The 72,089-nt window shown below is 45.3% G+C and overlaps 1 long non-coding RNA gene across 1 annotated transcript; it reads right to left on the reverse strand.

The window, feature by feature from the left end:
* Positions 1-5,046: 5,046 nt before the first annotated feature.
* On the reverse strand, positions 5,047-26,026 carry LOC110133471 (uncharacterized). Its single transcript, XR_002312777.2, has 3 exons — positions 25,898-26,026; positions 5,852-5,932; positions 5,047-5,164 (listed from the first exon to the last, which is right to left on the reverse strand). It is a non-coding gene; the product is annotated as an uncharacterized lncRNA (long non-coding RNA).
* Positions 26,027-72,089: the final 46,063 nt, after the last annotated feature.

A 72,089-nucleotide genomic window follows, 5' to 3' on the forward strand; every position in this document is an offset into this window, starting at 1 on the left:
TCATCCCCAACTGTCAATTTGTCTCGCCCCCACTGCCGCTTGGCATCCAGAAGTCTGTTTTCTGTCTGTGAGTCTGTTTTGTAGATAAGTTCATTTGTGTCATAATTTAGGTTTCACACGTAGGTGATGTTGTATGATATTTGTTTTTCTCTTTCTGACTTATCTCACTGAGTATGATAATCTCTAGTTGTATCTATGTTATTGCAAATGGCATAATTTCATTCTTTTTTATGGCTGAGTGATACTCCGTTAGAAATATTTACACACATCTTCTTTATCCATTCATCTGTCAATGGACACTTGGGTTGTTTCTATGTCTTGACTATTGTGAATAGTACGGCTAAGAGCATGGGCGTGCAAATATCTCTTCAGATTTGGGTTTTGTCCAGATGTATGTCCAGGAGCGGGATTGCCAGAGCACATAGCAACTCTCTTTTTATTTTTTTGAGGAACCCGGATACTGTTCTCCATGGTGGCTGCACCAGTTTTCATTCTCACCAAGAGTGTAGGAGGGATCTCTTTTTAGAGCTCTTTATTTTAAACTATAGAGTTTAGAGAACTGTGGAGTTCTCTATTTTAAATTGAATGATTCTTTAATCTGTCTGTTTCTGACTTGGCTGTATGTTCCTTGAGGGTGACAGGCACATGGCCGGTGCATAAATGAAAGTATGAGATTAGGAGCAGCAATGTTGTTGTAGCTAGAGCCCACGGCTGTGGTGTGGGTAAAGGGCGATCAGAAATTTGAGCTAGAGTCTCGGCCAAAATGTGGGCCAGGGCCCCAAACACTAGTTGAACAAGACTGCTAGGGACCATGAATTACTCCGGAAACTACCTCCTTAATCAGGTTTGTTTAAGACAGCCTGGCAAATCCATCCATTTTCTTCCCTTCCGGGGAAACTGAGTCTGTGAGCACTGGATTTGGGAGAAGCGTTCCTGAGCAGAAGTCATGAGGTCAAACTTTACGGTACCAATGAGCAGTAGGAAAGCACAGGAATCACAACTTCTTTGCTCAAATTATTTTGATTTAAATTCCCCTTCATCAACTCTGCTAAAATCTCAGGCAATTTTTTTCGATGTCATTCTGTGTTTAATGCTCATCATTAAATTGTTCATCAATTTAAATCAATAAGTTGGCAAAATAGTTGCTGGAACAGAGGTTTCCCTTGCTCTTCAGTACAGACAGAGACATAGAAGGAATGTTCAAGAATGTGTTTCTTTCTGGGTCTCAATTAAAGGTGGCCATTGGTAACAGTAAGGCCTGAATTCAGGATAATCACAGGCATGTACCTAGCTACGTCACTTCACCATGGTAGACATCAAGAATCAACCACAGCTCTTTCCGCCTCAAGCTTGCAGTTGGCCTCCGAGCCCTTCCCAACACAGTGGTAACTTGTGCAGATCAGGGTGAAATTCATTTGTCATGCCTGGTCTAGGCACTGATCAGAGGCGTGACTCTTCAAAATTAAGTTGTTAAACAGCTATTAGGTGATGCCCTAATGTCCTACTGAGAATATAAACCAGCAACTTGCAGGTTTGTGACTTATTCTTTCATTTTAAGAACACTGACAGGTTGCACTTAATTCAGAGCAACGCAAACAGGGTAGCAGGGTTAAACCAGAAAGCCTGGATTGTGATCCCACAGAAGTTTCTCTCTCTTCTTCCAGCCACACAGGATATTCGATCCTTCCAATGCTGTTAGCTGTTGGCTTCCAACAACTGTGAAGAAGAGGAGGAAACCTGACACTTTAGTTGGATGGTGTTTGTACAGATGTAGCTAGCTTCTTCCTTAGCATATTTGGTTAGGAGGAACTCAAGGAGCTAGGAGCTGAATCTCAGGAATGTGCAGATAAAGTGACATTGACACAGACCTTCAGGAACATTTGCAAGACCCATTCTAACCCCACGTAGAGCAGAGGTTCTTAATCTTTATTGGGCATGAACTCCTTTAGCAGTCGGGTTAAGCTTATAAATCCTTCTCAGAAGACTGTCTTTAAAGAAGACAGTAAAAGAAAACATATTAGGTTATAAAGGAATCTGATTATAATGAAATACAGTTATTGGAATATTTGTTTAAAAATCTGTGATGTAGGGACTTCCCTGGCAGTGCAGTGGTTAAAACTTCACCTTCCAATGCAAGGGGCTGCTGGTTCGATCCCTTGTTGAGGAATTCCCACTTGCCATGGTGTGGCCAAAAAATAAAAATGAAGAAGTTAAAGAAAATAAAATCTGTGACATAGTAATATATGTGTTTCTTGATTAAGCGTTACGATCTAACTGAAGGTCAAAGAGAAGTGAAGTGAAAGTCACTCAGTCATGTCCAACTCTTTGCAACCCCATGGACCATACAGTCCATGGAATTCTCCAGGCCTGAATACTGGAGTGGGTAGCCTTTCCGATCTCCATCCTCCCAACCCAGGGATCGAACCAGGGTCCCCTGCATTGCAGGCAGATTCTTTACCAACTGAGATATTAGGGAAGCCCTGAAGGTCAAACGCCTACTATAATTTTGTAGTAAAGATTAGTGCAACTATCTGGGACAACCACAACCTTCTGTAGATTGTGTGTGATTCCTACCAGTGATCACGTCACAAGTACTGATTGAATGACACTACTGTGCTTTGTGAATGCATTGAAAATAGAAAAGTTGCTCGAAAGGGGGATTAGTAAAAATAAAGGTGGAATTTTTTTTCCGTATATCCAGCTGAATTATGTGCTGGGACCCCAGTTACAGACCTTAGGCTTAAGTGAACTTGGATATAGGGATCTCTGACAATCGAGCAGCATCTCATGGAAAAGAAAAGAGTCTTCTATGGATGGCTTTGCTTTGCTGTGAGACTATCACACTCTTCTCTACTATCAGAGCTCTTCCCTTGAGGATGGAAGGCTGCTTACGCATGTTCTCTGGCATAGAAACTGCGCACCTATCGTAGACATGAAAAAATGGGAGCCTAAGAAGGATAAGCAACCTGACCTACAGAAGTGAACAGTGAGAAAGGACATCAAACACCACAGTCTCTGATTTCTAGAGTTGGGAGAAAGTTCTGTTACTTATATTCATTTTCTATCTCCGGTAAGTTGAAGGGTTAGGAAGGTCAGACGCTCTCTCTAGATCTGACTTGAACCAGAGGTCTAGGAAAGCAATTTCAAGTAGAATCAGGGCCTCCTCGTCTAGGGGTGTTGATTTGATACAGCAGGTTACTTAGAACTTTTCTGCCGGGGAGACACTAAAGAACTCGACGTGCTAGCACTGGGGGAAACCTCGGACATAATGTCATTGAAGCATTGTTAGTGCTGCCTACTTCTGTTTTGTGGTTGGTTTTACATTGGATCAAATGAAATCTAATGATGTTTTGGTGGAAGCGGGAGATGGGTAAGAGAAACTATTTTCGAAAATACTGCCTTTAGGTATGCTAGCCTCTGACACAACTTAATTTTTCTTACTGAAGTGTGGTTGATTTGGGCTTCCCTGGTAGCTCAGCTGGTTGAGAATATGCATTCAATGGAGGAGACCCTGGTTTGATTCCTGGGTTGGGAAGATCCCCTGGAGAAGGGGAAGGCTACCCACTCCAGCAGTCTGGCCTGGAGAATTCCATGGACTCTATGATCCATGGGGTCGCAGAGAGTCGGACACGACTCACTTTCACTTTCACTTCACGGTTGAATGACAGCAATGTCGCGCTAGCCTCAGGTGTAGCGCACAGTGACTCACTTATCAATATGTTCTTTTTCAGATTCTTTTCCCTTATAGGTTATTATAAAATATTGAGTATGGTTGTTTGTCCTATACAGTAGGTCCTTGTTTATTTGTTTTTGTTTGGTTTTTTGGGCCATGCCGTTTGGCTTGTGGGATCTTAGTTCCCTGACCAGGGATTGAACCTGTGCCCCGACCAGTGGAAGCTGAGTCCCAACCACTGGACCTAACTGCCAGGTAAGTTCCCAGTAAGCCTTTGTTATCTATTTTGTAGAGTAGAGCACATACTCATTAAATTATACAACATTATAATTTAAATTCATGTTAGAACCTAGATTATGCTCCCTATGATAGCATTAAAGTTGATTAACCATTTATTTTAATGACAATATCTCTTCTTTATTTATTTGTAAGTGATCACAAAAGAGCTCCCCAGAATTACTTAACACTAGAAAAATAATCCTGAGAGAAAAATCAAACTAACCACCCTCTTCCAACAACGTGGAAGCCAGCAAACAAGTCGATGGCTCCTAGTACAGCGGCTCACTTTGGTTCTCTCGGTTGGGTGTTACTTATGGTAACAGGTACAAAGTTGAGCTTCTGGGGCATCTCGGTCTCCCTGAATTTAGGTGAGTGTCCAGAATGCAGGTAGCATTCTAGGTAGTGATAATGGTAAAGAATCCACCTGCCAATGCTGGGGATGCAAGAGATGCAGGTTTGATCCCTGGGTCAGGAGGATCCCCTGGAGAAGGACACGGCAGCCCACTCCAGTGCTCTTGCCTGGGAAAGTCCGTGGACAGAGGAGCCTGACCGGCCAGGGCTACAGGCCGGGGGTCACAGAGTTTGACACGGCTGAGCAAAGGAAGAAGCACCAGAATGCAGGAATGTGGAAGTGAAAGACGCGAACAAAGAAGACTCTGTGGCTCTTCTCTGAAGAACTTTGTCCTTCTAGTCAAATACTTTTTCCCCACAATTAAAAAAAAAAAAACCCTCAAGTAGTAATACATGCTTTGGTTAAAATGCAAATATTCTGGAAGTGAACCTAATAAATCATGAAAGTCCCTCTTCCTCCAGTTCTACACCCTTTCCCAGAAGTTGAGCATCTTTCCAGAATTTTTTTCTGTGTGTTTGTATATGCATATATATATACAGAAAATAAATAAATTCAAGTGAAATATCTATTTATTTACAAAAATGGGAATATACTTTACCTATACTTACTTTTTTACTATTTCTTAAACAGCTGTTTATATATATAAATATATCTTGTTCCTTTCAATGACTGTGTACTATTCCACAATACAGATGGTTGCACCGTACATGTTCAACCATTGCCCTGTGCCTGGGCATTCTGGTTATCCACAGGTTGCATTTTTATTGGTTGCTTTTGCTGCTGTTGCACATTAGAAACAATACTCCAATCCGATATCTTCTTTAAGCCCCACAAAGCCTCAGTTTGATTTTTCTCTCTTCCTGCAGGGACAAGAGTGTGAATGAGGAGAACAGGAAAAAGAGAGGTTGCAATTCTTTTCTTCCCCCATCACCTCCTTCCCAACTCCCAGCAAGCCTGTGTGTATAGTCGCTCAGTCGTGCCTGACTCTTTGTGACCCTGTGGACTGTAGCCCACCAGGCTCCTCTGTCCATGGGATTCTCCAGGAAAGAATACTGGAGTGGGTTGCCACTTCCTTCTCCAGGGGATCTTCCCAACCCAGGGATCGAACCTGGGTCTCCCACGTTGCAGGCAGACGCTTTACCCTCTGAGCCGCCAGGGAGGCCAGGCCTACATCAATGCAGAAAAAGAGCTCCCTCTGCCAGGAATGCTCTTCTCTTTCTCCCTCTCACTTCATCCTGCAAGTGAGTAACTTCATCCTGCAAGTCACACCTCCTGTTTTATTTCCCCAAGGCCCTGTCCTACCACCCAGAGAGAAGAAGGGCCCCTCTTCCGTGCTTTCATGGCCTTCTCTGCATCGCATTCATTTGGAAGCTTCCTGACTGTGCGCCGGCCCCCGAGGGGACAGAAGGCGCTCACCTGTCCACTGTGTACCCACAGCCACTAGTAGCACAGTTGGGATGGAACACACGCCCCCTGACACAGCTGGTTCCCTGAACTGAAGGGCTTTCAGGTGAGTAGTTCCTGACACAGAATACACTTCGAGTTACCTTTCAATCTGTGTTGAAGCCAACAACGTTAGATTATGAGTCATCTGGATAGCATCTGAGCGTGGAAAGAAATGTCCGGACCTGAAGAGTGCGGCAGAGGTTAAAACAACATGAAATCTCACCACGTTCATCAGTTCTTTCTCTGGCCTACCCCCACACTCATCACATCCATGGGAATCACTTTGATCTCGGCAGTAGGCTCCAGCACACTGAAGAAGAACAAGACCTGTTCTGCAGGTTCTATTTTTAATTTTGATGAAAACTGTTTACCGTGCCCCGCCTATCTCTCGGGCAGGTGGCTTTGATACAACTGGTTGGGTTATGCCCTTCCCTGACTGCCAACCTGCCCATCCCGGTGCCTCCACGAGGGCTGGTGGGAGCTGACCAGCTTCCCAGGGCCTCCAGACTCCCTCCTGTAACACAGGGAGGGCTGCCCAGGGGAGCCTGCTGGAGTAGAAAAGGAGGGAAAATGAGGACAGAAGGGCTGGCGAGGAAGTCCACCGAAGCAGCTGGTAGGTCAGACTCCAGTGCTGAGGCCAACATTTTGAATCCTGAAATTCTAGACTGTACTTTCTTGGGGATGAGCTGGTTAGAAATAGAGCCAGAAAAGGCTTGGGGAAAATGGAGCCCATGGTATGTAAAGCCCAGGACATGCTAATTCCACTGGTTCACCAGATGGTTGCTCCCTAACTTGACCCGTATAAAAATTCTGGAGTGAACTGGCGATAGGCCACGCTTTCTCACTCCAGCTTCCACGGCTGGCCAGTAGACTCTGATATCTACACAGTGGGCCCGACGGTGAGGGAGCCGGACGAGGGCCAGGTGGAGGAGATGGAGATGGAGTGGTATGAGCGCATCTTCCTCCCGTCTGTCATTCCGCAGAGAAGCAAACTGACACCCGGAAAGGTGCAGGGTAAGACGAGTCCCAGTGCTCAGAGCCGGCAGAGGACTGGTTCCCTCCAGGCTGGTCTCTGCGCTTTGCTATGCCTTGCTTTTGGAGTGGGTAGAAGAGGTATCTGCCACACATCTCACATAACCCATGTCTAAGGGAGGATGGGTGTACTACGGCTGAAATGCCTCCTCCACCTGACTTGCCAGTTCCTCATCAAGATCAGACTTTGTTGGTGGTGGTGGTGTTTGGGTTCGTCTCTGGCTGCACTGGGTCTCTGTGGTTGACAGCGGGCTTTCTCTAGTTGCGGAGAGTGGAGGCTACTCTCTAGCTGGGGTGCTCAGGCTCCTCATGGCTTAGTTACCCGCCGGCATGCGGGATCTTAGTTCTGGACTGGGAGTCGAACCCACATGTCCTACTTTGGAAAGCAGATTCTTAAGCCCTAGACGGCCAGGAGAGTTCCCATCTGTACCAGTTTTAGTCTTTGATCTCTAACGTTTTCATTTTTTATAGATGCAAATGCCCCTTGGAGAGACCACACACTGGTGATAGTAAGTTCACTAAAGCTTCTCTGTAAAGCAGTTGAGTAAAGTCATGGGCTAACAAGGAAGAGAGAGACTGAGAGAGATTTGCATGTGTGTTAAGGTTTCCAACCATCCGGAAAAATATGATGTCGAAAGGGAAGAGATGCCTCTGGGTTTGCTTTTTGCCTAGAGATCGGGCTGATATCAGGGACTTTTCCCTTAAGCGTGTTCCTGGTCACTGTGGCCAGAAAGTGAGATGTGGTCACCGTAGTTCATATCCTGGACTGACTGATCCCACAACCATAAACTCCCATTGACCCAGATTCTTCTTGGCAGCCCACAGGAAGATGAATCTACGGTGATCAGCAGATTAATTCTTGAAAGTGGAAGACTGCCAGCAAGATGTGTCAGCAGCTCTCCTTGGCGGTAGAAGGTGGGAGAGCCTGCCTTTTGGGCAAGGTGAGTCCTGGGTCAGTCAATCATTTCTGGGTTCCTGAAGTCAACGGCTTGTTCCCATGCATCAAGTAAGGAGTCTCCCTTCCCTCATCACACGTGGATCGCCAAGGTCATTCCCTTGCTACGAAAGCAGGGCTGCCTCTGAAAATCCTGACAAGTGCCCCTGTTCCAGTGGCTCTGCATTTAGTAGTTATTTTAGGGTTCCTTCTGAACCTTGCTAACCCTTCACATTTCTTCTAAGTTGGAGGAGCCCAGAGTGAAAATTAAGAGATGTGGTATTGCAGCAGCTGAGCCTGCTGGGAGACTGTTTAATGCACTCTGGCCCCCTCTTTCTCTTCGTGTCCCTTGTGAGGATGAATAAAAGAAAGTGAAGCCTCCAACACTCTTTGAGGTCCTTGGGGAGAGGGATTACGGATGGCCAGATTCTGTGGTTTATACATGGTACTTAATAATACCGTGAACAGTTAGACTTTCCCCTCCCTGACAGAATTGGATGACATGCACTCCCAAAGGTTTTCTATGCAATAGAATTTCCTGAAAGTCAACAGAAGTGGAAAGTATCACAGTCTCCCAATAATGATTGACCTCAGGCAAGGTTCTGCTCAATCTTAGAAAGGGGCTGCATTTCCCCTGGGGCAGGCAGAACTCTCCCTCTCTCTGGGGCATCTCAGAGATGGAGTGGTAATGGGAAACACAAGAGCAAGTCTGACTACTGAGATGTAATAAGCCCTGACATTTCTATGCCTGATCCTCATATATATGCCATTATGGTGATTTTTTTCAAGACAGACCTCTAAAACCAGGCCTTCTTCTGTACATGAAGGGGGGCAGAAAGCACAGGGAGAAAGGAGGGACTATCATCATTATAAAAATAAGGGCAATCAGGCATATTGCCAACAAAACTTCTGGAAAAACCAGCCCTGATTTCTGTTTGAAATTCTCCCTTTGAATTATCGGCCAGACTCCAGTGAAATCCTAAACTAAGTTCTTTAGAATACTTGAAATACAAAAATCTATGTAAAAAAGCAAACATTTTAGAAATAGATACACAAAAAGACCTCATGGAAAGCTGGGAGACAGAGAAGGTTTGGTAAGTCAACCCTTTCTAAACTATTTCAGCCTGCCTGGATCTAGACAAGGGAGGAATTTAGAACCCAGTTGCCTGGCTTCTCTCTGCGGCTGCTCAGACATTCTTCAGTGGCTTTGGTGGTTAAAAAAAAAAAAATAGAAAGAAAAAAGAAAAACCCTCACAACTTGCTTTAGAAAGACAAGCGGCTCCCATTCATGACTGTTAGAAATCACAGAAAGCAGACTGAATTTATACCAATCTCATCAATGAAAGATGGCATGTCTCATGTAAAGGCTGCAGTACCATCTGCCCTCCAATACAACGAGGAATTTTATGCTGTTTTTGCATGGTGTGGGTCTTTAAAACAAAGTGATAAATTAAAGTGGCCTCAGTAATGCACCAAAAATGTTAAGCTGTTTTAAGGCAAATGGAGAATGTGGTTTTCTCGTACGAGGAAGGAGTCAGCAGGCAGCAAGGTTTGGAGTTGGCCCTCAAATGAATTCAAGAGAATATCAGCCCATTGGTCCATCTGGTATTGAACTTCAGAAATTGCCCTGTGCCCAGTATTGTGCATGGGCATGCGGATTATTTCAGAGAGATTACTTCGGGGGTTTCCGAGTCCCCAGTTAGTAGAGAAGTTCTTAGGAGAGAATTTGTTTTCATATAATACAAGTTCACCTCCCATCTTCTACAGTTCTCCTAGGCAGCTCAAAACGGCCTTTCTTCAGTCACGGGAGCCACCCACCACTTCTCACCTGTGTCCTCTAAGTCCAGGCCTTATCTCTCCACATTTCACTTAGTTAAATCCTACATCTCACACATCCTTCAAGGTCTAACATAAACCCCCTGTTTTTCCTTAATAATTTCAGCCTGTGATGGGGTCTCATTCTTCTCCTCTCCTATTGCACTTAGGGTGGACCACACCGAGATGTTTAGACGAGCTGTGCAGAGAAAGGGGACGTCCCAGGAGCAGCACGGGCAAAGGCAGACTGAGTGCACCCCAAAGATGCTGGGGGGTGGGGGAGTGGGGGCGAGCCGGGGAGCTGGGAGGAGGAAGGAGGTGGATCTGAGTTCAAATCCAGGTCCCTCTGCTCCCGAGCTCAGTGATACTGGGCAAACCATGTCTGGGAGTCTTGTTCCTCCAGTCTCAAAGCTCTCCCTCAAAAGCTTTTGTGAGTGATTGCCAGTAGTATCTGAAAAACAAATGAATGAATTTATGCTAAAGCCATCTAACCTAAACCAAAGTGGCTCACTGGGATGAGGAGGCATGAGTAGCGGCAGTTTGGGGAAGGCGCTCTGAGTTAGGTCTCCCCAGCGATCCCACCCACAGGGCCAAGTTCTTTTTAGTGGCTGTTGCCCTGTATCAGTTTAGTCTTAGGGAAGTGAATGCATGTGTGGTTGTCTGACTCCCTCACATACTCTGTGAGTATGTAGAATTTTCATGTACTGTCGTGTCCCAGGGGCTGAATCCAGTGCCTCAATAAACTCCCGTGGGAGAAATGAAGAAGTTTACCCTTGATGCCCTGGTAGCATTTTCAAAAGTGCTTTAGAAAGGGTGTCCTGGTGATGGTGTGCCTCACACATTAGAGAGAGTGGGGCTCAGAAGCAGAGCTTTGACAGCTTCTGGACTTGAGAAATTTGTTGTGGGCACATTTTGTTTTGCCAGTGAGGATAGCCCACTTCTCAATCCCAGCAACAGTTTCTGTACTGAGCATCACCACTGAAGAGCTTCCAAGGGAACCCTGCGTTCAGCAGGAACAGGCTTTAACCTGTTTGATTCAATATAATGTTTCTTAATACCAAGATTTATTGAGTGCTAAGTATGTGCTGGGGATTCCCAGGTGACGCAGTGGTAAAGAATCCACCTGCCCATGCAGGAGATGCAAGAGACTCGAGTTCCATTCCTGGGTTGGGAGGACCCCCTGGAGAGGGAAATGGCAACTCATTCCAGTATTCTTGCCTGGAGAATGCCATGGACAGAGGAGGCTGGTGGGCTACAGTCCATGGGGTCGCAGAGAGTCAGACACGACTGAGCATGCCTTGCCACGCCAAGTGTGTGCTAGACTCTGTCCTAAGAACTCCACATGTTGTCTTAGTCAGGGTTTTCCAGAGAAACTTAAACTTTTGCAGGAAGGGAGATTTTTCCGGGGCTTGAAAGGAGGTTCTTGTCTAACATTTTGAAATGAATTGTCCAAGGAGACACATAGGCTGACAAAGCAAGAGACTTTATAGGGAAGGGGCACCTGGGCAGAGAGCAAGAGGGTGAGGGGACCCAGGAGGACCGCTCTGCCACATGGCTCACAGTCTTGGGTTTCACGGTGAGGGATTAGTTTCCAGCTTTTCTTTGGCCAATTGCTCTTACTCAGGGTTCTTCCTGGTGGCACTCGCGTTGCCCAGCCAAGATGGATGCCAGTGAGAAGGATTCTGGGAAGCTGTAAGACACATGCTGCCTCCTTATGACATTTCCCAAATTCCTCTGGCTGGTGGTGACTTGTTCCGTGGTCCTTGCCAGGACCTCCTGTTGAAAAATAACTCACACGTATGGTTACTATGATGCCTGGCCAAGGTAGGTGGTTTCAGTCAGTGTGTTTCTCCTAACAAAACAATAAGAGATTTACATACATGTGTGTAAAGAGATTTATTAAAAGGAGTTCAATAATGTGATTATGGAGGGTCAGAAATCCTCAGAACTGCAGTTGGCAAGTTGGAGGTCCAGAAAAGAACGTGAAGTGCTAGCCCCTCAGTCATGTCCAGCTCTTTGTGGCCCCATGGACTGCAGTTGGACAGGCTTCTCTGTTCATGGAATTTTCCAGGCAAGAATACTGGAGTGGGTTGCCATTCCCTCCTCCAGGGGATCTTCCCGACCCAGGTACTAAATCCAAGTCTTCTGCGTTGCAAGCGGCTTCTTTACCTTCTGAGCTGCTAGGGAGTAGCTATGGGTATGGTTCTAGTTCAAGTTCACATCTTAAGGCAGGCGGTGTAGTCCTAGCTTGAAAACAGGTAGAAAGAGAGAGGGAGAATTCTTCCTTCTTCAGCCATTCTGTTCTATTCAGGCCCTCAGTGGATCCGATGAGGCCCACCCACAATGGGGAAGAAAATCTGCTTTACTCTGATACTTTACTCAGATACTCAGATATTTTGAACTTTGTTCAAACTCACATCCACTGATTCAAATGCTAATTTCACCCAGTGATAACCTCAAAGACACACCCAGAAGAACGTTTAATCTTATGTCTGGGCACCCCATGGCCCAGTCAAGTTAGCACATAAAATTAAACACTTTATATGTGTTAATTCAATTAATCTTCATTACAATTGTGTAGGTAGGTAACATTATTATCCTCTTTACTTGGTGAGCCAGGATTTCTTGGCCAGTCCACCCTCACGGCCAGTAAGTCTACAGCTAGTATAGTGTCCTACACGGCTCCACCCTGTCATCAAAAGCCATCCGGGGCCTTCCCTTCACATGTTCAAGGGATGCTTATTTTATTGTGTTGAATAAGATACTTTAGAAACATCAAATAAAAATTTTTAAATAGCTTATTATTTCTATGTGTTACTTCTGGTCCTTATTCACTTTTACATATAACTTCACACAGGGTCCTGGTTTGCCACAGCTCTACACGTAGACTTAGAAGTTATGTTGGCATAAAGACTAGCATGTTCACCTGGCCCTGGTTAGTCGTTCAGTAACAATAAAAATGGTAATAATCATAACATGAAATAATGATTGCCAATTAAGTTTATTAAGTAATCTTTGTCTAATGAATGTTTAATGCATGTCATTTTCATGGGTTGTGGCTTACTTTCCTGAACATGACCCAAAAAAAATGACCCTCCAGTGGCCTCCCTTATCCCACCTCAAACCACAGCAGATTTCAGAACTTAGTGTTGTCAAACTGAAGATGAGTTGGCTTGCCCAACACGCAGCAGAGCCAGTTTGCTGACACTAGGTTGTAGAGAAGGAAAGTTCAGAATTTATTGCAGGGTGCCAAGCAAGAAGAGTGGGCAGCTCAACTGTTGCTCAAAAGACCCAAACTGCCTGAAGGCTTTCAAGGAAGGATTTTTAAAGTCAGCACTGGGAGAGTCACAGGCCGATCAGCTTGTGGACATTCTTCTGATTGGTTGATGGTGCGATAAGGGTGATTTTTCAGGAAACTTAAACATCAACCTTCTCATTCTAGCCAGTCTGGGATCTACGTATGTGCTTGTGGTCACCACATAGTCACCATCCTCCATCTGGTGGAGGTCTTAATTTCTGCAGAACCGCTCAAAGATAGGCATCAGACTGTTAGGCGCATCCCTCCAGGAGGAGCTAGGAGTCAGCTGACTCCGCTGCTCTAATCATTAACTCTGGAAGTCAGGAGAAGGCAAAAGGGGGCTGGAAGGGAGTTGTGCCTGGAAGGGCCCCCAGGGTCCTGCTCAGCTTCAATCCCCCTTTACCTTTGATACTCACCAGTCCTGAGGGGAATAGAGGCAGGAGAAAAAGGGAATAAGTTTTGAAGGAGAGGTTAACTATAAACTCATTAGGAGAACTCGCTTCCAGGAAGACTCGGTTTAAATACGATTCTCAATCTGCTACTGATTTCTGCCGAGTTGTTCACTTGCTAAACTGTGTCTGACTCTTTACAACCCCATGGATTATAGCATGTCAGGTTTCCCTGTCCTTCACTATCTCCGAGTTTATTCAAACTCACATCCCCTGAGTCAGTGATACCATACAATTATCCCATCTTCAGCGGCCCCCTTTTCCTCCTGCCCTCAATCTTTCCCAGAATTAGGGTCTTTTCCAACAAATTGGCCTTTTGCATCAGGTGGCCAAATACCAGAGCTTCAGCTCCAGCATCAGTCCTTCCAGTGAATATTCGGGGCTGGTTTCCATTGGCATTTCCCTTAGGACCGTTCCTCCAAGATTGGAAGCTGCTGAGTGATAGACCAAAGAACAGAACCTAGGCTTCCTGATTCTTCCTAATTCAGGGAAGCTTTTATCCCAAATGAGCTAGCTTCCTGACACTTTCTTACTAAGATTTTATCACATGCATTTTCCTACTTTGCTTTGGGTCCATGGGCTCATGGCTATAGGAACATAAATGTAGTAACTGTGTCAGGAGTTACAAAAACACGGTGAACCTGCCCCGTTCTACTTGCTCCTCACCCCTGGCAGGCATTATTAATGGGTCAGAGCGTGGTCTTCCCTGAGTTCAGGCTTAGTTCACATCCTTCCCAACACATTGCTCCAGGCAGTCATTACAGAGAGCTGGTTCTGAGCATGAGCCTCCTTGCTCTCCCTGGATGGAACAGTGATGGCAAACTTGATCCTACTTTTCCTTCCCTTAGTATTTGGCCTTGGTCCTATGATTGTGGCTCCAATACTGAACTACTATTTTCTTCTTTAAAAAAAATTTTTTTTAATTATGAAAGTATGATAACACATTTACAGGAGACTTGGAAAATACAGAACAAAGTTACATATAGTTCCACTGTATATTACATTTGTTTTTTTAAGTATATAAATTAAGATTTTTAGTTGGAGTTTTAATTTCAAACTCTGAAAAATTAATAGAATGAATAGACACAGAAGTAGAAGGATATAGGAGACCCTAAAAGCACTGTGAACCAATTCAACGTAATTAAGATTTATACAATTTTCACACAACAGCAAGGTACAAATTCTATTCAAGTTCCCATAGACTATAAACCTGGAACATATTCAGGGACATAAAACAAGGTATAAACATTTCACGGTCTAAAGGTATTGAAATCATACAGAGTCTGTTCTCTTATCACTGTGGAATTATGTTAGAAATCAGTATCAAAAGATATTTGAAAATAACCCACATATTTTCAAGTGCAGCATTGCACTGCTTTCTCCTTCTGCTTGAGAGAACCTATTCTGAAAACGGTTACTCAGCTTGGAAGCTACTTTTCTTCCCAAATAGGTTCCCAAAACACTCGACCTGGGGGACTCACACTGAACCTATTTATTTTGCATGCTTAGAACTCCCTACATGATTGGCTGAAGCTTACACAGCTGTGTTCACGAGGGAATAGCAACTAACCCCAGGCTAGCTGACTCTGTGTGCAGTGCTCTTTTCACCACTCTGCCCAGCCGACTCTGGGCTTTATCAGACAGAACAGCAAAAATGTTCCTAGGACCTGACACGTGTAAACACGCCTCCACCACCCCAGCCATGGCAGCTTGCCAAGACAGGAATGAAGCCAAATTTAGTGGGTCCTTCAGCCCGATGACCCCGGTGGAAACAATCTCCTGATATAGAACAGGCAGAGCCAGAGAAAAATGTGCTGTCCTACAAAGAACAAAGCCTGGAATGATTCATCCTCCTCATCCTGGTGATTTATCCCTGGACACGGTCATTCATACGTGGCTGTCAGCAACTTTGCAGGAATTCTAATCTGGATGTTCGTCCTGAACACATAATTCCCTCCTTACTTCCTCCGGGTTCCCAAACATTCAGAAGTTTCCTGGGCATGCTTTCCTGCCTGTCCTCTTGGTGTATAGCCAAATAGTCTGGGGGCCTTGGGTAACTCTTTTAGCTTCTCTAGACCTCAGCTTTCTCATCCTTAAAAATCAGGAACCGAAAGAGCTGGTCTCAAAGATCCCTCCTGGACCTAAAATCCTATGACAAGACACATTTAGGAACCCCTTTTAAATAAACAACGTATTTGGATTTCCTGTATCTTACAGCTTGACTGTTTACCTATGCACCAATGGGACCCTGCAGGGAGGATGGGGCAGGGCCTCGTGGGGGGTGTGGCCTCTGGGAAGGGACCCACCGCCTTCCCAATCCACTGCGGTCCTCTCTCCCACTTTGCCACGGAGACTGCTCCCGCTCAGGTCACTCATGATTTATTCACCGCCGCATTCACATACTTTATAAAGTAAAAGAAAATTATACAAACACTATGAATGTATTCTTTCAAAAAGTCAACAAGGCATTGTATGTATATATACGAAGTCACGTGCATATGTAAACATTTACAAATATGCCATTTTTTTTTCAAGGGGGACTTATTCTGGGTGTTTTAGCTTAGTTTTATTTTTACTGAAGTGGGATCAAATGGAACATATACCTTTGTAATATGCTTTTTGACTTTAATATGTCCTGGAGCTCTTAACCGTGTCAACCTGTGTAGTCTTTCTTTTTATAACTGCTGCAGAGGGTCCCTATATCATGTTTTAACTACTTCTTTTTGCTAAGGACAAGAGTCTGGTGGCTCAGTCAGTAAAGAGTCTGCCTGCGATGCGGAAGACCCAGATTCAATCCCAGGGTTGGGAAGATCCCCTGGAGAAGGCAATGGCAACCCACTCCAGTGCTCTTGCCTGGAAAATCCAATGGACAGGAGCCTGGGGGGCTACATCCACAGGGTGACAAAGAGTTGGACAAGACTGAGAAATGAGTAAGTTTCACTTTCTCCATTGATGATATTTGGTTTGCTTCTAGGATTCTGCTGTCTCAAAAAAAAATTAAAATAAACTAATATTATTGTCTACACATTTGACCATTTCTCTAAGATAGGCAGAAGAAAAACTGTTGAGTTTATAGAAATGCACATTTTAAAATTTGAAGAATTCAGCCAACTGATTCTTCAATATGGTAGTGCCAATGGGCATATCCATTCCCCCATATTTTTATTGATCTTTCATTGCCTTTTTTTTAAATTACAGCAAAGTTGAGCACATTTACAAGTTTTTGGCCATGTATATTTCTTTCATGAATTGACTATTTGTACCTGTTGCTTATTTTTCAGTTAGGTTGCTTTTCTGTATTATCAGCTTATAGAAGTGTTAAAAGTTTTTTCAAAAAATGAACTCAAGCATTCATTACCAAGTTTCAACTCCTGGTCAATATATTTTCTTGTCCCCATGCTATTATTTTGAAGCAAATCCCCAACATCATACCATTTCATTTGTTAACATTTTAGCTAGTAAATCTAAAAAGAAAAATCAAAGCTCTTAAAAACTCCATCATATATAATAAGAAAAATAATTCCCTAATGGCATCAATTATTCAGGGTTTATAGTTCCTCCATTAGCTCTTTTATTTTTAAAAAAATAATTACCTCAATGTCATCAAATATCCAGTAAGTATTTAAATTTCCTCAATTGTCTCATAAATCTTTTTTTAACAATCTCTTTGAATCCAGATCCAAAGAATGTCTATGAATTTTAATTGGTTAATATGCCTTTTAAGTCTCTTATAATTAATAGGTTGTTTCTCTCATTTGTTGAAGAATTCTGGCTATTTTTTCCTATGAAGTTTCCCACAGCCTGGATTTTGCTAACTGCCTCTGATGATACTATTTAACACATTCCTGTGTCCTGTATAGTCCGTGAATGCTTGCAGTTAGATCTAAGGCTTGATCAGGTTGCTGTTTTGACAAGAATGCTTAATAGATGTGTTACATATTTCCAACAAGACCACAGAATTCTGGCTGTCTCTTTGTGAGGTAAGCAGTCATTCACGGCTGTGTTGGTCTGGGTACACTCAGGGAAACAGAATCCACACAGTAATTCACATAGGGGACGTTTAATATAAAGAATTATTCATTCTGATAGGAAAGTAACTATGAAGATATAAAGAGACCCCCTACTGGGTATCCTTTAAGAGAGGGCCCTCGGGGAAAATAAGCTTGGCCAGAGGGGCTCCCTCAAGGCTGGGGCTGCATCTCAGCTGGAAGAGGCATGGCTGAGCACACAGGTTGGAGGGTAAGTTCACTGGGATGCTCGGTCAGAGTTCAGCCGCCAGGTGAGCAAGCCGGAAAGGGGTACGGATGCAGGCGAGCGGAAGCTGGTGAGTACTGCTCTGGGGAGAAGGCCTGGTGTGTGGCGCTCACGTTGGAAGTATGGTGGGAAGCAGCATTTTGGGGTACAGGCCAGCTGATGCTGGCGATTAGGATACAGGAGGAGGTGGGGTTCCACGGCAAGTGTGAGGCCTGGAGGGCACATCCAGAGCACAAGGGCTGGGGTGAGTCGGTCACCGGGCCCAGGCCGGGGGCCGCGGGTCTCTGAGAACTCTGCAACCTGCAGAGTCTGGGCACGAGGCTGAGGGGGGCCCCACGGCTGACCGGCCGGCAGCCCGCCCGCGGGAGCCGAGAAAGATCAGGGCACCAGGCCCGAGAAGCCCCTTTGTCCTGCGGTGTCCCTGCAGCGCCCTCTACTGATGAAGACTCACATCGCGCTCATCGTGAAAGAGTCCTGTCTCATCACAGGCAGGTGCTGGAGGGGGATCCCGCCGGGAAGGAATGCACTGATGAGGGACACAGTGCCCGGTGCCCAGGCTCAGGATTTCGTCCATGGCTGCGATTCTAGCCACCCTCAGATGGTGGCTGGACTCATCGGTCCTCGAGGGAGGATCTTCCCACGTCTCTTCACCTGCCCTGAGACACAGCGTGTACCAGGACGCGGCTCTTGCCCCGCGGCCCCCGTTCTTCCTCTTCTCGAATAATCTAGGTCCCTAGAGTCAGAGCACTCTTCGCTCATCCATCGGGTCTAATCTGAACTGATTCTGTTTTGGCCTTCGTGCAGCTCCTTTCCCCTCTGGTCCAGTGCCCGATTCCAGGACAAAGCTGCTTTCTCATCACCTCCTGAATCTTAACTCTGCCCGTAAATCCTCTGAACAGAGTGTTTGGGAAGTGGGACTTCTCATTCACACCTTGTGCAAGCCTCACCTTGTGAAATGCATGTCATTGTCCTGGTTTTACAGATGGGGCACCTGAGGCTTAGAAAGGTGAGCAAGTGCTTCCAGACACTTCCAGAACAAGTTCCAATTGGCAATGGGTGGAGGTGGGATTAGAACCTGAGTCTGCTTAACTCTGACTCAGGAGAGCTTGCCACCCCCTGGGGGCACTCGCAGCTTCCTGCTTATTTCTCTTCTGGTAACTTCAGACTCACTTGTCTCCTGGCTTCTCACCAATTCTGCTTTCTTCTGAATTTCCGGGTCATCTAGTATTCTCCGAGAGTGTCATACTGAGTGAAGTGAGTCAGTCAGAGACAGAGAAACATCCTATGCCATCCCTTATATGTGGAATCTAAAAAGAAATGATACAAATAAACTTACAAAACAGCAGGAGAGCCACAGACTTAGAAAACGAACTTATGGTTACCGGCAGCGGGGGCGGGATACTTAGAGAGTTTGGGATGGTCATGTACACACGGCTATGTTTAAAATCGATAACAAGCGAGGACGTACTGCATAGCACATGGAATGTTACATCGTCGCCTGAGTGGAAGGGGGTTTGGGGGAGAATGGATATGGCTGACTCCCTTTGCTGTTCATATGAAACTATCACAGAATTGTTAACTGGCTGTGCATCAGTACAAAATAAAAAAAATTAAAAAAAAAAAAAGAACGTGTTCTCCCAGAATCATCACTGAAAAACTTTCTTCTAGGATCACCTCCTCCAAGATCCAATTCAGATCTTGATTAGTTTTTAAGTGAATTATGTTTTATCTGCGGCCGCGCTGGTTTTTCTCCAGTCGCGGCGAGCCCGGGCCGCCGTCTAGTTGCGGCTGCCTCCCTTGCTGAGGAGTCAGGCTCTCGGGTACACGGGCTTCAGCAGCCGCGGCTTCTGGGCTCCAGGGCACCGGCTTAGCATTTGTGGCCCATGGGCTTAGTCGCTCTGCGGCGTGTGGCATCTTCCCAGACCAGGGATTGAACCTGAGTCTCCTGCGCTGGCAGGCGGATTCTTCAGCACTGAGCCTCCTGGGAAGCCCCAGGTCTTTATTTTTTTACCTGGGGTTTCTTCTCTAATAGTTGCTTAATAACATCTCTTTGCATTTAGCTCCGTGCAATTTAATTGCAGCTTATTTTCTCTGGTCTCAGGTTGATGAGACAGATACCTAAACCCTCTCTAATTGTGAAGATGCTGTTTTTACCTCCTCCATCACCCTGTCCCTGACAAATACACACACGGATGGAAGGGAGTGTGGCTAGAGGTGAGAATTTCTCTTCCCAGAGACGGTTACACTATTCAAGGGATTGTAAAGCCAGAAATAAACAATCTGGAGCCCGGCACAGACGTGAAAACTGGCCGTCTTCATCCCCTATTCTCAGGAAGCCAGGATCTTGCTGTGAAGTCCTGAGCATGCCATCTGGGCAGAGACGGCTACGGAGCACATTGAGATCTTGCTCCTCTTCCTTCTCCAGTTCATCCGTCCTCCTTCAACAAGTCACCTGCCACTTCTCCCTTTCTCCTGAGTCATGTCCTCCACCCCATCGTTATCACTGACGCTGCCTGGTCTTCCGTAGCCCCCCACCCCTCTATCCCTTCCTTCTGGTCCATGGTCCCCGCTCTTCCTCCTTCCTTCCTCCTCCCCGGGCTTTACTGGCAAAATCAAACAAAATAACAAAAGGACGGGGAATAAGTAAACAGCTGCCTGCCCCGCTCGCTCGTGGCAGTCCCTGGAAGCCGCTTCCTTCACCTCCGTTGACAGAGTGTCTCTGCTTTTCAAAGCGTTTGGCCCTCATTCAAGGCCGGTCCCAGCGGCCGTGGAGTCACTGTGTTGAGATGAAGGTGCATCTAGGCAGTTTCTATATTTAGGCGCAATTGTGTTTCTGGAAAAGGCTGCACACCACATAATAGGAAATCCTGAGAGTGTGAAGACTGTTTCTCGCTGGTCGAAGCACTGTTGTCTTTGGCTGTTCTGACAACAGCAGAAACCTTCGAGTGAGCGGGCAAAGGTGGACGGGGCAGCAGGACCGAGGGGCCCGGCTGCTCCGGGTAGATGAGAAGCAGTGAAGTGGGGGGAGTGGGAATGGCTGGGGAAGGTGATTGAAAACTGTAAGTGAAAGCAAATGAAGTTACGGAATCCTGTCACAGGATGAAAAAAAAACAACTGGTCACTTGGGGAAAATATCTGCGGAAATGAGGTCAGCGAGAGCAAGGCACTGCCTGCTCAGTGTATGCTTCTATAGACATGGTCCTTGATTAAGTGAGACGTAATGGGCGCAGTCAATGGTGATAATGATGACAGTCAATGGTGATGACCGGGGACCTGCCATTCATTCAGAACCTGCAGGGTGATGGAGGAGGTAAAAACAGCATCTTCACACCTAGAGAGGGTTTAGGTATCTGTCTCAGCAACCTGAGACTGGAGAAAATAAACTGCAATTAAATTGCATGGAGCTAAATGCAAAGAGATGTTATGAGGCAACTGTTAGAGAAGAAACCCCAGGTAAAAAAATAAAGACCTGGGGCTTCCCAGGAGGCTCAGTGGTGAAGAATCCGCCTGCCATTGATGCGGACCGTGATGATCGTGTTGGAGAAAGCCATCGCTATTTTATTTAGGCTTAAGGAACTGAAGACTCAGCTGGGAGTCTCTGGAGAGTTCTGAAGCAGTGCTTTCTCATCCTTACATGTACATATGAATCACCTGGGGTATTGCATTTGCAAGCTGGTTCTGATTCAATAAGTTGCAGACAAGTGTGAGATCCTGGATTTCTGATAAACTTGCTGGCGAGTTCTGCCAGCCAATCAATACATCGTTCTGTTTGTATACAGGGAGGGATGTGAAGTATGAAAGTGTTAGTCGCTCAGTCTTGTCTGACTCTTTGCCTCGCCACGGACAGCAGCCAGCCAGGCTTCTCTGTCCATGGGGTTCTCCAGGCAAAATACTGAGAGGGTTTCCATTCCCTTCTCCCGGGGATCTTCCCGACCCAGGGATTGAACCTGGGTCTCCCGCACTGCAGGCAGATGCTTTGCCGTCTGAGCCACCAGGGGAGCCCACAGCGGGGGATGGGAGGACATACCTGGGGATGGGTCTTTAGAGCGTTGGGAGGGGTTGGGAGTCAGGGTTGGGAGACAGCGAGTAAGGCAGGGTTTATTGACATGGGGCACTCATGATTCAGGATTCATATCCTGGTGAGGGCACAGAAGACACTCTGGTTACTAGAGTGATGAGGAATCCACTAGTAAAGGGTGGGGGACACCGACATCCTGTCGTCCGCAGGCCAAGACTGACTGCAGGGGATGCTGCATTAGACTTGGGCTCCGTGCTCATCCTGAAGTACCAAAGGCCAAATGGAGGCACTTAATCATCAGAGGCAAGCTGGAGGTGACTGTCATGGTGAGACGTAAGGCAGACGCACAGTCTGGGCTTTGACCTGCAAGGGCCTCTGGCGGTGACAGGCCGGTGTGTGTAGGGGCAAGGTCATAGGCAGCCCTTGGCGGTGATACTTGACCTGTGTATCCGAAAAGGTCAAGAGCAAATGAGCAGAAGGCTGGTATCAGCAGCCGCTGTGAAAAATCACCGTCTCTCCTCCAGTTTTTAGACAGGAGTCCGTTCTCAGACCCAGAGTACATTATTAAAGGGGGGATCAGGTGCTTTTCAGGCTTCCCAGGTGGTGCTAGTGGTAAATGCAGGAGTGGCGTGATGACAGTCAACGGTGATGACTGGGGACATCTGCCTGCCAATGCAGGAGACATAAGAGACACAAGTTCAATTCCTGGTTGGGAAGATCCCCTGGAGGAGGGCATGGCAACCCACTCCAGCATTCTTGCCTGGAGAATCCCATGGACAGAGGAGCCTGGTGGGCTACGGTCCATTGGGTTGCAAAGAGCGGGACACAACTGAAGTGACTAACACACACACAGGTGCTTTTCCGGAAGAATCGGGCAGCATACCACGTCAGATATGTTTGGAAGCTCATCCCCTAATCTTCCCCCAAATCCCACAGCCATTGACCACAGTAATTCTATGCTAGGGGAAGGAGACTACCGAGGTCTTTCAAGGATCTGAGTCGGCACTGATAATAGAGGGCCCAGACCACCTGCACGGCCCCCTGTTAGAGTGGTGTGCACAAAGCCGTGTGATGAATGTCTCAAATCAGTCTCAAAATGGGTCCAGATTGGGTCTGTGAACCGCACGGAGATCTCTTCCCCATTTCAGAGGTATGCTGGTAAACCTGCTCTCCCCAAAGAAGGAGAAGATAGAGGAGGAGGGGGAGGCAGGGGAGAAGGAAGAGAAAAGAAAAAAAGCCCTCGCCTAAACACATGCCCTTTACTGATTTTTATGTAGTCCATGCTCCAACCACGGCTAACTTCCAGCCACCGGCATGAAGTCGTTGAACACGACCTGGGGAAAAGATGCCTCAGACTCTCCCTGTAGAAACAGGGTGGACGCACAGTGGGACTCACCTGGAGGCCTTCAGCCCGCGGGCCAGGGCCCGCAGCTGTTTGGGTGAATCATCTCTTTCCTTCCACCCGAGCCTTGCTGACACGGCCGTAATTGTTGGTCTAGCGGCGCCGAGGAGTCACAGCGCAGGTCAGGGCAGCAAACACTGTCTAACAAGGCATCCGGCTGCGGGGAGGCCTTCGTCTAACTCCCAGGCGAGGGGCGACTGCTCTCCTCTGGCAGGTGGGAGGCGGCGACTCTGCCAGCCCAGAGCTCCAGGAACCTGAGGGTTCAGGCTCACCTCCCAGGGTTTCCCATCGCCGGTCCTGGGTGCCACGCCCTTCTCCTCCGGGCCCTCGCGTCCCTGCAGAAGACACGCCATGGCTGTGATCCAACCTGCTCTGTTACTGCAGCCCTCTGACAATCAGGTTCTAGACCTGGCTTTCTTCCTGACCAGCCCTCAGTTGCAGGGGATGAGGATTTTAAAACACGCTGCCGTGGAAGCTTTCTGGTTTTCACACTGTGTTCTAAGCTGACGGTTTGCTGCACTGAGACTGTTGTTTTCTTCCTTTAGGTTTCAACAGTAGTTAACCACAGCTCAGCAACTCTCTAGACTCAGACGTGCCGGAGCTGTTACATGAGCTGGTGCACCCCCTTCCAGCAGATTCCATCTGACCTCACTGCAGATGAGAATTTTAGAGAACTCACACATAGCTGAGTGAGATAAGAATCTTAGAGAGCCTGTCAGAACTTCCCTTAACACCAACAGTGGGGTCTCCAGCATTGGGCTGATCAGTGATCCAGTTCCACAGCTCCATCCTCGGGGTGTTCGTCTAGGACAACGTCCAGCACCAGCTGTCGTAGGTTATTGCTGTTGTTCAGCTGCTGAGTTCTGTCTGGCCCTTACGACCCCATGGACTGCAGCGCACTAACCCCTCTGTCCTCCACCATCTCCCGGAGCTTGCTCAAACTGGTGTCCATGGAGTTGGTGATGCTACCTAACTATCTCATCCTCTGCCACCCTCTTCTGCTTTTGCCTTCAATTTTCCCCACCACTGGGATCCTTGACAGATGGATTTGAGTCTAAATATTTTATTTTTGAGAGGATCCCAGGAAGCACCACAAAGAAAGGCAGGGGCCTGATAAAGGGAGTGCAATCCAATAGGCACCCTCTGGAGAACACTGGGGCTTCATGGCACTGGGAAATATTCTGGACCATTCCTCAGAGTTGTCCACTGTCCTGAGGGGTGAGGAAACTGATGTGTTAATCCACCCACATCTCAGCTATCATTGCTTGAGGGCTGTGTCTGGCATGATATTAACTCCTCGGCAGCCCCGAACAGCCCTCGGCAGAGGAAAATCTGCCATTTACAAGAGGGAGCCATAGGTCTTTTGAGGCGCTTGCCAAGGAGATGTGGGCTGGGCACGTGAGTCCCTGCTGCAAGCTGGGGTTGTAGAGCTGAGTTAAGGGTCACTTCACCCTGGCGGCAGCAGCAATGCCAAAACGAATTCAGAGTAAAGCCAGCCCAAGTGGGGACTTTCCAAGCGGAAAGTCTTGGGGAAAGGGAGACCTCAGTGCTGGAGCCAGCGATGACATGATGGCTGGGAACCACAATTCCAGCTGAAGATGGGAATGTCGCCCTGCCACGTGGGATGAGTCACCCACCACGCCAGTCCTTGCGAGACTCTTCACAGCCTGGGGTGAGCCCCGAGCCAGTTCCCAGGAGACTCTCCGCGGATGCTGGGAGACGTGGTCCACAGATGGGTTGGTGGTAATTTAGCTGCTCAGTCGAGTCTGACCCTGCGACCCCATGCCTGTGGCCCTCCAGGCTCCTGTGTCCATGGATTCTCCAGGCAAGAATACTGGAGTGAGATGCCCTTTCCTTCACCAGGGGATCTTCCCCACCCAAGGACAGAAACAGGTCTCCTGCATCGCAGGCAGATTTTTTACCGACTGAGCTACCAGGGAAGCCCACGATGGGTTAATCTGACAAATTAACACTGTGCTTTCAGGTAACAACCCGTGATCCCAGCAAAAAAGGCCCCTGACGGAGTGAAACTCTCCTCAGATGAGAGTTTCAAGCACAGGCTGTAGGAAGTGATAGATATACAGGTTTTGGGTTTTGTTTGTTTTTGTAGGGACTCTCACAGGATATTGAGAATACTAAAAGCAACTACTAAACATTGCTATGGAGTTCTTGGAGCACTTTCACATATTCACTAGTTCAGTCGACTTTCACAAGCCGGTGAAGACAAATACGGCGGAGGTTTGTCCTCATTTTAGAGATCAGAACACTGAGATGCAGAGAGATTAGTGACTCACTGCAAGGTCCTGATACCACGTAGTGGTTGGAGAACAGGTTCAACCTCCAATCTCTGACTGCCTGTCACTCAGAGCTTGTTCCTAGAGCAGCATTTCTCCCATTAGCTTAAAAGAGCACCTGGTAGCAGCGACGTGCCAGGTATGCTTCAGCATCCCCGGTGCCGGCATATTCTCAGTATCTAATATCTGTATGTTAAGCAAATGAATTTTGAAGTCCCTCCAGAAGGCTTGCAAACTGATACAGCAGCTTTCATCAACTCCCCTGTCTTTCGTCTCTCCTCCTAGCTACGCCTGCACACACACACACACACACACACACTCTTCTCTCACACATACATTCACACACACACACAAACACACACGCTTCAGTCCTGCACGCTATACTCCACCCCCCCACCCCCGAGTTTATTGAGACCAAGTAGACATGTAAAACTGTAAATTATTTAAAGTGTACATCGTGGTGATTTGATATACATATAGATAGGGAAAGCATTCCCCTGTTTAGTTCATTAACACATCCATCACATTTATTTAGAACATTTGAGTTCTGCTCTTTGAGGAAATTTCAATTAAACAAGGCATTTTTGATACTTCTTGGAAAGCCTTGGAGAAACTGAGAGATCTAAAGACTGAGAAGGAATCAGCGCTAACCTGACGTTTATCAGGACACCCACACTGCTCTCTGGACGCGTCTTTGCAGTTGGAAGGTGGAATCTCGGCGCAGTCCTGACGTTCACCAGCCTCCTGGGGTCTGCTCTCCCAAGGTCAGGCCTCCCTTCGGCGGCGTGCAGTGCCCGCTAGAGCCACGAGAGGGCGCCAGCGGCGCGGAGAGCGGCCTGCGTCAGGACCGCCGCTCCGGAGGCCGGGCTGGACCCGGAAGAATCCCGAAAGTCTTCTGAACCGAGCGCCCAAGCGAGGGGCAGGCGGAGACCGCGAGGGGCAGGAAGCAGAACGGAGAGACCGAGAAAACCCAGAACTGTGGAGTAAAACGGGCGGGGAGGGGCGGGTGCTAAAACTGTAATTCATCATTTCATACTAAAGAAATCCAGGGGAACTTTCATTTCTACTTTGCTCTGTTCTCGTTGTTTTTCCAGAACAAATGTACATTTTCACAATTAACAGCGAATAAATAAGCATATATTTAAAACAAATGGGGAAGATAGATAAACTAAGCAAAATGATGGGAAAATCCTGTAGTTGCTCCGGAGTTCTGGGACAAATCAATGTCATTTCAGGGTTTTTTTTTTTTTTTGCTTTGTTAGCAGGCACTGCCCCCACAGCTCCTTTCCCTGACTCACTCTTATGAATCGTAATTGTCTTCTGAACAACCTATCTTTAGCCTGAAATCAGTATAAATTAATAGTAGATAGTTTCACTGTTTTGCAATAATTCTTAACTGAAGCTGTTATTATTTCTACTTCTTTATGAAGATAAACCCCTAAATGATTGATGCCATTAATGAGCTATAAATGCAACTGGTAAAACTTCATTAGAAACAATAGTAAAATTATTTTAGTTGCCTCTTGGAAGCCTCTGTTCAGAGCATTGCTTTTGTGTATCCTGAGAGGTACGGCTATAAAGCAATGGGAATGAATTTAATTAACCATCTTAGACCTCATGTATGTAATTGACACTTTTCCTGCAAATCACAAGAACCAGTATGATTATTACAGGCATCAAAGCACTTGGCTTAGGAAATTGCCCTCTGAGTCCATTTAGAAAACATACCCAAGGAAAAAGAAATCAATTTATGTCATGCCTCTTTGGGACTCCAAATGTTATTAGCCGTCTTAAAATGTGTTTTACTCATTTGAATATAGCCGCAGGTGTCTCAAAGCTTTTCTGGAGATTAATCCACCCTCAGAGGATGACACTCACCACCTCCATTAGAGGCTATGGGAGAGAAGCGGGTGGGGGAGTTAAGAGAATCTGGCCTTGGTGCTGGGGCTGGAGCTCTCTGTTTGATGGGAGAGGAGGTGGAATGCTCATGTTGTCTTTGAAGAGTGCCCTCTTAGACTCTCCCTGGTACCCACACAACTGAGAGGAGCCTAGGGTAAGCCTCTGTTTACTCTCCCACCCCCAGAGGTGGGCCCTGAGGCAGCTGAACTTATTCTGTCCCCAAGCTTCAATCATTTATATATCATAAATACATTGAAAGGGCTAATGTCAGAACTAAAAACTAGAACTGGAAGATATCTAGAAGCATCTATATGGAGGGCTGATGAAAAATTCATTTCTTCGTTAAAATATCATAGGAAGTATTGAATTTATATGAAACTTCCAAATAAAATCTTTGAACATTTTAAGTAAGAGAATGGTTTGCTTCTATCTACATGGTTTTCTTCCTTCCTACCTTCCTTCTTTCTTTATTTTTGGCCGCCCCTGCCCCCTGCCATGGAAGCTCAGAGTCCTAACTGCTGGACCACCAGGGAAATTCCCTACATAATTTTCTAGGATCAGATTTGTGTTTGCAACAATTCCTCAAGACTTCTTAATAATAACCTCTTTAGAATTTTAACAGTCACCATCGATGACTTTGTCTGCAAAAGAGAGTGATTCTATTTTTAAGACTGGTTTCACAGCCATTCAAAAGTTTACTACATTTGAAATTATGGCAAAAGAGAATCCAACTCTATTCCTCTTCTTTCAAGATGGAGAATGTTGGCATTTCCTGGATAAGGGGAATATATTTTGATTTCAGTGAAACATTTTCAAATCAAGTATCTCAAAATAAGGAGCTCTAATGTGGAGAGGTTTTTCCAGTAGTCATATACAGATGTGAGAGTTGAACCATATAAAAGGCTGAGTGCCAAAGAATTGATGCTTTTGAATTGTGGTTCTGGAGAAGACTCTTGAGAATCCCTTAGACAGCCAAGAGATCAAACCAGTCAATCCTAAAGGTAATCAATCCTGAATAGCCATTGGAAGGACTGATGCTGAAGCTCCATTACTTTGGCCACCGATTTGAAGAGCCAGCTCATTGAAACAGACCCTGATGCTGGGAAAGAAAGCAGGTTCAAAAGGAGAAGAGGGCAGCGGAGGGTGAAGTGGTTGGATAGCATCACCGACTCGAAGGCCGTGAACGGGGGCAAACTCTGGGAGATGGTGGAGGCCAGGGAAACGGCGTGCTCCAGTCCATGGGGTCCCAAAGAGTTAGACACGACTTAGCAACCGCACCGCAGCCCTGCGCAGAGGGGACGTGCATGCATGGTTCGCGTGCTTCCTGTGAGGCCAGGAGCCGGAGGTATCCCATGGATACGAAGATGGAGATTCGGGAGCTGTGAAGGCCAGAAGCCCCTTGCTTCTTGGGTCCCTGGAGAGAGACTCTTCTGGCCTCTGCATACGCCGCTCACCCAGGCAGGCATGGCCACCCTCTGGGGGGGTGGGGGGGGCTGTCCACGTGGAAGGAGGAGGGCACCCACATCACTGCTCACCCTCAGCTCGCCCCGCACAGTGGCCAGCGAGATGGTCACGGGGATGCACCGGGCTCTCTGGCCTCGAGGCCTCAGGAAACCAGGGTCCTGGGGCTCACTAGTAAGTGCCCCACTACAAACCGCTGTGGGAAAGCTCTTCTACTTTAGGCTCAAGGAATTTTCTCCACTCGTGTCCTGCTCAGTCAATTTGGCAGAGAGAGAAACAGAGGGATTTTCCAAGCTAAAGCTCCCCGGGTACCGTAGTGCTCTAGGCTGCCTATGCCCCAGGACTGAACTCCCTTGGAGCTTACCAGGGTTGGCATAGCCTCAGGAAGATGCTTTGAAGTGAAGTGAAAGTTGCTCAGTCGTGTCCGAGTCTTTGCGATCTCACGGACTGTAGCCCACCAAATTCCTCTGTCCATGGGATTTCCCAGCCCAAGAATACTGGAGTGGGTTGCCATTTCCTTCTCTAGGGGTCTTCCCAAACCAGGATTGAACTCAGGTCTCCTGCACTGCTGGCAGATTCTTCACCATCTGAGCCAGCAGAGACGTCAAGGCTCCTGTCTTCAGGTATCTGCTGCTACTGAGATGTGATCAACAGCCCCTTAGCTGTTCACTGTGGAATAGCTAAGAGTTATTTCAGATGTGGTTGGAACAATGGTATGACCGGAATGTGTCCAATCCCCCAAGATGACTGCTTTTGAGGGGACAGTGCTCATTTGGGTATTTTCTCCTGTTGGGATAACCTGCCTCTTCTTATCCTTCCACAGAGTCTTCTTTTATCCATAGATGAAGGGTTCTGCGGCATCTCAGAAAAACTGGGTCACTGCTCAGCTGTGTCAGCATGTAACTAGATTTGTGAATGGGCTTCACCTAATTTTAATCAGTGGTAGCTTTGTACCCTCATTTGTCTATAGCCTCTCACTAAAGAAGAGATGACTCTTTAAATGTAGCGGCTTAAAATAACACACATTTATTATCTCAGTTTCTGTGGGGCAGGGATCGAGTGGGGCTCAGCCGGTGCCTCTGGCTTTAAAGCCCTCATGTGGTTGCTGTCGAGCTGTCAGCTGGGGGCTGTGGTCTCATCTGCAGACTTGGTTGGGGGAGAATATGCTTCTAAACTCATTCATGTTGCTGTTGGAAGAATTTAGTTCCTTGTGGGTCAGCTTCCCAGATGGGTCAGAGGTAAAGAATCTGCCTGCCCGTGCAGGAGGCATAGGACACCCAGGTTTGATCCCTGGGCCAGGAAGATCCCTGGGTAGGAAATGACAACCACTCCAGTGTTCTTGCCTGGAGAAGCCCATGAACGGAGGAGCTTGTGGGCTACAGTCCATGGGGTCACAAAGGGTTGGGCATGCATGGGCTGTTGGACTGAGGACCTTGGTTCCTGGCTGGCTCTTGGCTGGAGCTGCCCCTCAGCTCTTTGCCATGTGAGTCTTTTCTTGGGGCGGCTTATACAACAGAGCCATTGGCTTCTGTCTGAGTGAGCAAGCGAGAAAGAGGAGAAGCCCCCAAGATAGAGACCGCTAGATCTGAAACTGAGAAGGGCCCTGCAGGAGCTTCTCAGGGGGGACTCCTCTGTGTCCCCGCTTACTGCTGCTTGGGAAACGCGGTCATGAAATATGCTCTGACCTCCTAGGCCCTCATATAGAACAAAGAACAGGCCCTAGTGGTTAATGTTTAGGGAGGCGAAGAATGCTAAAACAGAGATAGGACCGTCAGGCAGGAGTGTAACCATCATTTCAACACCAAATCAGTCACAAGGACTCCCAGTTCTGTTTCAAAAGTAAAAATAAATCTGACGCACACGCCTAAATTGTTTTGCAGATACTAAAATCCCCGTCAGGTAGAAGTCAACCAAATGCTGAACGCCAACGTGTAGCCCGAGACTCGTTGGAGCCAGAAAACTGATAATTGAGATTCTCCAAACGTCATCCATCCCACGAGTCTCTCCCTCACCCTGTCTTTGAACACCCTTGCCTGAAAGTCATCAGGGGGTTCAATCTTTTGAGCATGAGTGGTCCGCTCCCTTTGCTGGCGCCTGCAATAAATATCAGACTTCTCTTGACCCAAACCCAGCATCAGCAGATGAGTCTTACTGCATGCTGGGCGAGCAGACCCAGGCTCGATTCAGTGACAGATTTGTGACCCAGTCTTTGGAGGAATTTCTCACTAATCAGCCATAAACTGAGAAATAGGTCAATAAATCCAGCCCTCCCTCAAGGGGAGGAGGTCACACAAGCTTGAATAACAGGAGTCAGAGGTCAGCATTGGTTATCATGGAAGCTACCCATCAGCCTCTGCTTAAGGCCCGTACTTATCCCCTTTCTCCGAGGTTCTTCCTGAAGGATGAGCCGGTCTCCCCACTGTTGGAGGACTGGAACCCTCGGTCCTTGTTACTGCCTGTTTTCCCATTCACTCTCCTCCTCATCCAACAAGTACATATTGAGGCTGCCATATGCCAGATTCCATGCTACACGCTTGGAGGCTGACAGAAAAGAAGCCCCATCTGTACACACAGCTTCTTTCCCTCTGGCCTCTACCTGAGGCCTCTTGCAGTCCTCTCATAGGCCAGCTGGTATCCCGGTGGCTTGGGTCAGGGCTCCTCCCGGTGCCACCATCCTCCAAAGCACCACGTTCCGCCTCCAGCCTGGTCACTCCATCCACCCCTTGTCCGCAGCCAGACTTTTCTTCTCCATCCCGAGCCTTCCCAGATCAGCAGATCCTGCTTGCTCCCTTCTGAGCGAGGGGACCTTTCCAAGCCTCGGTGTCCTGTCGGGGCTATGACTTGTATAGTAAACTAAGATAATACAGGAAAGAACCTAGAACAGCCATTGACAACAGCAAACACTTAAACTGTGGCCTTCCCAATGTTGTCATTTTTTTGCACACCTGTTCAGGCAGTCACAAAATTAGTCACATCGCCACAGAGTCACACCCACACGAGTGTGAGAGCAGGAACGTTGATAAAAAAGGCTATGCTTATCTCCTCCAATTTAATCACCACTTTGATGCTTGTTTCTTAAAAGCACATCTGATCTCATGATGGAAACCTGAACTCTCACTCTTTCTCACTGCCACTGCTGCTTTTCTCAGAGGTGCCTGTGTTGTCGCATCCATCCCCCACCCCCAGCCCACACTGGGTGACTCGTGTGGTCCCCTGCCGCTGGCCCTCACAGAGCCTGGCTGCCTGGCTGGAGCCATCTTCATCCTCTATCGGGGCATCCTTGCCTGCAGGGGCCGCAGGCAGGAGGATGTGAGTCAAGATTTCCCTTGTCAGCTCCCAGGGGCAACCAGTCCATACACGAAAAGAAAATGAAGGTATTCGTTGCTCAGTCGTGTCTGACTCTTTGTGACCCAAGAACTATAGTTCATCAGGCTCCTCTGTCCATGAGATTCTCCAGGCAAGAATACTGGAGTGGGTTGTCATTCCCCTCTTCCCAACCCAGAGATTGAACCTGGGTTTTCTGCATTGCAGGAAGATTCTTTACAGTCTAGGCCACGTGGTAAATTGCACACCAGCTGTTAGGAAAACATCACACAGGAGCCAGTAACTATGTTGAAGCTGGGGTCCCCTCGCATGAGTTGTTGGTGAGCTTTAAGGCAGGAGGAAGCCCCTGGAAGGAACTGTTGGGTCCTGCCTGCTCCACCCCCAGGTTTTGGAGGATCTAGCATAGATCACACTTGGCTAAACTTAGATTTCTCCCCGCCTCTGTCAGCGCTGCCTCCAGACACAAGGCAGGTGTTGCAGTGATATAGTGCAATTGGCCCTGTCTCTCCACACTGCTGTCCCAGCCGCGTCCCTGGCTGCTCAGACGGAGCAGCCGGAGGTCTGGCTCACCTCCTGTGGTAGAAACAAGTGTTTACATTCTCATCTCAGCCCCCATCTACGGCTTGATGAACAAACAGTTAAGGAAGTCGGCTTGGTTATTGCTCACCACAAGCTAAGGTGACTACAAGTCAGAGAGGAGGGGAGTATAAGACGGCCTGGGGTGAAGTCTGGAGCTTGGGGGCTTCCCTGGAGGATCAGTGGTAAACAATCCATCTGCCAACGCAGGAGGCACCGGTTTGATCCCTGGTCTGGAAAGATCCCACAGGCCACGGAGCAGCTAAGGCCGAGCAGCCCAGCGACTGAGCCTGTGCCCTGGGGCCCGGGAGCTGCACCCGCGGAGTCCTCCTGCTGCAGCTGCTGAACCCCCACACCCTAAACTCGCGCTTTGCACCAAGGAAAGCCACAGCAATGAGCAACGAGCGGCCTGTGCGCCGCAGCGAAGGGTAGCTCCCACTCGCTGCAGCTAGAGCAAGACCGCACGCAGCAACGAAGACCGGACGGCCAAAAATAACTAACCTAATAGATTGCTTTACAGAACAGAGTTTGCAGCCCTCTCAACAGCAGGTGGGTTTAAGGAAGCCTTCCTCCCCCATCTGGCTGTGAGGGCCTGCTCCTCTCTGATATTTGCCCCTCGGCCTTTCAGGACTTTCTATCCTCTCTCCTCATCCCCATCCCCTGCTTAATTTCTCCCACAAGCTTAGCTCCTCCTCCTAGATTTCCCCTCCTCAGCCCCAGCTCTCTGCTCTGAGGAGGGAAATCCTCCCGCACGCAGGGCTCTGGGCTCCCTTCTCACGCTGACGCGGCCCTCCTTCCTCCAGCCCCTCTGCGGCAGGGTGATCGCGGATGGAGAGCGATGGACCTGGGCTGGAGGCCCCCGTCTTGTGCTGGGCAGGCTGACAGAGCTCTGTGGAGAAGCGTAACGAGCCCTGGGAAGCAGAATGCTCAGCTGTTTCTTAAAGGGAGTGCGGGGCTGGCTTTAGAGCAGGGTAGGTGGTTGGCGGGCTTCTCGGGTGGCGCGAGTGGTAAAGAATCTATCTGCCAATCCAAGAGACACAGGAAACAGGATTCAGTCCCTGGGTTGGGAAGATCCCCTAGAGGAGGGTATTGCAACCCACTCTGGTATTCTTTTCTAGAGAATCCCAAGGACAGAGGAGCCTAGTGGGCTACGGTCCACAGGATCAAAGAGCCGGGCTCGACTGAAGCGGCTCAGCACGCGTGCACTCAGGTGGTTAGAGAGCAGGAGGTGACGGTTCAGGTCCTCCCCACCTCCTTCTCCCTCCTGCGTCCTGCTTCTTGTCTCCTGTCACAGGCAGGTGTGTCTCTACCTGACTCTCTGAGGCTTCCAGACGAGTGAGGGGTTGAGTATTAACAGTTAGCAGTTAGCAATCTCCAGACTATGTAAGGAACTACACCTCAACAGCCAAAAGGTAAACAAGCCAAATAAAAAAATGCAATAAGGAGCTGAATACACGTTTCCTTAAAGAATACATACAAATGGCTGATAAACATGGAAAAAGATGCTCAACACCATTAGTCACTAAGGAAATGCAAATCCAAGCTACAATGAGATACCACTTCACATCTACTAGCATGGCTATGCTTTTTAAAAAAAAAAGGAAAAATAACAAGTGTGGGCAAGTTTGTGGAGAAATCAGAACCCTGTACATTGCTATTGGGGATATAAAACTGTCCAGATGCTATAGAAAACAGTTTGGCAACATAACAGAATCTAAACATACAATTACCATATGGTCTAGCAATTCCATTCCTAAATGTACTCCCCAGAGAACTGAAAAGAGGGACTCAGATCCTTGTCTGCAAATGTCCACAGCAGCGCTATTCACAATAGCCAAAAGGTGGAAACAACCCAAGCTGTCCATCAATGGATGAATGGAGAAACAAAATTCGGCATACCTATACAATGGGATAGTATTGAACCATAAAATGAACAAAATTCTGATACATGCTACAACATGGATGAACCTTGAAAACAAGCTACATAAAATGTCAATCACAAAGGGAAAAGTATTGTATTTTTGTGTTTGTGCTGTATTAATCATGCATGTATTGATATGATTCCATATTAGTAAAATATCTAGAACAGGCAAATTCATAGAGACAGAAAGTAGATTAGAGGTTGGCAGGGGCTGGGGCAGGTGAGGCGTTATTGTTTAATGGATACAATGTTTCTGCTTGGGTTGATACAAAATGCTTTGGAAATGAATAGTGGTAACAATTGTACAACACTGCGAACGTGATTAATGTCACTGAATTATACACTTAAAAGTATAAAATGGCAAGTTTTATGTTACATATATTTTATCACAATAAAAAATTCAAAGCCAAACAAAAAGACAGCTCCAAAGGGCAGGTGCGTGAGCACAGGCTCTAGAGGTGGAAGGGCTGGAGGCTGAAATTTGTGAGCTGCTTCCTAGGAGAGGGACTGCCGCAAGACTTGCCACCTTGGGTAAATCCTCCTGAAGTCTCTGTCTTCTCACCAGGAGGCAGGAGAGTGAAACTCCTGAGGGCACAGGCTGTGGCTGCCCGGGTCCAACTCCCATTTTGACACTTGCGTGAACTTGAATGAGTTACTGAGCCCTCTTGCTCTGTTTTCCGCTTTTGTAAATTGGAGACAATATAACTCACCTCACTGGGTTTTTGTTTGGATTGGATAAGTTAAGTTGTACCAAGTTTTGGACTTCCCTGGTAACTTAGACAGTAAAGAATCTGCCTGCAATGCAGGAGACCCTGGTTTGATCCCTGGGTTGGGACGATCCCCTGGAGAAGGGAATGGCAACCCACTCCAGTATTCTTTCCTGGAGAATCTCATGGACAGAGGAGCCTGGTGGGCTACAGTCCATGGGGTTGCAAAGAGTTGGACACAACTGAGCAACTAACATTTTCACTTTTAAAAAATAGAGACTGGCCAGTAAGGAGTGCTCAATAAATATTAGCTGTAAAATGGAAGCGTGGGGGGGATGGGGTGGCTGCAGGCATTGGTGGAATTATTTAGAGTTTGTAAGCCAAGAGGTTTCTTTTTTTAAATTAAAATGTAAAATACTAAAAGAAAACACTTTCATACATGCTCTCATTATAATAGTTTTATTCTCTCTAAATTTTTAGGTTTTGCAAATTCCAGATAAGTTTATCAAAGCTTAAGTTTTTCTTCTTTTTTTCCATCCTACTGTGCTGTTGCTCTAAGCATTTTTAAAAGCAACCTAAGCAGCATTTCACACTGGCTTTGGGGAGAGTTACTAGAAAAATAATATCTACCTCAAAAGCTGGTTTGGAGGCATAAGTAAGATAAATGTATGTCAAAAACTTCCTTTCATGGCATGTAATGTGCTTTAGCCCTCTGAGACCCAGTGCCCCCTTTCTATAATAGATATTTATTTACCGTCCATAGCAAGCAGAATTATAAGATTCATAGCCCTGAGGTACACACCTTCTGTAATCTCCTACCCTATGGTATGGGCTGGATGAATGAATATAGTGAGATGTCAGTCCTATGATAAGGGATTACTAATCAATCGGATGCGAATTAATAAAAAAGAAGACAGTCTCAAGTCGGCCTGACCTTTAAAAGAAGGCCAACTATTAGATGCCCTTAAACAAACTGCTATACTGTTAGAGGGTCTGCCAGAGGGGCCACGTGGCGAGAATCTGCGAGATGCTTGTAGACACTGAGAGCAGTCCTGGTCGTTTGTCAGCAAGGAAATGGGGACCCCAGTCCTGCAACCACAGCTGGGCTCCCCTGGTGGTTCGGACAGTAAAGAGTCTGCCTGCCATGCAGGAGACCTGGCTTCAATCCCTGGGTTGGGAAGATCCCCTGGAGGAGGGCAGGGCAACCCACTCCAGTGTTCTGGCCTGGAGAATCCCCATGGACAGAGGAGCCTGGGGAACTGCAGTCCATGGGGTCACAAGGAGTCAGACCCCACTGAGCAAATAGACAGAGTCCTACAACCAGAGGGAACTGAATTTTGCCAACAACCCAAGTGATCTTAGAATGGATTTTGTCCTCGGTGACTCTCTGGATGAGAGCACAGCCAGCAAACACCTTTCTTTATTTCAGTCTTTCAAGAGCAGAGGATCCAGCTGAAGGTGTGCTGGACCACTGCCCATGGAAACTGGAGTGAATAAATCTGTGTGGTGTTAAGCCAGTAACTTTGTGTTTGTTATGCTGCAATAGTACCCCCTTTTCCAACTTGAAATAAAATTCATAGATAACATAGTCTACTTACAATTTTAAAATTTCAGTGAAAGTTACTAACTGTATTATTAGGAGAAGTAAAGGGAAGGCAATTTCTAAGAGGAGAATAATATGCATATTTAACCAAACACAATCACATTGGAAGACATAAAAGAACCAGATGTTTGCGCTTGTACATAAAACCATCAAGAATGTCACAGGTACAAATAAAGACTGGCCTGGTGCTCAACACTGCTTGTGATTTTTCTAAAATAGTGAACAATCCTGGTGAAATTATGTACAAAACAAAGTACATCCTTCTAGCCATTTGTACCTTAGTTACATCCCCCCAGATCTCAGTGTTTATTAAAACTTTGCAAAAAAATGCAGTGTGATCAAGTTAGGTTGTATGCGTGTAAACAGGGGCTTCCTCGGTGGCTCAGTGGTAAAGAACCTGCCGGCCAATGCAGGAGACTAGGGTTTGATCCCTGGGTGGGGAAGATCCCCTGAAGAAGGAAATGGCAACCCATTTCAGTATTCTTGCCTGGGAAATCCCATGGACAGAGGAACCTGGTGGGCTACAGTCCATGGGGTCACTAAAGAGTTGGACGCGACTTAGCAACTAAACAACAACTATAAACAAATTTCTCACTCACACGACTGTCCAGCAGGACATTTAGAAACCATCCAGGATGCAGAAAAATACTTCTTGTTTGGAACCGGAGCCTATCCAGTAAAAAAGCCAGGAGTTCTGTTCCTCCATCATGCATGCAGGCGAGCTCAGTCGTGTCAGACTCTCCTGCGTCTCCTGCATCGGCAGGAAGGTTCTTTACCACTGAGCCACCACGGAAGCCCTTCCTCCACCATAGGTGAAGCACCCAACTCCCTGGCGAATCTCCACGCCGACTCTCGGGGAGGTGCTTCTGCAGGCTGTGCTATAGCTCCAAGTGCTATTATTATCCTCTGCTGCATCCACCCCCCGCCCCGTGCGCTCCCAGATTCTTTTGTGCTTGTCAGGCACATTGCTAAACATTGAAAAAACTTCGGGTACAGAATTGTTTTGCTTCTTTGGCAAAATGACAATGTTAAAATTAAAAATACACCCCCACCCCCCACCAGTGGCGATGGCCAAGAAACAAGCCACTGGCACGCGGGCAGCTCCCTGGGAGCGACGTGTGTGGAGGCAGAAGTGAGCCCCGTGGGGATGTGCCCGGAAGCAAGCGTGCCGCCTGCCCTTGGATTTCAGCGAGTGCCAGGGTTGTTGGCCACAAGGTGTCTCTGACTAGCTCAAGACATGCAGGGCTTAGCTCGCAGGGGTCACCGGCGCTCATTTCTGCAGCCCTCATGGGTGCCATGGTGAAGTGCAGGGTGCTTCTAGGCCTAAAAGCAAAAGGCCCGGGGACAGAGCGCCGCCATCCAAGCAGAGGACCTGTGACACGTGACTGTCCCCACCCCCTGCAGGCGCTGCAGGTGGAGACGTTCCTCACCTCAAGGAAGGGGCCAGAGCATCCAGGGGGGACAATTCTCGGCTCCTCCAAGCACCGCAAAACAGCACCAACTGGATCTTTCCTTCTGTGAGAGACTGGAAGGAAGGATGCTAACGGTCACCTGCCTCTGAGCCTCGCAGCCCAGCGACCGCAGCGCGGTGGCAGAGGGTTTCCTCCTGGGAATCCCGGTTGCCGAGGGCCTCCGCAGGGAGGCTGAGAAAAGCAAAGCTCTCCAGCAAAACCAGAGGCTCCCCTGGTGCCTCAGGGCCTCAGCATCCGGAACTGGGTTTTAACAAGATGTTAGAGGAAAACAGCGCAGGAGCCCCCACTGTTTGGCCAGCGCTGCCGGAATGAGTCACCCCCTCCCCCGGAACTTCCCCTGGGCGCCGGGCTTCAGTGTCAGAGCTGGGCCAGGGGAATCCGAGGGGTAATGCGGCTTCCAGACTCAGTTCTGCTGGGGGCTTGTTCCGGAAAGCGTGCAGTGGATTTGGTTCCCGTGTTGGTTCCCATTCCTCCCGAATCACCTCCTCTCCCTCATTTCTAGACCCGTTCTTTCGTGGTCTACCTACGAGCAAACCCCTGTGCTTCAAGTCAGGATTGGGAAGGGCCCCATTTCATTAAATTCACTGGTCAGACATAGACTGACCTTGTGATACTTTTTTGCTCACACAGGAAAAAATAAAAAGCACCTTGTTGAAACTTCATTGGCCGGGACTCTGATGTCTGAGTGACATTTTCCCCCGAAGCACTCCTCTCCAGTCCTCTCTAAATGTGGACCTCCAGAAAGGAGCACAGGGTAAGACAGGGATTCTCAGCTCCAAGACTAGTCCCACGGTGTGAACATGCTGCGTTGCAGCTCCTTCCTAGAGCCCAACCTGGTATTCAGGGGGACTATGGTCCTCAATTACAAAATACATACTTCACATTTCAACCTCTTTAAAATTGGAGGTGTCATACCCCTCAACTTTCTGACACTGGGCAATTAATTTTTTTCTCATAGTACACAAAATAATGCGGTGTCTTAATATTCACAGTCTCGTGGATTCTATGAAATACAACACGTAGACAACGCAGCCATGGAGAGAACCTTTACTGAAATTCTAATCAGCAGGAATGCCCTGCACAGCGGAAGGAATCTCAGGGGGCACTTTTGGGTGGGGTTATCAGATTACAAATGACATGCAAATAGTAAAGTATTTCCAGAGTCAAAGGATACTGTCTTGTCAGCACAGACTGCCGTGGCAGAATGCTACAGACTGGTGGTTTATATGATGACATTTATTTCGCACAATCGTGGAGGCTCTGACGTTTCGGTTCAAGGTGCTGGCAGATCTGACTCTTGGGGAGGGCTCCATTGCAAACAGCCACCTGCTTGCTGCGTGCTCACATGCTGGGGTGGGAGGAAGAGAGGCAGACAGACACACAGAGGGCTCTCCCGTCTCTTCTTAAAAGGGCTGCAACCTCATGCTGAGGACTCGACCCTCATGACCGCGTCTAAACCTCATTACTTCCTACCTTAGTCTGTTCCAGCTGCCGTAAGAAAAATACCATAGACTGGGTGGCCAACAAATAATGGACGTTTACTGCTCACAGTTCTGGAAGCTGGAAGAACAATATCAGTATGCCAGCATGGTCAAGTTCTGGGGAGAGCCTTTTTTCCCGGCTACAGACTGCTGACTTACTTCTATTCCTGCAAGGTGGAAAAGCACAAAGGAGCTTTCTTCAGCCTCCTTGGGCATGAATCACATTCATGAGGCCTCTCCCTTTATGACCTAATCACTTCCCCAAAGTCCCACCTCCTAAAACTATCAGATTGAGCATTAGTATTTCAGCATATGAATTTGGGGGGGACACAAACATTCAGACTATAGCACCTCCCAGAGGCTTCATCCCCAAATATCATCACATTGGGGGTTAGGGCTTTGATGTATGAATTGGGGCAGTGTACTATTTAGTCTAAAGCAGATACCATTGTTGGTGAGATACATGACCATTTGGATGACCATTTTCCCAAGTCATTCCTCTTGTTGTTCAGTCGCTTAGTCATGTCCAACTCTTTATGACCCCAGACTGCAGCAGGCAAGGCTTCTCTGTCCTTCACCATCTCCAGGAGTTTGCTCAGATTCATGTCCATTGAGTCGGTGATGCCATCCAACCATCTCATCCTCCGTCGCCCACTTTTCCTTTAATCTTTCCCAGTCATCAAGGTCTTTTCCAATGAGTCTGCTTTTCACATCAGGTAGCCAATGTGTTGGAGCCATTCCTAGTCAAACATAACACATAAATGTAGTGATTCATATCTGTGTTAGGCTGAGGGTTATTTTTGACGTGCGACAAAACACACAACCTTGGCCCTTTCCTGGTCAATGATTTTCTATCCACAGTTTTAACAAAGGTAACTGAAAGTTGCTTATTCAAAGAAAGGAAGGAACAACCTATATCCTGCATGCAAAATAATTCCTACTGAATGGCATCAGCCATTTGGAATTTAACAAAACAAAGGAAGTTTTCATTTAGGTTCAAAGAATCAGTGGCATACATATAAGATGAGGGGGCAGTGGGGTCACTCCTTAAGGTGGAAGATTTCATTCAACATCAAGTTTGATGGGAAGCAAGACTGAGATAGAGTTATGAAAATGAGTAGCAAAATGAATAGCTGTTTAGAAAGTGTTCTGTCCTGACCTTAAAATAGAATGGTTCTGTGGGCTCTGGATGTGCATTAATATAAAGCAGAGTTTCTCCACTTCAGCAAAACTGACACATTGGGTCAGATAATTCTTTGTGGTGGAGGCTCTTCTGTGCATTGGAGGATGTCAAGTTCCATACCTGGCCTCTACCCACTAGATACCCATGGCAACCAAATACCCTTCCGAACCCTCTCCAGGTCCTGACTATCAAAAATGTCTCCAGACTTGACCAAATGTCCTCTGAGAGGCAAGATGACCCTCAGTTGAGAACCACTGATATAAAGTATTGCATTCAATTTTTGGAACCACAATTTAAGAGAGTAACAGCCCCACTAGAAAAATATCCCCTGAGAAGGGAAAAGACTACATTAATGCATTTGTAAGAAATGCACAGCATACAGAGCACATGTTGATAGGGAGCATTTGTAAGTTAAGTCCTTGGGTCTCAAGAGTCCATTAAATAGTCCTCATTCAATATGGGGTCCTTAATAATCTTCAATTATTTGAAGAGTTCTTGATTAAAGATGGAATAGACCAAGGACATGGAGGGTTGAAGGGAGGCAGATTTCAGAATACAATGAAAGCTTTTCTTTTGGTTGCTCTTAAAAAAAAAAAAAAAGATCAGATAAAACATTAGTGTACAAAGTACAAAGTCAATTCAATCCCTAGTGACAATCACAAGTAATGGTCTGGGGAGATTTCCCAGACCCCCCCACCTCCAGGTGAAATGGATTAAAGTCAGAATGAACGTGAATGTCCTCCCCTGGCTTCTTGCTGCTGCTGCTGCTAAGTTGCTTCAGTCGTGTCCAGCTCTGTGCGACCCCATAGACAGCAGCCCACCAGGCTCCCCCAGGTAAGAACCCTGGAGTGGGTTGCCGTTTCCTTCTCCAGTGCATGGAAGTGAAAAGTGAAAGTGAAGTCGCTCAGTCGTGTCCGAGTCTTCGTGACCCCACGGACTGCAGCCCACCAGGCTCCTCCGTCCATGGAATTTTCCAGGCAAGAGTACTGGAGTGGGGTGCCATTGCCTTCTCCCCCCTGGCTTCTTAGAGTACATGAAATGGCCAATCAAATGCTTCCCTCCTGTTTCACTCCCTCCTCCTCCCACTATGTGGAGAGTCTTTCTGTTGCACTGGTCTAAGACTTTAGATTTTTTTTTTGTTAATTGTGAAAATTTTCTAACCCCCACCAAAAAAAAGAGAAAATAATTAAAAACAAAAAAAAACCCCCACCATGTTCCCATCATCCAGATTTTTTCCTTTTTTTAAAATTAACATATGTATTTTAATTGAAGAATAATTACTTTACAATATTGTGATGGTTTTTAACCATACATCAACCTGAACTGGCCACAGGGATACATGTGTCCCCATAAATTTTTTTTTCAAAGTATTTATTGAATTTGTTACCATACTGCTTCTGTTTTATGTTTTGGTTTTTTGACCACTAGGCATGTGGGATCTCAGTTCCCCAACCAGGGATCAAACCCCACATTGGGAGGTGAAGATTTAACCTCTGGACCACCAGGGGCATCCTCTATCATCCAGATTTAACAATCATCACGATTATGCTATATTTATTTCCTTTACCCTTTTTCTTTTCTGAAGAATTTTAAAAGCAATCTCAGACATCATGTTATTTCACTCCCACATACTTCAGTGTGTTTCTTAAAAACATACATAATTCCCAAACTTTTATGCTGCAAAATCAGAGGATGGACAGGAGGCTGGAGCTGGGGTGGGGGGAGAAAACCTGGAGGAGAAGGAAAAGAAGTGGAAGGTACATCCATTAAAAGTGTTAGTTTATCTTATGAAGAAAATGGAACACATGATTTTCCCTTAATATAGTAGACATTTTAAAAGAGTATTTTTCCAAAGATTCCCTCACAATGTGCCGGATTCTCAGCCCTTCACCTGAGCTGCCTTGTCTAAATTCACAGCAAGTTTATGTTAGAAGTGCTACAATTATCTCTGTGTTACAGATGGGAGCTTACACCTCTTGTCCAAGGTCACTGCTTTTGGGGGCAGAGGCAGGTCTTGAACCCAAGTCTGTCTAATTCCAAAGTGTGACTGTCAGCTGCTTCCCCACAGCAACTGCCGGGAGGCTGTGGAGCCCAGCCATGGGGGAATGCCCATCTGATACGCGTGCAGAGTTCCACGGCTCTGTGCTGTCGGAAATGCCACCCCTACAAGTGTGCGATCCTTTCTCAGAGGTTCCTGGCTTTATAAATTCCTGTAAAAATGAACACTCTTCCTGGGAAAGCAGAACCAGCAAGATAAATTCAGTGCTCATGAAACATGACTAGCTGGAAGGGAATTGATTTAGTCTGTTCAGGCTGCTAAAACAAGTTGCCATACATCAGGTGGCTTATAAACAACAGAAATTTATTTCTGACAGTTTTGGCAACTGGAAGTCCAAGATCAGGATGTCAGCACGGTGGAGTTCTGGTGAGAGCCCTAATCCAGTTGAAGTTGGCTCACTTCCTGTTGTATCTTCACTCTCCAGATTTAACAATCGTCAAGATTATGCTACATTTATTTCCTTTACCCTTTTCCTGTTCTGAAGAATTTTAAAAGAGATCTCAGACATCGTGTTATCGTGGAGAGACAGCAAGCTGGCACTCTGGGGCCTCTTTTATAAAGGCACTAATTCCACTCATGAAGGCTCCACCCTCATAACCTATGCACCTCCCAACGGCTTCACCTTCATAACAACTTCGTAGTGGGGGTTAGGAGTTCAACATATGAATTCAGGGGAGGAACCCAAACATTCAATCCTTAGCAGGAATGAAGTGATTAGGAGCAGGAACTCTAGACTCAGACAAACCTGGTCTCAAATCCTGCCACTGTCCTTATGAGCTCTGACCTTAGGCAAATTGCTTAACTTCTCCAGGTCTCAGCTTTCTCTTTGGTGAAGTAGCAGTTATTACATGATTACAAGGGATGGAGGCAGACAGAGAATGAGGGAAGCCTAATATGAGGTGGAATAATTTGGAAAGGCAAGCTTCCCAGGTGGTACAAATGCTAAAGCATCCGCCCGCTAGTGCAGGAGACGCCCGAGAAGTAGGTTCAGCCTCTGGGTGGAGAAGAAACCCTGGAGAGGGAAATGGCAACTCACTTCAGTGTTCTCGCCTGGAAAATGTCATGGACAGAGGAGCCTGGCAGGCTATATAGTCCGTGGGGTTGCAAGAGTCAGACATGACTGAGCAAGCACACAGTAGGTGCTAGAAGACTATCAAAAATAAGGTTCACCTGTTGGGTTGGTGGTGGTGGCCTTTTGTTTCATATTGGAGGATTTCAGTCTGTACCCAACAAAGTCTATGTCATAGTTTCTAAGCAGTGTGCTTGCCATTGATGTCACCCCTTTGGGCTAGACTTTGTAGGGGAAAGCACTTGTTGACGTGGAGGGTGGGCCTAGTGGGATGGCACATGGCAGCCAGAACCAGCTATTGACAGAATATCATGATCATGCAGGCTTATAAAGGGTCAAGGATGTTCTCTGCTCTCCTCATCATTATTCAATACTGTAAGTATAGCCAGGCTTCCTACATTGCATGTAAAGTTGACCAACTGCAAAGGTGGGACTTTGATGCTAAAACTAGGACCACCCAGGGCAAACTGGGTGAATTGGTCACCCTCCTTGTACATCTCCAGGTGATCTTCATGAAGTTGCCCGCTTGTGTAGGGCACAGTGTGCATAACTGTATGCTAGCTCTGAAAAGTGTCATTAAAAAAAAAAAAAATTCTGCTTAGAGTTAAAATCAGTGGGACTTCCTTCATGGTCCAGTGGTTAATACTCTGCATTCCCAATGTAGGGGGCATGGGGTCCATCCCTGGTCAGAGGACTAAGATCCCATATGCTGAGGGTGCAGCCAAAAAAACAAACAAAAAAAAGTTTAAAATTATTGTGGGCAGTTTGTATTCTCAATGGTTAACTGAACATGCCTCTACAAATTAGAAAAGGCTAGACAAATAAATAACAAAGTTATTTGGGCTCTATTTAGAGAAAAGGTCAATCTTTTTTGGCTCTAAAAATAAATGAAATTACTTAGTCACCATTTGAAGAAGGAGGAAAATTTTCCCTTCCTTAACCATTTATTCCCTTAACAGTTTTATTCCTTCAAGATTTTCACACATATGGAAAAGGTGAACAAGTGAGAACACAACCACATACCCTCCATCTAGTTTTTAACAACTGTTAGCACATTACCATATATGTACACTCCCTCCTCTCTCTCTGTCTCTTTCTAGGTATGTACATGTGATATATTTGAGTTATTTCTTCCTATGCAAGTGTGCTGAAAATATTCATGTATTTTTAATTTTTATTGATTTGAAGGTAAGTTGCAGATATCATGACATTTCACCCCTAAACACTTCATCTCACATCTCCTCGTGTCATTAATTGCACTTAAGAAAATGAACAATTCCATACAATCATTAATCTCAGTGTTCCCCTGCTGCTGAGTCGCTTCAGTCGTGTCCGACTCTGTGCAACCCCACAGACGGCAGCCCACCAGGCTCCCCCGTCCCTGGGATTCTCCAGGCAAGAACACTGGAGTGGGTTGCCATTTCCTTCTCCAGTGCATGGAAGTGAAAAGTGAAAGTGAATTTGCTCAGTCGTGTCCAACTCCTAGCGACCCCATGGACTGCATTGTTCCCCAGTTTTATCCAAATTGGTACTTTAGAAAAATCACATTATTATCATTCATTAATAGATTTGATTTTTGCCTATTTCCTTGCAGTCTGTATCTTGTCGAATGCTATTCCTCATAACATCACCAGAAGTAAGAGTTGATAAGACAAAGCTGAGTTGATTGCTTGCTGTGGTAAGGTAGAATGATATCTGGACAGAGCCTAACAGTGTCTCAGGAAGGAAGGGCAGTTGGAATATTCCCTGAGTGTCTGAAGTCTGGTTTAAGGTGGATCTTTCCATGGAGGATTAGAGGATGGGGTGCTCGGTAGGACTGAGAAAGGATCAAGACATAATAATTTAGGATTCACAGTTTCAGGATATCTCCAAGGTCTAACATTCTGTGAGCCATTATGCCACCAGTCCCCTGATCACACCACCAAATCTGCAGAGTCTCAGCGGTTTCCCTGAACTCCTAACATCTAAGATGCTTCTGACATCTAAGGCTTCAGCTGAGGATATGAAGGTCAGCAGGCTTTTTTTTTCACCCCATCGAACTTAGATTTTAGCTTGGGAACCAGTGACTAAGGGAATGCCACTTCAGGGCTGGTACAGCAAATGGAGGAAAGGGACTCTGTAAGTCCCACACCCAAGATCAGAAGTTTAATATTTAAAAAGGAATTTGTAGCAAAATCAATATAAAAATCAATATTTCTCTTCACTAGCAATGAACAATCTGAAAATGAAATTAAGAAATCAATTCTATTCAATAAAAAAGAAGCGGACTCACAAATATAGAGACAAATTAGTGATTAACAGTGGGGAGAAGGCAGAGGTAAGGGGCAAGATAGGGGTAGGGGAACAAGAGGTATAAACAATCGGATATAAAATAAGCTACAAAGATATATTGTACAACATGAGGAATAGAGCCAATATTTTATAGCAAATACAAATGGAGTATAAACTTGAAAATTGTGTACACTTGTAACTTGTATTATACATCAACTATAGTTAAATGAAAGAACAAAACAATTCCGTTAATAATAGTATCAAAAAAATAAAAGAAAATGTGCTGTCATTCTTCAAAATAATTAAACATAGAAGTATCATTTGATCCAAGCAATTTCACTTCAAGGTATATACTGAAAAGAATTGAAAGTAGAAATTCTAACAGATATTCATACACCCATGTTCATAGCACCATCACCCACCATAGCCAAAAGTTGGAAGTACCCCAAGTGTCCACTGACGGATGAATGGATAAGCAAAATGTGGTATATATTTGCAATAGAATATTATTTGGCAAATGAAGTACTGATATAGTCAACAGTATGAATGAACCTTGAAAACCTAAGTGAAAGAAGTCAGACATGAAAGGCTATATATTATATAATTCTATTTATATGAAATGTGGAGAACTGACAGATTCAGAGAGACTGACAAAGGATCAGGGCTGCCAGAGCACTGGATCAGGAAACAGTAGGGTGTGAGTCCTACTGGTGTCGGGCTTCTTTTTCAGGTGATGAACTGTCCTAGAATTAGATTGTAGCGATGGTGTCCGAGTCCTGTGTATATATGCTAAAAGCCTCTGAATTGGACACTTTAAAATGATGATTTTTATGGTGTATGAATCAAATCCTATTTTTTTTTTTTTTTGAAAAAGGAAAGCTCGGAACAATCATGTGTATCCTGTTTCCCACATGATTAGTGGATTGAAGGCAAGTGATGTGAACTCTCAGGATTTATCCTACTTGAACACAACCTCCATATCTGTAGAGGGGATGTCCAAAACATTATCCTTAAAATAGCTATCTCTGGATTGGGATTGGCCATAGAAAAAGACCATCACACCAAAGCTGTGATTTCTCAGAATAAATGTGAAATTGCTGGAAAAGGTACTTGATTGGGGCAGCTTGCATTACATACCCAGCCCCTGAGCCAAGCAAACAACTGAGAGGCAGGGGCTAGTTAGGGATAAAAGGGCGGAACCGCTACGCCCCACGCCTGGACCAGTCAACTGTGGGCAGGGGTCGCCAGGTGCAGCTGCAGGTATGTCTGTTCCAATTGCATGCAGGCAGAGGCGGAGGAGGGTCAGGCCCAGGGTGCGGGTGCCTACCAGACGAAATGAGTGCCTGTGCGCTCCAAGAGTCTGTCATTAGTCCGTGGGTCTGTCATCTCTAAGTCCTGTGTGGATGTTAGTATCAGAAACTTTAGGATGAAAAGATATTTCCTTTCTAGATGTCGGAGATAACCCAGGGAGTTGACCTCGGCCTGGCCTACCACCAGCCGCACAGATCTGCCCTCCTTTCCTCCAGAGAGAAAGAAAGTACTTCTCCCTCTCAACACTGCCAGGGAGGAAGAGAGAAGAGGAGAAGGACCAACCCCCTCACTGGCCCCCTGGATCCCGTCCGCCAGCTCTGCACCAAGAGCAACTGTGGGCTTCTCAGCTGCTCTGAATAAAACTGGTTTCAGTTAGTGAGAAAGGAGAGAAGAACGAAGACGGGGGAAGAGACTGACAGCCTCTGCCAAACCGTTCAGACCACCTTGTGGTCTTCATGGAAGGATGGGGTTGGGGAGCCCCGGGGGGATGGAGGGCAGGGAGTGCAGTCAGGTGCCTTCGCGGGGGAGGGGCAGCCGATGCCTAGGAACTGTAGACTATTGGGAACGCAGGTGGCCACTCGGGGGGTCTCTTTCCGGGGCTCTGTGGTTTTCAGTTGGCTCTTTACTCTGTATAATTACCTCTTCCTTTTTTTTTCTCTCCCATCTGGCCCTCTGTGTCTCTGTGCACAGAGTAGAAGATGGTCCCCCCCTAGATCCTGAGTTTTTTGCTCCAGGAGACTGACGGGGATCATTGGGCTTTCTCTGACTACTCACCTCCAGCTTCCCAGGAAAAAGAATCTGATCATCTCCCTGTGCTCAGGGCTTACTCCTGGTTCAAGAATCTGTGGTCAAAGGGCCACTCAGTTCAAATATGTCTGCTAGATCCGAGTGTTTATGTGTGTGTGGATGGGTGGGTGTTGGAGTTCGGAGAGTAATTCTGAAAAGAGTACTTCTCAGCCAGAATAAGGGCTCTGTCCAGTAAGTAGCCATCATGTAGTAAAATGAACTTCCATTAATAAAAATACAGATAATCAGAAAGTTCAAATTTAAAACTGTCTTCCTGGGGCTTACCTGGCACTCCAGTGCTTAAGACTTCGCCTTCCAATGCAGGAGGTGTGGGTTTGATCCCTGGTTAGGGACCTGGGATCCCACCATGCTTCTTGGCCAGAAAACCAAAACATAAAACAGAAGCACTATTGTAATAAATTCAATAAAGACTTAAAATGGCCCACATTAAAAAAAAAAAAACTTTAAAAAAGTATCTCCTTGATCATATGAAATCTCTGAGGCCCTGCCAGACCCTAAAATGCATACCACATCAAGAGAAGGGTAGGTTAGATCCTATATCATTTTTAAGTTAAGGGCTTTGCATCATCTTGGAGTCTTTACAAAAATCTGTCATTTATGTCTGAGCTGGGTGGGGATGCCCCACTAACCAGAATATCCCATTCTCTGGCCTGCCAAATAAATAGGGGTTTACTGTCTTCCTTGGAGTCTGGAATGGATTCAGCCAAATAGGCTCCACATTTCCATGAGTTTTAAGATGCTGACTATCAGCCAGCTCCACCCCACCAAGAGTAATTGTTGACAGCTGTGTCTTGAAAAGAGTTTCTTTTGTTGCCCATCCAGCTGAGTGAGCCGAATTGCTTCATTAACATTTAGGCCCTGTTACACGTTCAAGTGCTTGTGAGGTATTTGGATTTCAGATGAGGTTAGTTTTTTCTCTTTTTTTAAAAAAAATCTGGTTTCCAGCATGACAAGCCTCCATTTTTGTAATGAGTTTTTTGTGTTTATGGGTGCTATTGAAAGCCGATTTGCATCTTTGTTCATTTGTCATGCAAAATCATACAGAAATGATTGTTATGGGTTGACCTAGTTATTAAGGGCTTTTATATTTGGGAAGAGCAAACTGCAAATCATTCTTTGGAGAAGCAATGGCTGTTGGTGTTTCACCACCCAAGAAGATGATGTCAGTTTCAAAGGGTGCTTGGCAGGGGGAGAGGAAACTCCCCTGCAAAATTCATAGGCTTCCTTAAGCCATCCCAAATGAAAGCACAGATGAATTTAACCAAAAAATAAAACCCAACAACACAAAAAAACAACCAAACAAAGAAAAAAATCAAACAAACAAATAATGAATTTGCTATGAAAATTCAGCTTCAAGACACACCCCCTCACCTACACTTTAAAGGAAATTTATGCTCTAAACCAGCAGTTCCAATCTTTTCAGCTCCAGGGATGGGTTTCCTGGAAGTCAATTTTTCCGCAGACCTGGGGAGTGGGGGTATGGTTTTGGGATGACTTGAGCACATTACATTTGTTGTGCACTTTATTTCCATTATTATTGTATCAGCTCTGCCTCAGATCACCAGATGTTAGATCCTGGAAGCTGGGGATCCCTGCCTGCTTTAAACCATTTCTCTGTGGGAGTTCAGGAACTGCAGCAGTAAGCAGCCCCTTCTCAGTCTGAGGCTCTAGTACCAGAAGAATTCCTTGTGGCATACATGAAGTGCTTATTTAATATCTATTTTCCTGGTTAACCTCAGTCATTATGAAGGTAACAATGTGCTGTGTTAAAAGTACACGCCTCCTCAGACTCCCTTGCAGCTAGAGGTGGTCCAGGGGTCCTAATCTTGCCGGTGAAATGTAACAGGAAGTCATTAAATGAGACCTCCAGGAAAACATCTCTGAAGAAGCAGGGTTGCCTGCCAGTCGCCTAGGCCTGGGTTCCCTTGTTGGTTGTTACTGTGTGCAGTGGCCTACAGAGACAGTGGTCACCTGGTGTGGGGATGGAAGACAGAAGGAGCCATCTCCCTGCTGTCAGCCCAGAGAAGCTGTGCCATTCTAGGAGATCTAGCTCTGGACTTCTCTTATCTGTTATTTACAGCCAAACATAGTCTCAATTAAACTCTCTATAAGGGCACAGACAGGGTTTTTGCTTCTTAGGTAGGGCCTATTCTGGTTATCTATTATTGTACAACAAGTTATTCTAAAACATATGGCTTAAAGTGACAACTGTGTTATTATCTCTCTTATCCCATGGACTGCAGCCCACCAGGCTCCTCTGTCCATGAGATCTCCCAGGCAAGAATACTGGAGTGGTTGTCATTTCCTTCTGTAGCGTTGTCTCGCTTACTCAGCCAATGTTGGCTAGGCAATATTTCTGCTCCCTGTGGCGCGGGCTGAGGTCACTGGGTGGTACTCAGCTGGTGGATGGGATGGTCTGGAAGGTCCAAGACAGCTTCACCCAAATGTCTGGTGCTTTGACAGAGTAGCTTGTAAAGTAGGGTTCAGTGGGATCTCTCAACTGAGTCACTTATATACTTTCTGCAACGTGATGGTCTCAGGTTGGTCAGACACTCTATGGTGGTTCAGGGCACCCAGAAAGAAAAAGCTCCAAACAGATAGTTCCAGTTTCTCAAATCTGGACCTGGAAATAGATAAAGCACCACTTACAATGTATTACGTTAGCCAAAGTAGTTGCGGAACTAACTAGGTTCTGGAGCAAGGGTAGCAAGACCCACCTTCTGATTAGAATATTGTCAAAGAACGTGTGACCATTTTTAATTTTCCAAAGGGCAATGAGCTAAAAGGTTACTTTGACAAAGTTTGATCACAGACCTAGAATAGGCAGGTATACTTCTGAAAGTAGGCTTAATATTCATTCCCTGATTGGATTTATAAGAGGAGCTAGAGGACATACTCTAAATCATATGGTTGTGTTTGTGAGAATGTTTCTGGAGGACATTAATGTTTGACTGCTGGACTGAGTAAAGAAGATCACCCTCACCAATGAAGATGGGCATCATTCAACCCATTGAGGGCCTGCTGCTGCTGCTAAGTCGCTTCAGTCGTGTCCAACTATGTGCGACCCCATAGACGGCAGCCCACCAGGCTCCCCCGTCCCTGGGATTCTCCAGGCAAGAACACTGGAATGGGTTGCCATTTCCTTCTCCGATGCATGAAAGTGAAAACTGAAAGTGAAGCTGATCTGTCATGTCTGACTCTTAGCGATCCCATGGACTGCAGCCTACCAGGCTCCTCCATCCAAGGGATTTTCCAGGCAAGAGTACTGGAGTGGGGTGCCATTGCCTTCTCCAACTGAGGGCCTAAATAGAACAAAAAAGATGGAGGAAGGGTAAATTTTCTCTCTCTGCTTGAGCTGGGATGTTCAGCCTCTGTTCTTGAATGTGCCCCTGGTCCTGGGACTTGCAGACTTGGACCAGGACTTACACCATTGGTTCCCGTGGTTCTTAAGTCTTCAGATTGAGACGGGAACTACACCACCAGCTTTCCTGGGCCTCCAGTTGTGCACAGCAGATTGTGGGATTTCTCAGTCTTCAATCATGTGAGCCAATCCCTCATAATACATTTCTTTCCATATATCTCTATATATCTTATTGAGTCTGTTCCTCTGGGGAACCCTAACTAATACAGTGACCTAAGTAGCTGCCCTTTATGTAAAGATCCTGGCCCACAGATGAAGAGTCCTGGGTTTGGTCTTCAACTCAGTGCTAAAGATCTGTGTGACTGTGACAGCCTCCAGTCACACCTTCAGATTTCAGTTTCTCATCCACAAAATGATGGGACTGGGTTTTATAATCTCTGAGTTCTCTCCCACTGTAGATTTTTATAGGTCTCAGTCCAGTTCAGTTCAGTTCAGTTGCTCAGTCGTGTCCGACTCTTTGTGATCCCGTGAATCTCAGCACACCAGGCCTCCCTGTCCATCACCAACTCCCAGAGTTTACTGAAACTCATGCCCATCAAGTCAGTGATGCCATCCAGCCATCTCATCCTCTGTCATCCCCTTCTCCTCCTGCCCTCAGTCCTTCCCAGCATCAGGATCTTTTCCAATGAGTCAGCTCTCTGTATCAGGTGGCCAAAGTATTGGAGTTTCAGCTTCAGCATCAGTCCTTCCAGTGAACACCCAGGACTGATCTCCTTTAGGATGGACTGGTTAGATCTCCTTGCAGTCCAAGGGACTCTCAAGAGTCTTCTCCAACACCACAGTTCAAAAGCATCAATTCTTCTGTGCTCAGCTTTCTTCACAGTCCTACTCTCACATCCATACATGACCGCTGGAAAAACCATAGCCTTGACTAGACGGACCTTTGTTGGCAAAGTAAAGTCTCTGCTTTTAAATATGCTATCCAGGTTGGTCATAACTTTCCTTCCAAGGAGTAAGCGTCTTTTAATTTCATGGCTGCAATCACCATCTGCAGTGATTTTGGAGCCCAAAAAAATAGTCTGACACTGTTTCCACTGTTTCCCCATCTATTTCCCATGAAGTGATAGGACCAGATGCTACAGGTCTAGGCAATCACTATTTATGATTATGAAGAGCTGGAATCATGATTTCTTTCCTTAGTTAAAAAAAAAAATAGCATGCCTTTTCTGTCATCAAATTCCATGGCATTTTCTTCCACAGACTTAGTTCATTTATAGAGCAGATCTCAGAGAGAGCTCAGGGTAAAGGCAATATTTTTGTGAAAATTAAATCTTCCCAGTTAATTTAATTTCCTTGACTTTCCCTGAGAACTTGTCCTTTCCAAACTTTCCCTGCTGTTCTCTTTTTAAAATTATAACATAAACTGTTTCCTTTGTCATTGGAACATGACAGCAGACATAGGTCAAATGTTCCAGTTTCACTAGGTTCTTGAACCACAGGGGAATCTAAGAAATCTTAATAACAAAGTAAATGAACAAGAGCCTGAGAGGGAATGATTTGGGGTTCATTTAAGAAAAGGGGACCACTTATGACTAAAAGATGAATGCCTAGAAGAAAAAATTGAACTTGATGGTGGGAGGACAGCCAAAGATACTTCTTTCAGGGAATTTATTCCTTTTTTCCCACTTCAAAGATTTGTGGTAATAGTACGTAATTCAATCCCAGAAAAAATTGGGGATATCGAATGAATTCATGGAACATCTACATGACTTGGAGTATAATGGTGAGTCTTGGGATTTGAGAATGTCAAAGAAAAACCAGAGCTGGACTGTAGTTAAGTATCGCAAACTGATTTTATTCAGGGTTATGGTGGTGCTAGTGGTAAAGAGACTAACCTGCCTGCTAGTGAGGGAGATACGGGTCTGATCAGGGAGATCCCCTGGAGGAGGAAACAACCCACTCCAGTATTCTTGCCTGGACAATTCCAGGGACAGAGGAGCCTGGCGGTCTACAGTTCATGGGGTTGCAAAGAGTCAGACATGACTGAGCACATTCAAGAGTCAGAATTTATAGCCAAGGAGCAGAGTGAGAGTCAGCAGATAAAAAATTTCTTAGAAGAAGCATCAGGGGTAAAGGAAGTTCTGGCTGAGCTAACCTAATTGTTAGGATTGTTGCTGAAGACAAATCAGGGTGATCAGACATCATCTGGGGGAAGGAAAAGGATGAAGAGCCTAATTAGATATTCAGAATGGTCGGATGTGGAGGATGCGGGTTCTTGGTAAAGTGACTTGGTAGGGTTCTTGATAAAGCTGGATTTTATCAAGAAGTGCACAGATGGGCCCAGGAAAAGGCTCAGGCGACTGACGAAAATACAGTCAAGGAAAGAATCTCTGTCAAGAAATGGAAAAACCTGGGTTTCTTTCTGAGGGACAAAAATATACATGACTTTTGCTTTGACTTCCTGTAGTATTCCGGCTAAATCTATTAACTCTTTCATGATTATGTTATGGGTATGTTATTTGGTTTCTAGGAGAAAAAGAAAAACGATCTGCAGTATGCCTTCTTCTATTATATTAATATAATGTACTACTATGTAAGGTTTGTAGTTTGTTTTGGGAAAAAAATGCTATAAGACATCCTCATAACTCTATCCTTGGGATCCTTTCTGAGAGACAGCATTATAAAATAAGACTGCTTTATATGGAGGTTTTTGTAACTCCTCAGTAACTAGTCTCCTTCGGGGGCTTCCCCATCTGCCTGTAATGCAGCAGCTGCTGGAGATGAAGGTTCGATCCCTGGGTCGGGCTTCAGTTCATAGGGTCGCAGAGTCAGATGTGACTGAAGTGACTTAGAAGGCATGTACATTCTCCTTTGGATTAGCCCAAGAAAAGACTCAGTTCACACAGAAGGACACTTAATAGTGAATGCCATTGGACTGAAGACTCACTCATTAGTAGTAGCAAGATGAGAATCAGGATATTTATCAATGGCCGTATGCCAGCAGTGTGCCAGGCACCCTGCTAGATGCTTGTCCATACGTTGCTTATATTCCTCACCATGGCCCGGGAAGGTCTACGTCTGAAAAGACTGACCTCAGCAGGGAGCTTGAGTCTTCAGCTCCAGAGAGTGGTGGGGCTGGAATTCTAACCCAGTCACATGTGTTGCCAGAGCCCAAGCTTTTTCCAGTTCTGTCTTTATCCAATTATCCCTTTGAGGGTAGCGCAAATATTTTTAGAATACCATAGAACAATTGCAAACAAACAATTTGTATTTTCCTCACTTGGTAACAAAAGACAAGACAATCAGGCAGCAATTACATTGTTGAAACAGGATATTTTCCCTTTAAGATTTATACGGTAAATACACATTGTCAAATATTTCTGGATTCTGTGGAGCTCTTTTTCACCCCAACAAATGCTCCTCAGAGGTTCGAGGAAGCCACAACAGACACTCACTATGCCTGTCTGGTGGGTGAGAAGTTAAAGTGTACCCAAATCTAATTAGATACTGCCTTTTGGATCATTTTTAGCTTTGAATTTATAGCCTCCTCCACTCCACTCACCTTGTCCTTTTTTGGGGGGGAGGATGGGGGAAAGGAAGAATTAAAAGAGTTTTATTTGCTGATGATATGAATATGTTTTTTTTTTTTTAATTCAAAGGAAGTCTACAAATATATTACTAGAATGAATTTAGGAAGCTCTTGAATACATGATTAATGTTTCTGAAAATCAATTCTATGTTTATATAACTGTTAGAAATAGTTTAAAATGCAATATTATTTGAAATACCCCCCAAAGGATAAATAACTAAGAGTCGGTTTAATGAAAAAGCACTCATCTTGTCTTTTGAGTGGATTCTTCCTTTTTGAATCTTTTCTTGTTATTGCCATTTTTCTTTATTGCCCCCAGGGGCTCCACTCCTGACCTTTCAATTGTAGACACCCGCTTTCGAAGACTGCCTGACTTGCCTTGACTCCTGTTTACCCAAGATCATTAAAAAAAAAACACCTTGATAAAAAGCATCCCATTCCGGAGTGACTGCACATACTGCTACCCTGTCCTAGGCCAAATTCTTGATTTTTACCTTTCCTCTGCCAGGTGGCTGTGTAGATATTTCATTTCAACTCAGGGTCCCTGTCATCAAGTTGTGAAGTACAAAAATAAATCACCTGCTTACTGGCATCCTCGTAAAGATTTTGAAGAAACAGTAAAACCAGTACCAAAATGTAGTTTTAAAAAAACCTTTTCTAAACAACAAGGTCCTAAAGTCAGTATCTTGAGATAAACCATAATGGAAAAGAATATAAAATAAAAAGTATTTATGTGTGCAACTGAATCATTTTATTGTACAGCAGAAATGAACACAACATTGTAAATAGAGAAAAAAAATTAAAAAACAAACTTCTCATTTCACATCATTATAAACTGACAGGAAGTTCCAAAAGTAAAAATCCTGCATACATTTCACCCCGTTTTCCCCAGTGACAACAGCTAACACACCTACAGCACAATGTCAGCACTAGGAAATGACATTGGTACCATGCACAGACCCATTCATATTTCACATTTTACATGTATCATGTGTGTGTGAGTATGTGCATGCAATCTGTGAAATTTTATCACATGTGTAAATTCAAATGCCCACTACCACAGTCAAGGTTCAGAACCGTTTCATTACCACAAAGTTTCCTCATGCCAACCTCACACCCACCTTCCTCTTTCATTATCTTTTAATCCTTGGCCATCTGTTCTCTATCTCCATAATTTTCACATTTTGAAACTATTGTGTATTTGGAGTTATAAAATACCTTTTAATATTGGTCTTCTTTACTTAGTATAATTCTTTCGTGATCTTTTTGGCAAAATGTCTGCTCATTATTTTTGTCAATTCTAATTGTTATTGGTTTTTTTTTTTAAACTATTGAGTTTAAGATATATTTATGAAAGTGAAGTGAAAGTGAAAGTGTTAGTCACTCAGTCATGTCCCACTCTTTGCAACCCCATGGACTGTAGCCCACCAGGCTCCTCTGTCCATGGGATTCTCCAGGTAAGAATACTGGAGTGGGTAGCCATGCCCTCCTCCAGGGGATCTTCCCAACCTGGGGATTGATCCCAGGTTTCCTGCATCGCAGGAAGATTCTTTACCATCTGAGCCACCAGGGAAGTCATATATATACACACACACACATATTCTAAATATGTCTTTTGTCAGATATGTGGTTTACAAATATTTTCTCCCAGTCTGTATCTAGTGCCTTTATTTTCTTAGCAGAGTCCTTTACAGAGCAAAGTTCTTAGGGTTCATGAACTCCAATTGGCCAGTTTGTCTCTTTTGGATGGATTGTGCCTTCGTATCACGTCTAAGAACTCTTCATCTAGCCCTAAGTCCTGAAATTTTCTCCTTTGTTGTCTTCTAAAATTTTTATGGATTTATATTTTAAAATATGATGTATTTTGAGATAATTTTTGATATAAAGTATGAGGTTTAGATTAAGGTTCATTATTTTTGCCTACACATATTCAGTTGTTCCAGCATGATTTATTGAAAAGTAGAGCTTTCCTCTTTTGAGCTGCTTTTGCACCTTCGTCAAAAATCAGCCGGCCGCAAAAGGGCCTGCTTCTGAATCATCTTGCTCCATTGATCTTTGTGTGTATCACTCTGCCAGTTTCACATTTTCTTAATAACTGTAGCTATTTACGAAGTCTAAAAATCAGGTACGGGGATTCAGTCCATTTTATTCTTCTTTTTTTAAACTTTTTTTAGCTATTCTAGTTTCTAGGCCTCTCCATATATATTTAGAATGTTTGCCCATATATGCAACAATTCTTATTGGAATTTAGATAGGAATCAGACTAATGGATGTGAGAGTTGGACTATAAAGAAAGCTGAGCACAGAAGAATTGATGCTTTTGAACTGTGGTGTTGGAGAAGACTCTTGAGAGTCCCTTGGACTGCAAGGAGATCCAACCAGTTCATCCTAAAGGAAATCAGTCCTGGGTGTTCATTGGAGGGACTGATGTTGAAGCTGAAACTCCAATACTTTGGCCACCTGATACCGAGAGCTGACTCATTGGAAAAGACCCTGATGCTGGGAAAGATTGAGGGCAGGAGGAGAAAGGGACGACAGAGGATGAGATGGTTGGATGGCATCACCAACACAATGGACATGGGTTTGGGTGGACTCCAGGAGTTGGTGATGGACAGGGAGGCCTGGCGTGCTGCAGTTCATGGGGTCACAAAGAGTCGGACACGACTAAGTGACTGAGCTGAACTGAACTGAGACTAAAACTATAGTTCAATTTGGGGAAAATTGGTATCTTCATTATGTTGAAGATTAGTACTATTTTTCTAAGCTCTTTAATTTTTTTTTCCACCAGCATTTCGCATTTTTAGCATACAAGTCCAGTACATGGCTTATCAGATTTACCTAAGTATTTAATTTTCTTGAAAAATTGATTCTAAAGTTTACACAAAAAGATAAAAACACAAAATACCCAGCACAATATGGAAGAATAATAAAGTTGAGAGACTAATACTAACTAAATTCAAGACTCATTATAAAGCTACAGTAATCAAGATGGTTGTTATTGGTGAAAGAATAGACAAACAGACAAACGGAAGAGGTTGGAGAGGCCAGAAATATACCCACATAAATACGATCCAATCTCTGACAGGAGAGCAGGGAAGCACAGCAGAGCGAAGGTCTTCTCTTCCACAAATGGCTGGGATACCAGACATCCACACGCGGAAACAAAGGAGGAAAGGGAATACACATAAACCTAGAGCAGCAGAGACTAACGCAGCATGGAAAGCCATGTGCTCCAATAGAAACCAACTTAAACAATACAATAGTGGTCCCTCCTCTACCACAGCACGCCTAGGACAATGCTTACTCTCTTCTCAATAACAATAATAAAAAAATACCATTACCACTTTTAAAGAAAGAAAATCTACGCACACACACTATGTCCCTCACAAAAATTAACTCAAAATGGACCATAGACCTGAATATAAAACACAAAACTGTAAAACTCCTAGAAGATAACAGAGAAGGAAATCTAGATGTGACCTTAGGATGTTTGATGACTTCTTAGAACACCGAAGGCATAATCCATGAAACAACTGACAACCTGAGCTTCATTAAAATTAAAATATTTTGCTTGCTAATGACACTGTCAAGAGAATGAGATGATGTCACAAACTAGGAGAAAAAACCCCAAAATGTGTCTATTTGCAAAAGTGCATCTGATAAAGGGCTATTATTTAAAATATACAAAGAACTCTTAAAGCTCACTGATAAGAAAATGAACAGTCTGATTGTAAAATGGGCAGAAGAGATACAGACAGTAAATAAGCATATGAAAAGATGCTCAGTGCCTGTATCGCATTAAGGAACTGCAAACTGAAGTAACAATGAGATACCACTACACACCTATTAGAATGGTCAGAACCTGGAACATTGACAACACCAAATGCTGTCAAAGATGTGGAGCAAGAGGAACACTCACTGCTGGTGTGAATGAAAAATGGTACTGCTGCTTTGGAAGACAACCTGGCAGTTTCTTATAAAACTAAAGATAGTCTTACCACTGGATTCAGCAATCATGCTCCGTTATTTGCCCAAAGGAGTTGAAAATGTATGCCTACGCAAAAACCTGCACACAAATGTTTATGGCAGCTTTATTCAAAATTCCAAAACTTGGAAGCAACCAGAATGTTTCTTAGTAAGTGAGTAGATAAATAATGTGTGGTATATCCGGACAATAAGATATTATTCAGAGCTAAAAGGAGAATGAGCTATCAAGCCATGAAAAGACCTACAGGAACTTCAAATGCATATTAGTGAGTGAAAATAAACCGATCTGAAGAGGCTGTCTCCGGTATGAGTCCAACTACAAGCCTGCGGAGGCAGTGAAAGCGTCAGTCGCTGTCGGAGGTCAGGATGGAGCTAGGGCTGAGTCGGTGGGGCATGGAGGGTGTTGGGGCAGTGAAACCACTCTGCATCACACGGTAATGGTGGGTGTGGAACTGTGGGTCTGTCAAAACCCCAAGACCTGCACCATGCTAAGAGGGAGCCCTGAGGGAACCTGCAGCCTTTAGGTAATAACTACGTATCAATACTGGGCTGTAAATTGTAGCAAACACACCGCACTAATGCAAGATGTTAATTAAAGGGGAGCTGGGAGTGGGAGGCTGGGAGGCTGGGAGGCTGGACTATGGGAACTCTCTGTACTTTCTGCTCAGTTTTGTTGTGAAACTAAACAAAAGCGCTAATAAATAACATCTATTTTTTTTAAAAAAAAAGGAACATTGACAGAAGGATAAAAAAAATCAAATACCTAAAAAATAAATCTAACAAAAAATGTCCAAGCCTTCTCTGTGGAAAATTAAAAAGTGTTATTGAGAGAAAATTTAAAAGACCTATATGTATATTCTTATTTATTGATGGTATATTTAATATTACAAAAATGTCAATTCTCCAGTAGCCTACAGACTTAATGCAATCCTGTGATTCTAAATTTTATGTGTAAATATGAAGTTTTAATAACGGCTAAGACACTTGAAGATTTGATGAGAGGACTAGCTAGCTCTTCAGAATTACGAAGACATAGAAGTTCCAGTAATTAGAATAGTTTGATATTGGGGCAAGGCAGAAAATGGAACAGAATAGATCATTCTAAAACATAAACAGAAATGAACATTCGACAAAGGTGCCTCTGTAGAAGAGTGGGATGAGAATGGCCTTTCCAATAAACAGGCCTGAGACAATTGGATACCTTCCTCAGAGAAAAGACAGGAGTACTACTGCCTACTCACAAAACTTCCATTTCAGGAAATTGCAAGCCTAAATGCAAAAGACAAAACAATAAAGGTTTTGAAAGACAACATAAGACAGTGTCTTCTTGCCATCAGGGTAGGAGATATTTTAAAAAGAGGACACAGAAAACATAAAAGAGTTATAAATTACATTCCATTAAAATTAAGAACCTCTGTTTATCCAGAGGCACCAAGAGGATGAAAAAACAAACCATGAGAGGGGAATACATATCAGCATATATAACTAATAAAAATTTCTTAATCAGAATAGCCAAAAGACCAGTAAAAATAATTTTTTAAAAAGACCACGAAAAATGGCCAATAGACCTGAACAGGTAACTCACAAAGGATATCCAAATAGGAAAAAAAAAAAAAAAAAAATATATATATATATGGAATATATATACATATACATATATATGTGTGTGGGGAAAGTGCTTAACTTCACTACTAATTAGAAAAATGCTAATTCAAACACCCTGACATATCCGGATCATATGACAAAAAGGAGAATGACACATTTTGGAGACCGTAGGGCACAAAGAGAATCCTACATTGAGAGCAAACATTGTTATATTCCACTTTAGATACAGTTTGTCATTATTCACTAAGGTTGAAAATATGCAAAAAAAAGAGAAAATATCCAAATGCTGTGACCCATCAATTACAAATCCCAGTAATGCATCCCAGAGTCCTATACATACAGGATCCAGTGTATGTGTCGCCCCAGATTCCTCTGGATGTTATCAACCCCCAGATCCTGATTTTTATAACAGATGAGTTTGCATGTAGCAGTGAGTCTGCCCTTCAAAGAGGAAATACTAATAAGCAAGAACCTAAGACAATCTGACTTCCCCAATGCCTCAGCAGGTAAAGAATCTCCCTGACATGCGGGAAACACAGGAGACGCCAGTTCAACCCCTGGGGAGGGAAGATAACCCCAAAAAGGAAATGGCAACACACTCCAGTATTTTTGCCTGAAAAATTACATGGACAGATGGCAGGCTATCGTCCAAAGGATTGCAAAGAGTTGGACACGACTGAGCGACAAAACACTTAAGACAATTTTGTCTTCTTTCTGTTCCTGGGTCCATTCCCAGCCAATAGTGAAGTCCGGCTTCTTGTTTATGATAAACTCCCACAACCCAAAAGTGTCAGACACAACTGAACGTGCGCGTGCTCACACACACACACACACACACACACCAGCAGCTCTGGCTCTTTTGGGTACCATTTTCTCACCAGAAGACAGGGTATGTTTGTTCACCCAATAAACCGATCAGAATGCCGCTAGTCTTGTTTTGTAACAACACTAGATGGAGCTCCTTCTTTTCATTGCCCTTGACTCTGGCAGGCTGTTGGGCCACGGGCTCAGCAGTTTCTCAGAACCAGAGCTGGTACCCTTGCTCTGCCTCCTTCTCCAAACAGGAAGTCTGCACCCGGGGGAGAGGGGGATGCACCCTTCCCTCCAAACAGCTAAGGAGCTTAAGAGGTCTTCCAGTTAGCTTTATTCTTCTGTCTATAGACAAGTGTGGGATCAACCCATTTCAAACCCGCAATTCACCACCTTTTGCTGAGGGTCCGAGGGAAGCAGCATCCATGGAAGCCCCTTTAGTGACAACCCTAATTTCATGCTCTGAGAAGCAACTATCTCCCCATGGCATACAAAGACGGGCTCAAGTCATGTTGATTGTCCGTTGAAAAAGAACATTATCTGCTTGAGGAGAAGAGGGAGTGAATTAAGCTCCAGAAATGAATAAGGGATTGGACTTTCAGTTCAGTCGCTCAGTCTTGTCCGACTCTATGCAACCCCATGAACCGCAGCACAGCAGGCCTCCCTGTCCATCACCAACTCCCGGATTCCACCAAACCCATGTCCATTGAGTCGGTGATGCCTTCCAACCATCTCGTCCTCTGTCGTCCCCTTCTCCCCCTGCCCTCAATCTTTCCCAGCATCAGGGTCTTTTCCAGTGAGTCAGCTCTTCGCATGAGGTAGCCAAAGTACTGGAGTTTCAGCTTCAGCATCAGTCCTTCCAATGAACACCCAGGATTGATCTCCTTTAGGATGGACTGGTTGGATCTCCTTGCAATCCACAGGACTCTCAAGAGTCTTCTCCAACACCACAGTTCAAAAGCATCTATTCTTCAGTGCTCAGCTTCCTTTATAGTCCAACACTCACATCCATACATGACCACCGGAAAAACCATAGCCTTGATGAGACGGACCTTTGTTGGCAAAGTAATGTCTCTGCTTTTTAATATGCTGTCTAGGTTGGGCTTTAACCCACATGACCTAGGGTCACTCTGGCCCTGGGAAACCCAGCTCTCTGCCTCTTCGGACGTTTGTAAGTCCTAGTGGGAACAGTCTGTTTGAGCATCTCCTCTGCAAACTGATGGTCTGTCCTCAAGCGGTGCCCCCGTCCATCATCACGCCCCCTGCTTTGTTTTCTGACTTGTTTGGTCAGTTACGTATTGTCTGTCGTCCCACCAGGCCCTGAGTTCTCAGAGACCTTGTCTGGTCTGTTCAAGGTGTTGTCTTCCTGTCCTAGAACCAAGCCCAGCAGGTATTAAGTGGTCAGTCAATGTAGGGTGGATGGCCATCTAGGATTCCAAACTCAAGCGAATCAGTTTTATCTACAGGTCATCTTCCACCTTGCACAATATAGTCACTGTCTCACAGTCTGCCAGCTTATTTGGGTCCTTCCCTGAGTGCCCCCCAAAAACCTCCCATGGAAGGGGTCTTTGGTGTGAAAGTCTTCACTAAAAATGTGGGAAGAGAGAGGGGCTTACATAGGAGTGACCAGGTCGTTGAACACTGAATAGGAGTGTTTCACGGCTATAACCTTGGCACCTCCCTTCCGTAATAAAATATCCCCAACACTCCCACCTCACAAACATTTCTGACATCTCAGGATTTTGCTGTCTCTCCTCTCTCTCTCACCCCTCTTACTTTTTTCAATTCTCTCTCTCACATTTTCATGCAGAGTAACTCAACGTGGCTCTTCCCTAGCAACTTACCACAAACTGAACTCTAAACCCAGCTTTGCCCACCTGAGACCCATCAACATACTAACCAAACTAAAGAATCACCTCCCTTAGCAAACCACAGGTCCAAGACGTGACAGTGTCTTCTTAGGGTGCCTGTATGGTGCTCAGTCGCTTCAGTCGTGTCCGACTCCTTGTGACCCCATGGATTGTAGCCCGCCAGGCCCCTCTGTCCATGGGATTCTGCAGGCAAGAGTACTGGAGTGGGTTGCCACGCCCTCCTCCAGGGGATCTTCCCGACCCAGGGATCGAACCCACAGCCCTTGTGTCTCCTGCATTGGCAGATGAGTTTTTTAACGCCACCTGGGAAGCCCTTTCTCATGGTAGCACTGCCCTTTTCTTTACAACTAAGATGTTCACCTGTTTATCCATTTCTGTTCCTTTACCTGCTCTTTTTCCACAAAAAGTTAGGCTAAAACAGCCAGTATCCTTCCTCTCCTCCAACATTTTTGTCTAGAATAGAAGTGGTTTCAAAGATGACAGGTGGAGGGGAATTTCTGATGGCCCCACGGTTTTGACTCCCACTTTCACTGCAGAGACAAGGCTTCAAACCCTGGCTGGGGAACTGAACTCCTACAAGCCATGGGAGGGGAGGGCCAGAAAAACAAAAGAGAAAGAGAGAAAAAGATGGAGCCTGAAAGAAGATAAATAAACCCTCTGAGGCCTGGAGCCTAGGATAGTAGTGGGGAGGAGAAGGGATCTTCCCTTCTCATGATCTTCGTGATTGCCTAAAGAGACATGAGGGGCTATCGTTATTTGTCAGCCTTTGGTCTTTTACTTACAGAGGAGATGAGTCCAAAGAAGTTATCACCTTGATTCTTGAATTGCCTCTGCTCCCCATAGCCTTCTTCTGACCTTTTATATGAGTGAAGTAACACTAGCTCCTGAAATAGATCAACTCTGAAATCGCAGAGACTTCAAATGCCAGTTTCTTTCCCATTTCCACTGCAGTCCAGTGCAGGTCGGATGGCTTCCAGGTGATCGCTCAGAGGCCCTCGCCTCACGGCTTCTCCTTCCTCTGCGTCTCCTTCGCCTTTGCTGGTCAGTCGCTCAGGCGTGTCCGACTCTCTGCGACCCCATGGACCGCAGCACGCCAGGCTTCCCTGTCCTTCACCATCTCCCGGAGACTGCTCAAACTCACGTCCATCGAGTCGGCGATGCCAGCCAACCATCTCATCCTCTGTCGTCCCCTTCTCCTGCCTTCAATCTTTCCCAGCATCAGGGTCTTTTCTAATGAGTCAGCTCCTCTCATCGGGTGGCCAAATTGTCGGAGCTTCAGTTTCCGCCTCAGTCCTTCCAATGAATATTCAGGATTGACTTACCTTAGGATGGACTGGTTTGATCTCCCTGCAGTCCAAGGGACTCTCAAGAGTCTTCTCTGACACCACAGTTCAAAAGCATCAATTCTTTGGCACTCAGCCTTCTCCTTACGGTCCAACTCTCACACCCATACATGACTACTAGAAAAACCGTATCTTTGACCGTACAGACTTCTGTCAGCAAAGTAATATCTCTGCTTTTTAATATGCTGTCTAGGTTTGACTAGCAAATAGAAAAACAGACTAGATGGAGGTTCATATGCATCTTGGTCCTTTGGCTCACTTGACGTTTTACAAAAGTCTTTTGCTCACATTCAATTAGTGAGCACCAAGCCCATAGCCCATCTCCACGTAAGCAGTGAGGAGGCTACAAAATGCAGCCACTGGCTGGTCAGAAGCATGAATCTTTGATGGTCATCTGGCCATGCTTGTCACACCGGATGGAAGACCCAGTTTCCACCTGGGGATTAACCACATGTACTTGGCCTCCTTACCTTCTTCTAGCTGAGTTCCTTGTCTTTTCAGGCAGGGTTTCTACTCTCAGCCCCTTATAAGATCCCCAAGTGCCTTCCCTCCCCTCTTCTCCCAGACCAGTACCCTAGCCGTAACACCTTTCTTCTCCCTGAGCAAGCTCATTTATTTGAGGCATCTGTACATTGTTTCTTGACTTCAGCCCTTCTTTTGCCAGCTGAGCCCATTCTCTTCATGAATGTGTTGTCACATTTTCAGAAACCCTCAAGACTCAAAGAGTCTAGAGTCCTCTTGCCAAGCCTGGAGTTATATTTCTCAGCCTTCTCTACCTACCCACTTATGTCTAAACGGGCTGAATGACTGATTCTCACTAAAGAAATGTGAGCATGAGAGTTCTGTAAAGATCCAAGTGATTAAGAAACAGAGGAGCCTTCCCCCAGTCTCTCTCACCATCTGCCAGGTGCTGAGAGGAAGATGAGTGGTTGCAGAGAGGGCCCTGGGCCCTGAAAGACCATGTACACAGACCATGCCGCCTGTCCACTTTCAGGAGGGCAGCTTCGACGGTGATGATGCCAGATGCATGAAAACTGGCCTCTGACTCCAGCTCAACCCCTTCCTGACTTCTGGCCTTCCATGTGGTCACTGCTCCCTATTTTCCTTCTCTTTCTTCCTAGACTATTAAAAGCTTAAGGCATGTGCCTTTCAAAAATAGTCTCTTCAAGAAAAGTCTTTTCCAATAAGACTTCAAAATTTAATAACGGAACTACAGTCATTGCTACGGGTAGAGAGGGAGAGATATTTGTGAAAAAGGAACTTGCCCACAGTCCTTTAAATCTCCTGCACTTGCTAAGGTCCACCGTTTGACAGTGGTGATACTCTGCTAAGGACTATTTAATCTGCTTTCATTGGATTTTTCTACAGACTTACGAGGATGAGATTCATATTTGTCTTCTCCAAGACATCTTGGGCATCTGAACTAGGGACTGTTCCTGGGAAATCTGCCAAGCTGTCTCCCTCTTCTTCCCTAACTTGGTTTAAAGCATTTACTCCTTTTCTCCCGACGTCACAGCCCCATTCTATTCTCCCCATCCCACTGGACTGTAAACTCGTGGCTGAGAACATCCCTGTTACCTACTTGCTAACCTGTCCTCTGCTCACCCTCACAGGAATCTGAGGCAGCCTGTGTCTTACACATATTTATAAATTCCATGGAACTTAAATGTGCAACATTTTTCATAGAAGATGCCTAATAGCCTTGTGTTTGAGTAATGGATTAATTCCAGTGTTTTAAGTGTTACATTCTAACTATTCCTGTAGTTCCCAAGCCCAACTGCATGTCAGAGTCAAACAAGAGGAATTTTTAGTCCATCAACATTTCCGAGGATGGGTTTCAGAAATCTCTGTTTTGTTTTTTTTTAAAGAACCTATTCCACTGTCAATTCAGTCATGTCCAACTCTTTGCAACCCCATGGATTGTAGCCTGCCAGCTCCTCTGTCCATGAGATTCTCCAGGCAAGAATACTGGAGTGGGTTGCCATGTCCTCCTCCAGGGGGTCTTCCCGACCCGGGGATCGAACCCGTGTCTCTTATATCTCCTGAGTTGGCAGGTAGGTTCTTTTTTTAGCAAGTTCCCCAAGTGACTCTGAAGCAGCCAGCTTGATTCCAGCCTGAAGACTGGCATTTGAAAATTCATGGAATGTTCTGTCTTTCTTCACCCCAGAATCCTATAAAATCTCCCTTTCCCTCCCCTGTCCATGCTGTCCTAAACCATTTTCTCTTAGCAAACAAATGCCAACAACCAAGTTGGTTCATCCTGAAAGTCTCACCATGAGACAAAGATAGGCTTCAAAGTCTAGAAAATGTCAAGCTCTACTAGACATCAAACCTTTCCTCTAGCAATCAGCTCCTACCTATAAATAGATGACCATCTCTATAATCTATAGCGTCCCCCTCCCAAGGGAAAAAAAAACCACCAGAGACACATTTCCTGGGTGTGTTTTACCATGTTGCCTATTTATCCAGCAATAGAACCTTGAACATTTCTACAGTTTTGAGTTTTGCCTTTAAACTCTTCTCACATCTACTTGGTATTTGGGTATCCTACGTTCTCAGATGACCTGAATCCACTGGTTTCTCATGCTGATGCTACCTGCAAGCATGCTCTTTGGGGGAGCTTTTCACAAAGAGGCCGTTAAAGTAGAACAGGCAGCTTCAAGAAAACTGCCATCTGGTTTCCACTCTGCAGATGCCCACACGAGCCTTGAAAAATCTAGCTGGGGAGGAGGTGGAAGATCCTGTGGGCTGGTTGATAAAGGAAGAAACAAGAAGGGTACTTTTTCCCCCTTAATGTTCCTACAGTTGAGCCTAATCACCATAATATGAGAGAGAGAGAAAACTGTAATCGCATTAGGTGGGGAATCTGGAGCATCTGACGGCTCAAGAAACAGCCTGAATTTTGTATTCTATATTCTAGAGACACATTATGTGTCCACCTCGGTTCATAGTGCCAAGGATGGAATTCTTGTCTAATCAATTCCCACTTTTTCTCTTGCTTGTATTTTCTGGCAAAATCCCTCTCATGACAAAAGAAACAGGAAGATGTTCCTCCCATATATATGCATATGTGTATCTTTGTCATTGGGAATCCCAGATGCCGCTAATGATAAAGAAACTGCCTATCAATGCAGGAAACATAAGAGACATGGGTTCAGCCCCTGGGTTGGAAAGATCCCCTGGAGGAGGGCATGAAACCCACTCTAATATTCTTGTGGAGAATCTCATGAACAGAGGATCCTGGCGGGCTACAGTCTATAGGGCTGCAAAGAGTCAGACACGACTGAAGCGACTTAACACGCTTGCGTGCATCTTTTCATTACATGCGTAATTTATAACACAAGGTTATTCTCTCCATTTGCTAAAGACAAGGTAGAAGGCCAGTTATGAAAATTGATTTTAAAAACTTAGAATTTTAGAGCTGAAGGAAACCCAACCAGACTTTCGGTAGGAGATCAAGTTGAAACCCAGAGAGACCAGGCAAGCTGCCCAAGTGTACACAGTCAGTTAGAACCAGATCCACGGTGACCTAAGCTGATGGGTCCCACTGGATCTCTTAAAGGAAGGATTTGTTGCCTCTGCTGCTTGGAGGGCTGTTGGCAGGCAGCCGTTAGCTGTCAGCCTCTTTAGGATTGATCTCGGCTGCCAAGAGCAATCTCTCCCAGGGACAGACCCTTACCGGGGAAGCTCGTATCCAGTGACTGACTGAGGCAGAAACAGAAAAGTCCAGCCTTTTGACCTGACGTGGGGCACCCTGAAGGGCCATTTTAGCTCCAGAGCTCCTGGTGAGGTTGGGTGAGGCTGTCAGTCAGCGAGGCTAGTTTCCCCCGGCACTTTCCTTTCCCCTTTTCACAAACAGTTGATCCTAAAACCTCTACTGAATAGACATCCTGCACACTGACCTTCATCTCAAAGACAGCTTCCAAGAGAACCCAACCTTGAATAAAACCTAAAATAAAAGTTGTGTCTAAAATAAAATCTGTTTCCTGCTAAAATGTCCATTTTGAAAGTAAGTGGGATGTGTGTATGTCTGTCTGTATGTCTGTCTATCTGTTCGTGGTGTAAGCATGCATATATACATGTATGAATGTATGTCTGTGTGCATCCCATGTCCCACCATTTCTAGGAACTTTCCCATTTGGCAGCTGAAAAAACATCAGAGTTTTTCATCATGCACTGTCAGGCTTTTGCCTCTCCAGAGGGATGGTGATTATCTGGCCCAAATGAATAATGCACCCGGCATTAGCAGGGCTTATTTGGTGCGTGCAGAACTGTTTCAGACTGACCTCACATCCTAGCAGCCAGTGAGTGACTGGTTGAGAAGAAAGATCACGGGACGAGAACCAGTAGGACCCTTGCCGTCCTCCACCTCACCTACTGCAGGTGAGCCCAGAAAACTGACCTGTAGTCACCCTCGTTAGAGTCAGAGCAGTCTATCACATGTCAGAAGACATGCTGTATCTCTATCTTCCCCAGCCAATCCCCTTCACAGTTTTAAATCTACATTTCTAGACACAGTTGGACACTCCACTGGCTAAGGCAGTGCTAGGAAATCAGCCGTGACATCTCAGCTGCCAGGCTCTGTCCTGGCTTCTTAGCTGTCCGCTCCTTACCCCTTACCTGCCTTGCCTTCAACAAGCTTGACCATGAGTCAAGGGCTATTGCACTCCCCACCCTCCACCCGCCCTGAACAATCCTTTTCCCTTTTTCTCATGTCTTTCCCATCTCGTGGGATGTCATCTGTCAACTGAATGATCTTAGATAACGCTCAGTGTCCTCCCGTGCAAATGGGGCCATGGTTCCCATCTCACAGGGTGTTCTGAGGGCTGAATGGGATTGTGCTGGGAGGGCGTTAGCCACAGGGCATGTCCAATCCCAGGAGCTCTTCCTGACGGTCAGGAAGGACAGTCTGCCTCCCAGGAAGGACTGTCAGTCTCCCAGGACAGTCCTATGGTCATTCTTTAACCACTTCTCCTTAAACCACTGCTCTATCCCTGTCCATACACTTCTCAGCAAAGGGGGGGTTCATTCAAAACTCCTCCTCCATTTTTAGGAAACAATGAGGTGATATGATCAACAAGAAAATAAAGGCACATGCGCAGTGCTTGCAGGATCTTCCTGGTGGTGTTAGTGGTAAAGAATTCGTCTGCCAATGCAGGAGGCATAAGAGATGTGGGTTCAATCCTTGGGTCGGGAAGATCCCCTGGAGAAGGAGATGGCAACCCACTCTAGCACTCTTGCCTGGAGAATCCCATGGACAGAAGAGCCTGGCGGGCTACTGTCCACAGGTCACAAAGAGTCAGACACGACCGAGCCACTTAGCCCGCACACACTCACAGGCTGTACTTCAGTCAGGCTCCAACTTACACCCCAGAGTCATTCTGCTCTTCCCAAGGGTATCTTATCAATTATTATGCACATGTAAAACCATGCATTTGAAAAATATTCTCACAACCTTGACATTTGGAAGGGAATCCCAAATGTACACCACATTTTAACCACCTTGCAAATAACTTCGTTTTTTTCAGGCCTTTCCTGGTCCTTCTATTTATATCCCATGAACATTACATTGTAAGAGCATTGACATACTGACATTTTAAAGCCTTTTCATTTTAAGCTGTTCCTCTTTGAAGATTTCTCACCACCACCCCCTGTCTACTCCTTCTTAAGAATGAAAGAATCAGAGGGATAAAGGAGCAAATAATATAACTAAAAACAGAGTTAGGTGCATGTTTGATGAACAGATTGCATTGTTGGGTTATAGAAAGGACAGACCACTGCTGTTGTAAAATACATGGCCATTTTATAACTCTAGAAGGCCCTAAATTTGTTTCAGTGAGGAATAATCAAGATGGAAGAGAAAAAGGAGGAAAAATATGAGGGAAAAAAGTAAGAAAGATATTATATCCAAAAATACAATGTATGTTTTTTGAGAAATTCAGCATTAAATTGAAAGTTGATAGACATGGCAAAGCAAAACAAAAACATATTTTATCAAGGATTTCTCTATGCCCTTGGTAATGCCATCCACCTTATGACTCATTATAATGCTGTGACACCTTTTTATTTTTAAAGTATCATTATTATTATTATTATTATATTTTTATGTGGGTGAACTTATCAACATAATCATTTTTGGTTAAATCCTATCCTTCAGATTTTTAATAGAAGCTCCATAGAGTAAAGAAATGTAAAAGTTTCTACAAAATTCACACGATGACAATACAGGGCATCCTTTCCCTCAATTACGGGTCTTCAGAACTTCTGCTAACAATAACTAACATTTGTGGAGTATGACTTTGTGCCAGGCACTGTCCTGAGTACTTATGTATTAACTCACTTACCTTTCTCAATCCTCCTCTGAGCTGGGTACTTCGCTTTATGATTGTGTAACACTTTACAGTTAAAGAAACCAAGGTAGAGATGACTCTGGTCTGAAATGCAGCTGCCTTTCCTTCCGGTTTTAATTCTGCCACAACCTGTAACAGGGCCTTGAGCCTCCCCGTTTTAGGCTGTCAGTTTCTCCACTGTAAAGTGGGGCATCCCACGGCATCATCTCAAAATACTCTGGTTGTGTGCTTCTATATTTTGTTCCTAGAAAGCTGTATTTGAAATTCTTAAAACATCTTTTTTTTAAAAAAAAAATAGAAAGTAAATAAGACGATTATATTGAAAGCCTCAGCATTCATCTCAAAGTGTAGAACTGTGTTGCCTGCAGAGTTTGTCTTGGGAGTGACCAGTTTATATTTCAAGGAAGAATGAATGAAAAATTGTGGTTGAGGGGGTAATCACTTCAAAAGAAAACTATCTATACACGTATACTTAGAAGAGAGTAAGATATGAAAAAAAAACTTCAAGGGTAGGTAAGTGAAGGATGTAAGAGAGGGGAACGGAACACCACAACATATTTTTCCTTTCAGAAGACCATCTGCTGAAGTTCTGAGCATGAGAACAAAGTGGGATTTGAAGGATCTGGAATAAATGAAGTGAAAGAAATGCTGAGAAATCTTTTGAAGGAGCAATTTCCAGACAAGCAAGGGAAGTCATGTGGCTTGCCCTTCTGGTCCCACAAAAGTATGCAGGTTCTTGGAGAGCAAGCTCTGTGGAGGGTTTTCTGGCTGAAATGATGTGAT

This window comes from Odocoileus virginianus, chromosome 4, assembly GCF_023699985.2.
Source record: "Odocoileus virginianus isolate 20LAN1187 ecotype Illinois chromosome 4, Ovbor_1.2, whole genome shotgun sequence".
NCBI classification, from domain to species: Eukaryota; Metazoa; Chordata; class Mammalia; order Artiodactyla; family Cervidae; genus Odocoileus; species Odocoileus virginianus.